At 60.8% G+C, this 67882-nt stretch overlaps 1 protein-coding gene and 1 long non-coding RNA gene across 11 annotated transcripts; one reads left to right on the top strand and one right to left on the bottom strand.

Moving 5' to 3' along the window:
* Positions 1-8055: 8055 nt before the first annotated feature.
* Positions 8056-48132, top strand: BRD1 (bromodomain containing 1). Of its 6 annotated transcripts, none has more exons than XM_047067349.1 (12): positions 8062-10135; positions 22883-23039; positions 28888-29019; positions 29255-29383; positions 29836-30148; positions 31894-32097; positions 37829-37933; positions 44169-44304; positions 44648-44775; positions 45223-45332; positions 45620-45774; positions 46940-48132. In XM_047067349.1, exons 1-12 carry the CDS (start codon positions 8769-8771, stop codon positions 47121-47123), a joined length of 3120 nt encoding a protein of 1039 aa, XP_046923305.1. In that variant the 5' UTR covers positions 8062-8768; the 3' UTR covers positions 47124-48132. The 6 variants fall into 6 exon arrangements, 5 of the variants coding, with proteins under 5 accessions (XP_046923306.1, XP_046923305.1, XP_046923303.1 ...); XM_047067347.1 differs by having other exon boundaries at positions 37436-37933; XM_047067348.1 differs by having other exon boundaries at positions 31894-32154.
* Positions 48133-48423: 291 nt separating this feature from the next.
* On the bottom strand, positions 48424-64500 carry LOC124502633 (uncharacterized). Of its 5 annotated transcripts, none has more exons than XR_006959952.1 (4): positions 63653-64500; positions 62841-63058; positions 59547-61041; positions 57220-58290 (listed from the first exon to the last, which is right to left on the bottom strand). It is a non-coding gene; the product is annotated as an uncharacterized LOC124502633 (long non-coding RNA). The 5 variants fall into 5 exon arrangements; XR_006959954.1 differs by having other exon boundaries at positions 64177-64500; XR_006959951.1 differs by lacking the exons at positions 57220-58290; positions 63653-64500 and adding an exon at positions 48424-48877 and having other exon boundaries at positions 62841-63645.
* Between the last annotated feature and the right edge of the window lie 3382 nt (positions 64501-67882).

Below are 67882 nucleotides of genomic sequence, written 5' to 3'. Positions count from 1 at the left end.
GAAATTACTGGTGAGGTTATTGGCCCTTCCACGTTCTTCTCTGCAAGGACCCTGATTATGGGTTTTCCCCGTCATTCGATTGGCTTGTCTTTTTCTTTAAAAAAAAATTTATTTTTTTTAAATTTTATTTCAAGTAGGCTCCTCACCCAACGGGGGGCTTGAACTCACAACCCTGAGATCAAGAGTCATACACTCCACTGACTGGGCCAGCCAGGCACCCCTGGCTTGTTTTTCTCTAATGGATTTGAAAGTATTCTTCATATATTCTGGACACTGAATAATTTGCAAGGTATATACGTTGCAAATATCTTCCAGTTTTTGTTTTTGTCCATTCTCTTACGGTCTTTTGAGGAACAAGAGTTGTATGATACATACTTTCTATCCTTTTATTTTCAATCTGTATGACTTTCTCAGATATATTTTTCTGTAAATAGTATTTAACGATATATGCCATTTCGAGAGTCTCTATCTTTTAATACATGAATTTAATGTAGTCATGCTTGTGATTACATGAATGCTTGAATTTCTTCTTGTCATCTCATATTATCTTCCTTTCTGATCATGCATTTATCTTCTCTTTTCTGATTTTTGTTGATACTGTCAGTCTTCATTTCAATTCCCCACCAACTCTGAAGTCTTCTAACAATACAAGAACTTTAGCGTGCTTTTTCCTTCCTGCTCTGACCTCCCCTTGCCATATGTCATGTTGGGCTCATCTGGGATTTTCTCTCCAGCTGTTATACGATTTTCTTTCAACCATTCCAACTGGTTTCTTTGCTGGCATCCATGTCTTACTCTTGGATACGCTTTTTGTTTTGCTAGAATCTATCTTCCAGCATTTTTTTTTTAATTTTTTTTTCAACGTTTATTTATTTTTGGGACAGAGAGAGACAGAGCATGAACGGGGGAGGGGCAGAGAGAGAGGGAGACACAGAATCGGAAACAGGCTCCAGGCTCTGAGCCATCAGCCCAGAGCCTGACGCGGGGCTCGATCTCACGGACCGCGAGATCGTGACCTGGCTGAAGTCAGACGCTTAACCGACTGCGCCACCCAGGCGCCCCCAGCATTTTTTTTTTTTTAATAGACTTTGTGTATGGTGAACTTGGATGTTTAGACTGTGAAGACACCTTTATTTTGCAGTCTCACAAATGAGTTTCACTACTAGGAGTTCTAGGTTCAATTCTCTTACAATTTTGACAGTTGTGCTCCCTTGCCAGTTGACAATCAGATTCAGTCTGATTAAAGATCCTTCTTCTCTGCAGGTTTTTGAGCTACTCTCTTTACCCTTTGAACTCCAGAATGTCACTCTGACATGCCTCTGTGGGTGTTTTTTCTCCACGAGTCCTGGGCATTACTTGTCATTTGAGAAGTTTCCTGTGACCATTCTCCGTGTCCTGTTCTGTGAGGTTCTCGTCGTCTTCTTCGTGAGCCTCTTACTTTTGCTCCGTGTTGTAAGATACTCCAGCCTGTCCGTTTGCATCTGGGTCACCCCAGGTTGAGGACAGGGGATGCAGGCCCAGCTCGCTTGTCCTCCACTACTGGATGCCCCGGTGAGTTTGGATTGCGGTAAGCAGACATCTGTAGAGCCGAGGAGGTGTTTGTGGTGCCTGGGCGCACATGTGGTTGCGGCCCCCCTGGCAGGCCAGCCCCTTCTCCACCCAAGGGTGTGTCTGGAGGGGGCACCGGCTTCAAGGGGGGAACCTTGGCTGCAACCCTAAGCGACTCTCCAAGCCATGGCCTCTCAACCTACAGGCTGGGTGCAGTGAAGCTCGAGCAGCAGTCAGCAAGAGGACACGTGGGTGGTCAGGGCCAGCCCGCCCACCCTTGGTAAGGCCTCTGATGGACCCTGCCCTGTCTGCCCATATGAGGAGAAGACCGTATCAGCTCACAAGGACCCAGCCTCTGCCCTGGGGGGGGGGTGTCCCTCTCTTCCTGGAGGGCCTCCCCTGCAGCCACAAGCTGGGGGGCCCCTGCCAGGTCCTTTCCCCCAGCGCCCCAGCCCTCCTTCATGGTCACTGTGCTGACCGCCTAGGCTTCTCCCTGGACACCTCAGGCTCACCTCTGCCCAGACAGTGCCCCTCAGTCACCTCCACCTCAAAAATCCTCTCCCTCCCAGCCCAGGGTCCCCGCGCCCCTCTGTCCGCTCACCCCTCAGGCCCCAGCCCAGGGTCCCTTAGGCCCCCATCCAGGGTCCCCGCGCCCCTCAGGCCCCAGTTCAGAGTCCCCTCAGGCCGCAGCCCAGGGTCCCCGTGCCCCTCCGTCCGGTTGCCCCTCAGGCCCCAGCCGAGGGTCCCCGTGCCCCTCGGTCCGGTCACCAGCCCAGGGTCTCCTCAGGCCCCCAGCCCAGGGTCCCCGCACCCCTCAGGCCCCAGCTCAGGGTCCCCTCAGGCCCCAGCCCAGGGTCCCCGTGCCCCTCTGTCCAGTCACCCCTCAGGCCCCAGCCCAGGGTCCCCGCGCCCCTCAGGCCCCAGTTCAGAGTCCCCTCAGGCCGCAGCCCAGGGTCCCCGTGCCCCTCCGTCCAGTCACCCCTCAGACCCCAGCCCAGAGTCCCCTCAGGCCCCCAGCCCAGGGTCCCTGCGCCCCTCAGGCCCCAGCTCAGGGTCCCCTCAGGCCCCAGCCCAGGGTCCCCATGCCCCTCTGTCCGCTCACCCCTCAGGCCCCAGCCCAGGGTCCCCGCACCCCTCAGGCCCCAGCTCAGGGTCCCCTCAGGCCCCAGCTCAGGGTCCCCTCAGGCCCCAGCCCAGGGTCCCCGTGCCCCTCTGTCCGCTCAGCCCTCAGGCCCCAGCCCAGGGTCCCCGCGTCCCTCAGGCCCCAGCCTAGGGTCCCCATGCCCCTCTGTCCGGTCACCCCTCAGGCCCCAGCCCAGGGTCCTCTCAGGCCCCAGCCCAGGGTCCCCGCGCCCCTCTGTCCGCTCACCCCTCAGGCCCCAGCCCAGGGTCCCCTCAGGCCCCCAGCCCAGGGTCCCCGCGCCCCTCTGTCCGCTCACCCCTCAGGCCGCAGCCCAGGGTCCCCTCAGGCCCCAGCCCAGGGTCCCTGCACCCCTCTGTCCGCTCACCCCTCAGGCCGCAGCCCAGGGTCCCCTCAGGCCCCAGCCGAGGGTCCCCGTGCCCCTCGGTCTGGTCACCCCTCAGGCCCCAGCCCAGGGTCTCCTCAGGCCCCCAGCCCAGGGTCCCCGCACCCCTCAGGCCCCAGCTCAGGGTCCCCTCAGGCCCCAGCCGAGGGTCCCCGTGCCCCTCCGTCCAGTCACCCCTCAGACCCCAGCCCAGAGTCCCCTCAGGCCCCCAGCCCAGGGTCCCTGCGCCCCTCAGGCCCCAGCCCAGGGTCCCCATGCCCCTCTGTCCGCTCACCCCTCAGGCCACAGCCCAGGGTCCCCGCGCCCCTCAGGCCCCAGCTCAGGGTCCTTTCAGGCCCCAGCCCAGGGTCCCCATGCCCCTCTGTCCGGTCACCCCTCAGGCCCCAGCTCAGGGTTCTCTCAGGCCCCAGCCCAGGGTCCCCGCGTCCCTCTGTCCGCTCACCCCTCAGGCCCCAGCCCAGGGTCCCCGCGTCCCTCTGTCCGCTCACCCCTCAGGCCCCAGCCCAGGGTCCTCTCAGGCCCCAGGCCAGGGTCCCCATGCCCCTCTGTCCGGTCACCCCTCAGGCCCCAGCCCAGGGTCCCCGCGTCCCTCTGTCCGCTCACCCCTCAGGCCCCAGCCCAGGGTCCCCGCGTCCCTCTGTCCGCTCACCCCTCAGGCCCCAGCTCAGGGTCCTCTCAGGCCCCAGCCCAGGGTCCCCATGCCCCTCTGTCCGGTCACCCCTCAGGCCCCAGCCCAGGGTCCCCGCGTCCCTCTGTCCGCTCAGCCCTCAGGCCCCAGCCCAGGGTCCCCGCGCCCCTCTGTCCGCTCACCCCTCAGGCCCCAGCCCAGGGTCCCCGCGTCCCTCTGTCCGCTCACCCCTCAGGCCCCAGCCCAGGGTCCCCGCGCCCCTCTGTCCGCTCAGCCCTCAGGCCCCAGCCCAGGGTCCCCGCGCCCCTCTGTCCGCTCAGCCCTCAGGCCCCAGCCCAGGGTCCCCGCGTCCCTCTGTCCGCTCACCCCTCAGGCCCCAGCCCAGGGTCCCCGCGTCCCTCTGTCCGCTCACTCCCTCAGGCCCCAGCCCAGGGTCCCCGCGCCCCTCTGTCCGCTCAGCCCTCAGGCCCCAGCCCAGGGTCCCCGCGTCCCTCTGTCCGCTCACCCCTCAGGCCCCAGCCCAGGGTCCCCGCGTCCCTCTGTCCGCTCACCCCTCAGGCCCCAGCCCAGGGTCCCCGCGTCCCTCTGTCCGCTCACCCCTCAGGCCCCAGCCCAGGGTCCCCGCGTCCCTCTGTCCGCTCACCCCTCAGGCCCCAGCCCAGGGTCCCCGCGTCCCTCTGTCCGCTCACCCCTCAGGCCCCAGCCCAGGGTCCTCTCAGGCCCCAGGCCAGGGTCCCCATGCCCCTCTGTCCGCTCAGCCCTCAGGCCCCAGCCCAGGGTCCCCGCGCCCCTCTGTCCGCTCACCCCTCAGGCCCCAGCCCAGGGTCCCCGCGTCCCTCTGTCCGCTCACCCCTCAGGCCCCAGCCCAGTGTCCTCTCAGGCCCCAGCCCAGGGTCCCCATGCCCCTCTGTCCGGTCACCCCTCAGGCCCCAGCCCAGGGTCCCCGCGTCCCTCTGTCCGCTCACACCTCAGGCCCCCAGCCCAGGGTCCCCGCGCCCCTCCGTCCGCTCACTCCTCAGGCCCCAGCCCAGGGTCCCCTCAGGCCCCCAGCCCAGGGTCCCCGCGCCCCCTCCGCCCGGCCGCCCCTCCCTCCCGGCCGGCGCCCCTCAGCCCGCCCCTCCCCCGGCGGCGCGCGTCATGGCGGCGGCGGGCGGGGCGCGTCTCGCACGCAGCGCGCCGGGCGGAGCGCTCGCCGCATTGTTTGCTTCGCTGGGGAGCGAGCGAGCGAGCCGGCCCGGGCGTCCGACCCTCCCCGCGCCCGCGCCCGCGCCCGCGCCCCGCGCCCCGCCGCCGCCGCCGCCGCCACCTCCGCCGTCGCCGCCGGCCGAGCCCCCCCTCCCCGCGCCGGGCCTCCCCGCCGGGTCCCGCACCGCCCGCCGCCGCCGCCCGCCCGCCCGCCCGCCCGCGAGCCCCCGAGAGCCCGCGAGCCCGCGGCCGCCGAGCCGAGCCGGGCCGGGCGCCGCCGACAGGAGCCCGCGCCCAGAGCGGCGGCGGGCCGGGCCTGCGCGGCCGTTGGCGGAGGAGCCGCGGGCGCCATTAGCGCCGCCTTGGCCGCGCCGGCCCCCCGCGCCCGCCGCCGGGCTCCCGCGGCCGCGGCCCCGAAGGTGAGTGGGCGGGGGCCGGGGCCGCCGCCGCCGCCGCCTCGCCCGCCGGCCTCTCGGGTGCCTGTGCCGACGCCATGTTTGGCGGCCGCGGCGGGCGGCGCATTGTCCGCGGGCGGGCGGGCGGGCGGGTGGGCGGCCTGAGGGCGGCCTGGAGGCCGGGCCGGGCGGGGTGGGGGGGAGGAGGGAGCCGAGGTGGCGAGGAGGCCGGGGCGGGGAGATCGGGGAGGCCGGGGTGTCGGGGACGCTGGGCGGGGAGGCCCGAGAGTCCGGGTGTTGAGGTCGGGCTGTTGAGGAGGCCGGGGTGCCGGGGAGGCCGGGCGGTTGGGGCCGGGGTGCCGGGGCCCCGGCGTCCGGGAGGCCGCCCTGTGCCGGCCGCCGCGATGGCGGGCGGCAGATCGGGACCCGGCGGCCGGCCCCGCGTGTGGGCCGTGGGTCGGGCGCGGCGGCCCCTCTGCCCCAGAGTCGGCGTTTTAACGCGGCCGGGAGTCATTGTGCCCGAGCGGGTCGCATTATGTAACAGATACAGTCGGTTTGTTTTGCCAAGACAGGAAACTCCCTGTAACAGGGCCGGACTTTAAACGTTTCCCAGCAGAGAAGCCGGGGAAGCCGCGCGGGTCTGGCCGTTGGGAGGTGGGGGGCCCCGGACCCGGCTGCAGGGACAGTCCGTCGTCCCATCGTCCCGCTGACTGTGGGGAACTGAGCCCCGCTCGGCTCCCTTGGACCCTCGTAGAAGTGAGCTCACCGAGGTGTGATTCGGAGAAGACACAGCCCCTGTTAGGGCACACTTGAGTTTTGACACAACTGCGTCCGCCCAGGAAACTGCCACGCCCATCCCGAACGTTTTCGTCACCCCGAAGTTTCACCCCTGCCTGGGTGGGCTTGGGGAATTAGGGTGGTATATGCCCTTACCTGCTCCGCCAGGCGCTGCCCCGAGCGCCTCGTGGGAAGTCGGGCAGTGTTCACACCAGCGGGAGCCGGCTATGATCCTCTTCCTGCTTTAGCGGGAGCAGGGCCGGGACAGTTGAAGTGACTTGTTCCCAGCCAGGCAGGAAATGAACTGATTTGAAGACGTTTGCTGCTCCTTAGCGTGCAGGCCTCCTCTCTGGTGGCCCACGCGGCTTTTCTGGGTGTATTTCACTGAATTACGGCTGGAAAGTCTTCTTGTCCTCGCTGACCACCTCCTGGTGGGACTGCTTGTCCCTCTGCAGAAGCGCCAAGTGTGCTTGGAGCCACATGGCAGTGACAGAGGGTGTCGGGAAGCCAGGAGCCGTGAGCAGTCGGTCACTCTGTGCCACTGCCTGCCCTCCTTCCCCGTCACGGTTCCATCTTCAGACGCTGGAGCTGCCGTGACCGTTGTTAGGTGAAGTTCGTGTGCAGAGTGGTTGAGGGGCCCATCAGGAGAGCGTGGGTTGTGGAGGCTGGTTACACTTAGAGCTACCTGGTACTTTGGCGGCGAGGAGAAAATTACGAGTTTGCTTGTAATCCGGTGAGTAGCCGGTTGTCACTTGGACCCCATGACCCCATCTCAGTAATGACGTGCAAAGTCGTCCGTCCCCGGGGGCATTAGGGTCCCCTCCGTGTAGGCTGTGGTGCTGACACCCCGGGGGCTGCACCCAGCCCCCTTCCGAGGGCACTGCTGGTGCAGGACTGGCTGGTTGGTGACTTTGTGGCCCATTTCTGGGGGGCCCGGGGTTGAATGGGCGCCTGGAGACCCCTGCCATGCAGGTGAGTTGGGTTTTGGCTGGCTAGAGTGTTTTCCGGGCTTGTCCTTGCAGGGAATTCTTGTTACATTTCAACGTAAAACGTGGGTTTGTATTTGACAAAGATCAGAAGGGTCTGTCTTAAAAAGCGCATTTAGGGGCGCCTGGGTGGCGCAGTCGGTTAAGCGTCCGACTTCAGCCGGGTCACGATCTCGCGGTCCGTGAGTTCGAGCCCCGCGTCGGGCTCTGGGCTGATGGCTCAGAGCCTGGAGCCTGTTTCCGATTCTGTGTCTCCCTCTCTCTCTGCCCCTCCCCCGTTCATGCTCTGTCTCTCTCTGTCCCAAAAATAAAAAAATAAATAAATAAACGTTGAAAAAAAAAAAAAAGCGCATTTAGGGTTTGCTGGGATTGCCTTTTGGGGCTTACCAAGCGCTCCTTGAGGACTTTTCCGGAAGATCAGCTAGGCTGCCTTGAGGCAGTCAGGTCCTGGGGGCGCCCCCTTGCCTGCTTTCCCAGTCTTGGCGTGTGTAGCAGTGGGCCTGGGGCTCCACTGTGGAATGTTCATTTGTAAGCCAGTCCCTTAAAGTCCTTTTGCTTCCTGTCAGTACAGCGTAGTAGTTTGGAGGGAGGAGTCCTCGGTCCTCCGTCCTCGGCATCATTTCCCAAGGTGACAGTTGGCTTGGCGGGTGGTGGTCCAGACCCCAGAGTCTTCACATGAGGGAGACGGAAAATAGACTCGGTTACTGAGTCGGAGGGTGGAGCTCTGAGAAGAGCAAGTTCTCCTAGAGCTCCGTGGCCAAGGTTTCAGGCACCTGAGCCCCTGCTGGCCACCCCGGGGTGGGGGTTCCCCGGGCAGCCTGTGGTTCTCAGGGGCGGCCCTCAGTGTGGCACGAGGGCAGAGATGCCCCCTGTGGTATATGGCACGTCTCGTCTGGGTGTGCCGGAGGACGAGGAGGGCACGGCCCGGTGCCACCGTCGGGGCGGCAGCTGAGGAGTGGCCTTGTGGGGGCGGGGCAGGCTGGCTGGGCTGCGGGGGTTTCTGTGGTGGTCACTCTGGAAGCTGGGCGGGGGCCTCCCCGGGTGAGGACGGCCCCCCCAGACCAGTACGGGGCTCCTCTCTCTGGTCCCGGTGTGCTCGAGTCGCCCTGTATTTCCACGTGGGTGTGGAGGGCGCGTCGTGGAGAGGACGGACGGCTGTGCTCTGTGCTCTCACCGCCTAGGCTCCCGGCACCCAGCAGGGGTGTTGCACTGGGCTGCAGGGGAAGACCCTGCGAAGGGGAGTGTTGGTCAGGGGTGAAGGAGCCGCCGAGCACGCTTGCCTTGCTGTCCTGACTTTGGCGCCTGCTGGGGTCCAGCCCTGTGTGTGGGCTTCTCTGGGCTCAGGGCTGGGGCTCCCTGCTCGTGAGGGATGTTGCAGTCATCGTGGTGACCTGTCAGCTGGGTCCAGGAAGGTGCTCGGCGAGCTGTGGGAATCACAGGGCGGCCCAGAGGCTCTTGTCCCTCTCAGAGGCCCCTCCTCACTCCTTGTCCTCTCCTCTGGTCCGGGAGGGACCTGGTGGGGAAGGTTGTTGGACACGATCGCGAGTCCCGGGGACGAGTGATCTGGGACTCCGCAGAGAGGTGTTAGCTGGGAGTTTCGTTTTGATTTAGCTTGGGTTGGTCCGTTAGCTGTGCCCCCGGCGCGTCTGGTGGTTTTCTCGTCCTGTGTCTTCTGCACGGAGCTAACTTGGCCTTTCCCTCTGTTTTAGGGAGTCAGTACCAAATGAGGAGGAAAGGACGATGTCATCGCGGCGCTGCAGCGAGACACCCTTCCTCCCCGTGCAGTACTAAGCACTCCCCCACGCGAGAGACCCTGACCTACGCGCAGGCCCAGAGGATGGTTGAGATAGAGATCGAGGGGCGCCTCCATCGGATCAGTATTTTTGATCCCCTGGAGATCATACTGGAAGATGACCTCACGGCTCAAGAGATGAGCGAATGCAACAGCAATAAAGAAAATAGCGAGAGGCCGCCGGTGTGCTTAAGAACTAAGCGCCACAAAAACAACCGAGTCAAAAAGAAAAACGAAGCCCTCCCCAGTGCCCACGGCACGCTGGCTTCGGCCAGCGCGCTTCCGGAGCCCAAGGTGCGGATCGTGGAGTACAGCCCGCCGTCCGCCCCCAGGAGGCCCCCGGTGTACTACAAGTTCATCGAGAAGTCGGCCGAGGAGCTGGACAACGAGGTGGAGTACGACATGGACGAGGAGGATTACGCCTGGCTGGAGATCGTCAACGAGAAGCGCAAGGGCGACTGCGTGTCGGCCGTGTCGCAGAGCGTGTTCGAGTTCTTGATGGACCGCTTCGAGAAGGAGTCCTACTGCGAGAACCAGAAGCAGGGGGAGCAGCAGTCCCTGATCGACGAGGACGCCGTGTGCTGCATCTGCATGGACGGCGAGTGCCAGAACAGCAACGTGATCCTCTTCTGCGACATGTGCAACCTGGCCGTGCACCAGGAGTGCTACGGGGTGCCCTACATCCCCGAGGGCCAGTGGCTCTGCCGACACTGCCTGCAGTCCCGGGCCCGGCCCGCCGACTGCGTGCTCTGCCCGAACAAGGGAGGTGCCTTCAAAAAGACGGACGACGACCGCTGGGGCCACGTGGTGTGCGCCCTGTGGATCCCGGAGGTCGGCTTCGCCAACACGGTGTTCATCGAGCCCATCGACGGCGTGAGGAACATCCCCCCGGCCCGGTGGAAACTGACGTGCTACCTCTGCAAGCAGAAGGGCGTGGGCGCCTGCATCCAGTGCCACAAGGCAAACTGCTACACGGCCTTCCACGTGACGTGCGCCCAGAGGGCCGGCCTCTACATGAAGATGGAGCCCGTGAAAGAACTCGCGGGCGGCGCCACGACCTTCTCTGTCAGGAAGACCGCTTACTGTGACGCCCACACGCCCCCGGGCTGTACGCGGAGGCCTCTGAACATTTACGGGGAGGTGGAAATGAAAAACGGTGTCTGTCGAAAAGAGAGCTCCGTCAAAACGGTCAGGTCCACGTCCAAGGTCAGGAAGAAAGCAAAAAAGGCGAAGAAGACGCTGAGTGAGCCCTGTGCGGTCCTGCCGCCCGTGTGCGCCCCGTATATCCCCCCTCAGAGGTAAGTGCGTGCCAGCGTGGGATAGAGGAGGAGCCCGGAGGGGGGGCCGGGGCGCGGCGCGGCTGTGTCAGAGGATCTCGCGCCTTCTGCTTACGTGGCTCTCCGCTGGTCCCTGCCACGCGGAGCTCGGGGGGCCCAGGGCCACGCTGACCGCAGTAATTAGGGTCGGGGGGCCCCGAGGACTGCGGGTGCGGTCCCCACCTTTGACGCGATAAGATGCCGGTCCTCGCTCCGCTTCCCCACTGAGTTTGAGAACCTTGCGGCGCTTTATTTGGCTTTGTTATTATTATTATTATATATTTTTTAACCTTTGTTTTTATTTTTGAGAGAGACACAGAGCACGAGCAGGGGAGGGGCAGACAGAGAGGGAGACACAGAATCCAAAGCAGGCTCCGGGCTCTGAGCCATCAGCGCAGAGCCCGACGTGGGGCTCGAACTCAGGAGCCGCGAGATCATGACCTGAGCCAAAGTTGGACGCTTCACCGACTGAGCCACCCAGGCACCCTTCATTATTGTTTTTTTAATGTTTACTTATTTTGAGAGAGAGAGACCGAGAGAGTGAGAGAGAATGAGAATCCTAAGCAGACCCCACACTGTCTGAGCAGAGCCTGACACGGGGCTCAGTCTCACGGCCCATGAGTTCGTGACCTGAGCCGAAACGAAGACTCAGGATGCTCGACCAGCGGAGCCACCCAAAGGCCCCTAGAACCTTGTCGCGTTTAAAATGAATCTGCCGTAAAGTGAAGGAGGGTAAGACAGACAGGCGTGGAGGTCGGAGTGGGGCTGACGGGAGCTTCACGGAGGGAGGCGCTGGTCTCCTTCCTGTTGTGACAGCCTTTCTGGGTTTCCTGACCGTTTCCTTCGCGGTGTGGATGTTGCCCGGTCCGTGTAGGGCTCTCCAACAGAGCAGTCTGCAGCGGTTGAGGATCGCAGCGGGGGGGGGGGGGGGCTGCGGTAGTTGGGGGTTCGTGGTAGTGGGGTCAGGCCCTTGGCCTTGCTCTTACACGTGTCACAGAGGCCAGTCCCCACCCAGCTGTGCCCGCTTTTGTCCCTGCCCTTGTTTCCTCCTTGCTCCTCCTGCTGCCGACTGGCTCTTACTTCGTTCGGAATGTGAGGTAAGTGGTTTGGTCTTATGCCAGAGCCTGAGGGTGGGACAGCAGACCCCTCGCTCAGACACTCCTTGAGCTTTGAGGCTGCAGCACGCTTGATAATAGGGCACGAGGGCTTTAAAACCCTTCGGTGAAGGAAGCGAAGCGTTGAGGTGATGAAGTCCGCCCCTGAGAGCAGCTCGTGGGGTACCTGTTGTTGCTGGACTGCGAATCGTTGGTGAGTGAGTCGCGTGGGAATCGAACCTGCGCATCTCACAAATTGAGCGTATGACAGACTCGCGGGTGTTTCAGTTGTTGAGAAGTAGAACGTTCAGCATATTGAAGGATAGCTTTTTGTGTCGTGCTTCTGTGTATCTGCGGTGGGAACACCAGCACGTTGCGATTGGACATCGTAATGTGGTTTTAACGGGTCCTGAGTTTCGTCGAGCTCACCGGTTCGGTTGTAAGGTGCAGTGGGACCTTACGTTGGAGTGCCGTTCGATCCCAAGACTCTGGGCACTTACTTTGTATTAAGAGTTAGAGGTGCGTTTTTTTTTCCCCCCCAAGTGAAGTTTTATAGAGCAGCACATACTTCTCGTAGAATCTGTAGATTCAGACAGAAGTGACCAAAACTGCTCGTCCTTCTTATCCGGAGGAAACCGTTGTTGAAACCAAGGTGTGTCTTTGCAGATCAGTCAGCTGGACTTTTAAAAAACCATTTCACTTGCGTTTCTACCTGTGGGGCAGAGTGTGAGATTTGCATCCAGAGCTTCTGTGGAAGAGCCCCGGGTCTTAGCGTTTGCTGTAATGCAAGTAAATGAAAGGGAAGCCACGTGACCTAACAAATTGAGAATCCAGAAGTGTCTGGTCTCCCTTGGCTGTGCCCAGCGCCTTGTGGTTGCCCGCTCCTGATGAGCGGTGCTGAAGAGGGGCTGGCCTGTGGGGCTGCTGGGCCACTTGCAGGAGAAAGCACTTCCAGTTGGAAAATGTGGGTGCTCGCAGGTCCCGGGTGACCAGCCCGACGGACAAAACGCCGGCTTTGGATCTGAATCTTTGAAAGCGGGTGATGTAGTTAATAAACCACGTACTGAAAGTGTAGTCTGGCCCCTGTTTGTTTCTTTCTTTTCTTAATTTAGGAATAAAATTGGTTTCGGTTTGGAGTAGAGCTAAAAGATGTGGCTGGGGAGAGATTCGTGGCCTTGCCGTGTGGATCGCCCAGACCTGCTGGGCGACCTTGATGTTTTGGGCCACAGCACCATCCTTGGAAGGTCTTCTGGTCACCCTTAGCCGGTTGGTAAGCTGTTGTTGGACCACCCTGTGGGTGGTCAGGGCAGGTGCTGGGGTGGCCCAGGCTCGCCAGCCGCTACGCTGATCCTGCCGTGGCCCACGGTGTGGCTGGTCTGGTGGCCCCCGTTCCTGGGGGCGTGCGGGAAATCCCACTCCCCTCCCTTTTTGCCTTCCCTTCCAAGAACGATCAACGTCTTGGCTGTGCTGTTCTAGCTCTTGAGTAGCCGCTTTTCCGATTAGATCCTTCTCTGGTTCCTCCTCCATTCCTCGCTGCTTCGTGGGGGAGGGAGGGACTGGTTGAGGCTTGTGAGGCGAGGGTGCAGGTGGGGGCAGTCAGGGACTCACTGAGTTGCCCCAAAGCTCCAGAGCTGGTAATTCTCTCTTGTTGCCCTTTGGTGGGAGTCGATCTTTATGTGTGGAGGAGAGAGGCCTCTAATGAGCAGAGGCTGATGTGCTGTGTTGGTCCGGACGTTATCCTGGTCCTCTCGGCCACTTGGGTCGTTTACGTGTGCATTGCTCGGGGCACGTGCGCACGTAGTGAGTTACCTGAGTCAACGAGAAGGGTGGGGGGAGGATCGGGTCCACAGCCCAATTTCCTGGGTGGAGGGAGGATCGGGTCCACAGCCCAATTTCCTGGAGGGTGCTGCGCCCTCAGACACCGACCGGGTGAGGACGGAAATGGGAGAGTGAATGCTTAGTAGGCATTCGACTGAGGAATTTTATGTTTGCTGAATAGAACTGTGGAAAGTCCGGACTTGAGTTTTGTATGTTTTTTTTTCCCCACGTTTCTGGCCCTTAGCATGACTGTAATTTAGAAAAGTTCTGTTGGGCTGTGGATTGGGGAAGTGAGGGAGGGGGTGGCTCGGCCCTTCCGGGCAGGTGGAGGCCCTGCTCTGGCCACCCCACAGCTGCACGGGCCCCTGGGTTTGCCTCCTGGACGTGGTGCCGGAGGCAGGTCACGGTGCCCCTGCCGGCATCGGGGGCGTCGGGGTCCTCGGGGGAAGGGCCTGTATGGGTCTAAAGCAGCAGCTGCTCTGGAAAGAAGCACCGAAAACCAGACCGGAAAGCGAAGCGTTTGGTTTGTGAATCGAACGCTGCGTGGAAAAGCAGGGCGGTCGTCTTTGCCCGCCGCCGCTCGGAAGCTGGCACGCTGAGAAAGCGCCGCGGTGGTGGGCTTCCCACGCGCTCTTCGAATATTCTCGTTCCCACCCGCCGTGACTTCACGAAGTGGAATTCCCCGCTTTCCTTGGATGTGAATTCGGATGGAGGCGCTGGGCGTCTCATCCCGTGAGTACGTCCGCCCCGGGGTGCGGCTTCCCCCCGGCTCCGGGTGCCGCGGCCTGCGGAGGGTGCTCTTCCCGGGAGGCAGGATTGCGGCTGCTGTGCAGACTGGTTCTGACCACGTTGCCGGGGCGGGTGGGAAGAGTTCTGGTGAGGACTCGGTGTTTCGCGGCGTGTGGGCAGGTGTTCCAGCACCTTGTGCTCGCGAGAGCAGCGCTGCGGGCCGCGGTCCACGGTCACCCGAGCGTCTGGATACCTCGGCCTGTGCCCTGGGCGGCCCCTGCTTCTCTGGCCCTCGTCCTGGGTGCCTTGCTCGGTGGTGGTCTCTGCAGGGAGCTGCTGTGCTCTGCGTGTGCGTCCTCTCTGTCTCTCTGGGCCTGGGTCTCTCCCGCAGCGTCCCGGGCCTGCAGAGCGGGCGCTCAGTCCGTGGGAAGAACCAGCCGGAGTAGCGACTTTGGTCCTTTCCGTTCACATGCCTTGTGTTTGCTCACTTTGGGCAGAAACAGGATTGAAACTTATTAGAAGTTTTCTTTAATACTAGCCGTGGACGAATGCCACCCAGTGTCACCACTGCCCCAGCCTGGGCGTTACCTAGGCTGATAAAGTGCAAAATGTGAATGGTGCGCACGCCGAGTCTGGACCCGTTCACCGCAGCAGGTGGACGGATGGTGTCAGGACTGCTGATGGGGCCTCACAATGGCGAGCTCTCCACAGGCACACGTGGAGACCGGATCGTGTTGGGGGTCATCATTTCAGTTTTTTATTTGGAAATAGCTCTAAATTTATAAAATGTTACAAAAATAAGAAGGAGAGAGACACTCAAATCCCAGGGTTCACCCTGTACACAGAGGTGGCCCGCGTTTCCGCACGTGTGTGCCGGGACAGGGCCGGCCTCTGGGCGAGCACATGGTGAGGCTCGCTGTAGCCTCCCTGCCCTCCATTCAGGCCCCGTCCCGGTCAGGCTGGCCGGCTGTGATCTGGATGCTTCCGGAGCTACTCGAAGGTTCTGAGACTGGCCATTTTTGGAGAAGACAGCCCTTCTGCCTTCGCAGAGCCAGTGAGCATTGTTCTGGGTTTGTCTGGTGTCCGTGGAGGTGCCGTGTGCCCCCCCTCCCCCCGGAGGTAGTGACATCCCCTGCTTCTCAGTGACCAAGGTGTTGCTGGAGCCTCCACGGGACAATTTCTGCTTTTGTGTTCTCCCGGCTCGCGGCCTGAGGTCTGGGAGGCCCTTGGAAGTGGCGCCAGCTGCCCGGTACCTCTTCACACTGGCCCAGGGTCCCGCCTGTCGGTCCTGTTCCCCAGGAGGCCCGGAGACGACCACCTCAGCCCTCCAGTTTCTCATCAGTGGGCTCCTTCCCCTCTCCTGACCTTGTGATTTCAGAGGTCTGTCCAGCAGGACCTGGATGGGCGGGAGGGGAGCATCTGGTGGGTGGCCCAGCTGGCTGTCACTGGCAGGGGAACTCGGCTCTTGGTTAGTTAGCGGCAGACGGCCACCTCACCGTGACCTTGGGTGACACGTGCGCCCCAGCCATCTCTGGGCTTTGCGAAGGGGTCCTGAGAAGGGTCTTGACCTGTGTCGAACCGTGCAGGAGCTTCTCCTGGGAGCCACGTGGTGCAGAACCACTTCCCTCCCAAGGCAACTTCTGGCCCTCTCAGGTCACAGGGGTTGGATTTCACTCTTGCCACCTTGACCTCCATTTGACCTCTGAGCTGTTGCGAAAGTGAGTTGTGTCCCTTGTAAGGACTCAAGACCGTGTTCTTTGGGAGGGTGGGATCTAAAATCGCACTCTTCAGGGATGGCCCCAGGGCGTCACGAGCACCGCCTTGCAGTGACTGCCACGTGGAGGGAAAGTAGCTTTTTAGTTGCATTTTTTTTGTTTCCCACAGTTTTTATATAAAAAGTTTTAAAGCCAAATGAGAGGGGCGCCTGGGTGCCTCAGTCGGTTAAGTGTCTGACTTCGGCTTAGGTCATGATCCGGCGGTTCATGAGTTCGAGCCCCACGTCAGTCTCTGTGCTGACGGCTCAGAGCCTGGAGCCTGTCTCGGATTCCGTGTCTCCCTCCCTCTCTGCCCCTCCCCTGCTCATGCTCTGTCTCTCTTCTCTCTCTCTCAGAAATAAACATTAAAAATAATTAAAAGAAAAGTGGAGGCTAACACGCGTGCTTATCAAATATAGCATTGAAAAAAAAAAAAAGAAATGACGTTAAAGGAACACTTCCAAGTCCCTTTGGGCCCTTCCACTTCCACCCCTCACGGCAGCCACTTACTGTGAATCGGGGTGACTTCCTCCGGTCCGTATTCTGGTCTTTGTGTGCTTGTGCATATGTGGCCTGCTACTGGTTTGCACGCTGACTTTGAACACAGTGCTGTCGTGCATCTCATATTTTGGTGTCACCCTGGGTCTGGAGGTGGGTGGGTGGCATCACGGACGACCACGCTGCTGGTGTGGGAGTTCTCTTGGCTGGCTTCAGAGCCAGGCGTTTTTGGGGACTGGTGCGAGCTGGTGTGTCCCTCTCGGCTGCAGCCTGCGGGCACAGCGGGGGCCGTGCGCGTGCGTGTGGCCGTGGAGGCCTGCGTGGCGAGGCGGCTACGCTGTGCTCATCGCGGATCTCCACTTCTCTTTCCCTTGACTTCTCATTCTTATTTAGGTCTGTAAAAAGTTTTTTTAAAAAAATGTTTACTGATTTTTGAGGGAGAGAGTGTGAGCAGGGGAGGGGCAGAGAGAGAGGGGACAGGGGATCCAAGACAGGCTCTGAGTCGTCAGCACAGAGCCTGGTGTGGGTCTCGAACCTTGAACCCTGAGATCATGACCTGAGCCAGAGTCGGATGCTAAACCGACTGAGCCATCCAGGTGCCCTTGTCTGTAAAAAGTCTTTTCAAATTTGGAAATCTACAGAGCAGGGAGAGCCTGCCCCCAACAGTCACTGTACTCGCGGCCACCCTTGCCTGTCTCTTCCTTCCCATCGTTTGGAGACAGACCCCGGTCATCTCGTTTCATCCATTAACACGTCCGTGTAGAGAACAGGTAAGAATTCTTAAGAACACGACCGTGACGTGCTGGTGTCTTGATGAACTGAATTTTGTTACTTTTACCATCTCGTCCTGGGTCTGGTCTGAGGACTCCCTCCCCACCCCTGGTCGTCCTCCAGCAGGGAACCCTCCGTAGCCCTCCTGCAGCCTAATGTTGGGGGCGATGGGGTCTGGTTTTGGGTCTTCCCCCAAGTACAAGTCCTTCCCGGCTGGTCACCGGGGCCATTTCTGACGGCTTCCAGCGCTCACGTCCCGTCCTTGGACCTCTGGCCGTCCTGCCTGACAAGGACACCATATCCCTGCTGAACCCTGATCTGCGTAGGGCCGGCCCACTTGTTATTCAGTACCCTCCCCACGTGCGGGTCCAGGCCTAACTTCTCGGGATGGCCACATCCCTGCTGAAGCCTGGACTCCATGCCACTGGTCTCCCATAGACACGAGCAGGCCTGCCTCGCTGCCTCACCAGGGCTGCTTTAATGTCTTGGGGGAGTTCATGGTGTTCTCATAAAAAATGTAGTGTGGTTTTTTTTAAGTTTATTTTTTGAGAGAGACAGAGAGAGTGGGAGAGAGAGAATCCCAAGCAGGTTCCTTGCTGCCGGCGCAGAGCCCAATGTGGGGCTCAAATCCGTGAACTGTGAGATCATGACCTGGGCCGAAAAAGAGTCCGACTGAGCCCCCAAGTGCCCCAGTAGTGTGTTTTTTCCAATTAGCTGTGTTTTTGCTGTTTGTATAGGTCCAGGTTTTTGTTTTTGTTTTTTTAACTCTTTTGCATTAGTATAATATGTTGTGGTTTATTAGATTATTTTTGTGGACGGCGTCTGAGAAGATGATGGTGTGAGCAGGCTTTGCCACCCGTTGGTTTTTCCGGTCTTTATCTGACTTCGGTGCAGACCAGGTCCGCCAGCCCGGAGTTGGTCTGATGGGGTTGGAGCGGACATGCTTGCCTCGGTCCTGGCACTTTACAAGGGTTTGACTTTTATTTTCCATCGGTGTGTATTTGCTTTATTTTATGGTTTGTGCCATCATATCTTGTTTAAATAACCCTTCATTTTCCTGGAGACCTCAGGGTTTTCTTCTAAAAGCTTCCACACGGCTTCCCTGTCCACATCCCTCCTGTCTCCTCTGGCCCCAGCGCTGACCAGTCTCCTGATTTGTTGGCTGTATCTTGGCCGGGCTTGGCCTCCCTGCAGGGAGTCAGCGCCCAGGGCGGCCAGTTCCCCGACGTGTCCCTGCACGTCCGTCGAGGCCTGGGCCACCTGTTGGATCTGTGTCTCTCAGTCCACGTCTTCAGTCACTTGCGGGTGCGTTTCTTACGAGGTGTGTGTGTGGCTTGATTCGTCAGCGTGGAGAGCTGAGTTTTCGCTCGCCGTTGAGTAATTTCTCCTTTCCCGAGAGGTCCGTGAGCTCTTCCAGCCCCGGGCCAGTTTCCTCCGGTGGGCGGGCGGCTCTGCTCCCTCGGCCACCTGCGGCTCCAGGGCAGGCTCTTCAGACGCGAGTGTGGCTCTTGGTCGCCTGTGGTTCCTTTGTGCACGTTTTGGAGGCATCTTGTCAGGTTTCCTGACGGAGCCCCTCTGGATTTGGGAATTCCACGGGGGGTGCAGACCGGTTTGGAGGCGATCTGTGTATCTCTTATGCCTCGTCCTTCTCTTGCCAGCACTGCTGATCATTGAGCGTCTCCGCGGAAGTCTTCCTCGATGCCGCTCAGTGACGTTTTATACTTTTCTTCCCTCGGGAAGGCTTGCACTTCCGGTCCTTCGTTTGCCTCTCGTGCCCGCTGTTCTCGCGGGAGCCGGTAGGGTGGGCTTCTTGGTCTTGGTTCCCATCTTGAGAAGCATCTCCCTGCGAGCCTGTCGCTCCGGGTCTGGGGAGGAGCCTCTCCTAGCCCTGCCGGCGGGCCCCTCGCCCCTCGCCCCTGCCCCTCACTGTGAGTCTTGGGTCGTGGGTGGTGGTTGACCTGCTGCTTTTCCGCACGTGTTGAGGTCGTCACGTTCTGCCCTCGAGTCTGTCGCTGTGTGAGTCCTGATAGAACTTGTAATCTCAAGAGCACACTTGGCTTCCTGGGACAGACCCCCTTGCTCGTGGTGGGCAGTGTCATTTTATACCCGAACGGACCCGGTTTGCTGCGTCGTTTCTGTTTCGTGAGTGTGTTCGCCCGTGAGCCAGGCCTCCGCCTTGCCTTGCGTCCCTGTGCCGGGACGTCCGCGTCCCTCGCCCGGCTGTCGGCAGGGGCTGCGTTGCCTGGTCCTCCAGTGGCCGAGCTCTTCTGAAAAACTGTCTGCTTTCCTTTTCTTTTGGGGGCGGGAGGAAAACATGAAACTGTCAATTCCGTTCCTAAAATCAGTACTGTGATCGTGCTGAGGTCGTCGGCGTGCTTCCACTCTGTTTTGGGGAGCCGTGTTTTCCTGCGGGTGCTTTTCCCACATCCGTTGCCACGATTGGCACTTTAACCGGGTCCCGGCTCGCCTGCCCTGTGCGCCCTCATGCCGTGCCCAGGCCCTCCTGTGCTGGCCGGGCCGCCGGGCACATCCCCCAGCCGGATGCTTCGCGCCTCATGAGTCAGCCTTTCTCCTTTCTGAGGCGTATCACCCACCAAAATAGTTCTGAAAAGCATTGTAGTGCCGTCCACGTTTTTGAGTTGAAATCCAGCGTTTTCACCCTAAGAGCGAATAGCAGAAACGTGTCACCTGGAATATTCAACGTAGGCACAGGTTACGAGGCTCATCATTTCTGAAAGTGAGTTGAGTGGAACCTGGGTCGTCGGGCCTTGTGCGTCGGTGTCTTCCCGCCAAGGGTGACTGCTGTCCTGTGGTTGTCGCTGGGCCTCGAGGGTGGAGGTTTCTTCCTGATCGGGTGGCGTCGCGTCTGCCGGCATGCGCCTCAGCGGGATTCTTCCGTGAGCGGTACGTGCTGGGCGCAGCTCTGAGGAAATGGGCCGAGGTGACTGGGTGTTTCGTGGACAGATGTCCTTCCTGCTCCGATGAGACACGCTCTCCCTTAATTCTGTTCCTGCTTCCCGCTACCGTGGACGGGAGTCCGCTTCCTGGTCACATACGTAAGTAGATGGTGTTAAGAGCAGTTTTATCGTAGCGAGGTGCTCACTTTATTTATTTAAAACAAATTTTTTTTTATTACATTTATTTATTTTTGAGAGACAGAGAGAGGCAGAGCACAAGCAAGGGTGGGGCAGAGAGGGGGGGACACAGAATCCGAAGCACGCTCCAGGCTCCGAGCCGTCAGCACAGAGCCCGACGTGGGGCTTGAACTCCGGGACCGCGAGATCACGATCTGAGCTGAAGTCGATGCTCAACTGAATGAGCCACCCAGGCACCCCCAAGGTGCTCACTTTAAGCTGATGTTTAGTCATCTGCCCTTCGTTGGGTCCTCCCTCAGTTTTTCCAGAAGCCTGGTTATCTTTCATCTGGAGGCACATTGTGTATGAGATCCGTTCAGAAAGGCTTGAGAAGATCAAACTTTTGATCCTTTTGATGCACCCTTGCCAAATACTGTATTTCTTAAAACAATATTCAGAGTAAAAAACAAAACAAGAAAGAAACATTAAACAAGTGCATAATTACAGGGTAGACACCCTTGTTACCACCGTGTGCTGGAGAAGACAGACCAGCCCCCAGCCCTTCCCGCAACCCCTTCCTGTCCCCAGGTCTACTCTGTCTTCCCCCGTGTGGTACTCAACTTCTTACCCTCTTGCTGAGCCCCAGGCTGTGCTGTGCTTTCAAATCCCTTGAGTCCTTTCTGTCTCTCCTCTCCTAAAGGCCCCTTTGGTCTCTTTCCCTTTGGAGTTCCACTGTTGAGGGAGGGGGGCCCCGCCCCTTGCAGGCTTGCGTGGGGAGCGTTTCTCGTGTGGTTTAGCGCGTCCCTCCGCCCTCCACTTGCTGCGCGCCGGTCGCCGGGCCGGGGGCTCGCCGGGTGCAGGGCTGAGGGGGGTCTGCTCAGGGCTGGCCCCGCTGCGTCCTGGGAGGCACGTGCTGGGTGCCTGTGCCGCGGCCTCGGTGCCCCACGCCTGCCCCGCTTCTTTGGGACTCGGAGCTCGTGAAGCAGAACCCGCTCAGATTGCGGTTCTTCGGCAAGTACCCTGGGACGCCTCGTGATAGGTTGTCATCAAAGCCTTGTTGCTCAGGTCTGTGAGCCGATCGTGGCTCAGAAATCCTGAGTCTGGTGGCTTGTTTCGTGAGGTTCAGAATCTTTGTAAGCTGTTGTTAAACAGCATTTCTTTCTGTTAAGAAATACTCTTATTTGCGTTGCCTCGTTTGACCGTTGAAATAACGGAGCGTGTGCTTGTGTCAGAACACCTGTCTGCGTATGTACAGATCCTCTGAACTGTGTCCGTACGATCCATGCACCTCACTGCATCGGATCATGCCTCAGCTAAGGAGGGTAAAACAGACAAAGACCCCGCCAAAGACAGCACCCACGGGGTGCCCGGGACTGCACAACCTCACCTGCGGACTAGGAGCGCTGCGGGTAGGGCCTTGAGCAGAATCCAGGTGCCCCCCAGAGGCTTCTGCTGGCACCCTCGGCAACGTCCGAGATGCTCTGGGCTGCTGCCGACAGGTGTCCTCCCCCCGGCCTCCTGCTGAGGCTGTGAGACCCAGCGTCCTTGAATGTGCAGACCCGTGGCCCCGTGGTCACGGTCAGGCCGTGGACAGACCCGAGCTTGGGTTCTGCATCTGCTCCCAGAAAGCTCTCGGTGTCTTCCTCTGGGGTTTGACAAGGCCGCTCCGGCAAAGCCCCTGGCCTGTGTCCGACACAGGGTCCCACACAGGGACCCGGTACCGGTCCCCTAAGCCGGTTCCTTGGTATCGGGTCCCTGTGTGGGACAGACACTGGAGCCGCGCTTTGCAGTCGACACGGTACTCGTTCTCCGCATGGCGTGTGGGTCTTACTGACGCCAGGAGGAGGGCAGCCGTGCAGGAGGCGTGCCCTTGGCCACCTCGGCACAGACAGAGGCCGACCGACAGCGTGATTTGGAACGGTCTTGGAAAGGAGCTGGAACTTGTTTTTTTTAATTTTAAAGTTTATTTATTTTGAGAGAGAGAGTGGGGGAGGGGCAGAGAGGAGAGAGAGAATCCCAAGCAGGCTGCATGCTGTCGGCACAGAGCCCGACGTGGGGCTTGAACCCACAGACCGTGAGATCATGACCTGAGCTGAAACCAAGAGCGGGACCCTTAACCGACTGAGCCCCCCGGGTGCCCCGTAGAGCCATTGTTTTTAAGGGAAAGGCCATTGTGGGTCTGGACACAGCAGAGCTGGGGGTGTTCGGACTTTTTGTCGTTGATTATTTTGTAAAACTTAGATTGGCATTCTCTAAAAAATGCAGCCTTAAAATTTCTCGTTTTCGTCCTGACATTTTGATGTTCGGTGTTCAATGAGGAACATCTTGTTTCATTTGTATTTTCATTGAGTGTTTAGTTTATGACCGAATTGATATTCTCTTTCGGTGTCCTTGTGAGTCAAATTGATGAATCATTGCTTTGATTCAGCAGGAAGGACAACAGGGCTGTGGAAACGCTTTGGCTGGCCTTTGAGGGGTTTTGAAGTGAGCACTCCCTCCACGCAAGTGTTTTCACACACCCTTTGCATTTTATGGCCCCTGCAAGGGTCCTGTCTCCCGACAGTCCTGCAGATGCCACCGTCAGCCCTGGCCCCCAGCTGTCCCCTCTCTTTCCCTCTTGAGGTGACTGGAGGGGACACCCGTGCCCCCCTCACCCCCACCCTTCGCAACAGTTTTAATCGGTCGCTGGATGCGGTCGGCACGTGTGGCCTACATAGTGCGTAAGGACCCGAGAGGTTTGCTCGGCGTATTTCCGTGTCTGGTCTGGTAGGCCCTCGAGTGAGTTAGCAGCGGGTGGAGGCTGCGGGCGGCTGCAGGTCGGGCTGTGCCCAGCAGACTGGGGACAGCATGAGATAGCAGTGCGCGTGGCTGAGAGTGGCCGCGAAGGCGTGGACGGCGGTCAGTGAAGAGCGACCCCGTCGTTTCTAGTTTCTACGATGAAACGTTCGTGCACTCCTTTGAAGCTAAACTCTGAGTTTTTCCATGTTTTAGATTAAATAGGATTGCGAATCAGGTGGCCATTCAGCGGAAGAAGCAGTTTGTGGAGAGAGCCCACAGCTACTGGCTGCTCAAAAGGCTGTCGAGGAACGGCGCCCCCCTGCTGCGGCGACTCCAGTCCAGCCTGCAGTCCCAGAGGAGCACGCAGCAGGTACGTGGTCCTCTGCCCTCAGCGTCGCCTGCCCTCCTGACGCGCTGAGCGGTCCCTGCGACTCCCGGGAGCAGCGCCTGCTGGAGGCTGCGTGTGTTGCCAGCCCGTCAGGCCCCAGGCCCCAGACTCCCCGTCCGCGAGCCCCGGTCCGGGCCGCTTCTAGAAGTGCAGGAGGACCCGTGTGCGCCCTGGGCCGTCTAAGCTGCGGGTTGTGCGAACGACTCTCCTCTGTCTCTGTCACCTCACGTTTCTGGACACGTTGGGGACGCCCAGGGAAGTCATTACCGTGCTGGCCACGTCGGGTGGGAGCCACAGGAGGTGAGGCCTGGGCCCCTCGGACGCATGCCTGTGTGCTGGGCTGGGAGTTTGGGTTTGGATATGTGCAAGGAGTGGTTTGTTTTCAGGGCTTTGCTCTGAAGGCCGTTTCGCGGTGACCGCAGTGGGCGGGGAAGGAGAGGAAAGCTGGGTGAGTGAGAAGAAATGGGGTTTGCTTTTTTTTCTTAAGCTTCTTAATTTATTTTTTGGAGTGAGACAGTGCGAGCAGGGGAGGGACAGAGAGAGGGAGAGAGAAAGAATCCCAAGCAGACTCCGTGCTGTCAGCATAGAGCGCGATGCGGGCCCCCAGCTCAGGAAACCGTGAGATCATGACCTGAACTGAAACCAAGAGTCGGACTGGGCCACCCGGGCGCTCCAGGAGTCGCTTTTTATTTTTATTTATTTATTTATTTATTTTTTAAACTTTTTTTAACGTTTATTTATTTTTGGGACAGAGAGAGACAGAGCATGAACGGGGGAGGGGCAGAGAGAGAGGGAGACACAGAATCGGAAACAGGCTCCAGGCTCTGAGCCTTCAGCCCAGAGCCGGACGCGGGGCTCGAACTCCCGGACCGCGAGATCATGACCTGGCTGAAGTCGGACGCTTAACCGACTGCGCCACCCAGGCGCCCCAGGAGTTGCTTTTTAAAAGCAAAATGAATCAGGCCGTTGAATTTTAGTAAATTTGGTTTGTAGAACCATCTGATAGTGTAAAGCAGTTCTGAAAGAATGAATTTAGAAAGTAAGAAATTGGCTCTGTGAGATGTCACAAAAATAAATTGAATACAAAAATGGCTTTTCGGCGCATCGCCCAAAATTTTGGGTTGGCGCACTTGACGTTGAGGGGAGCGGGCAGCTCTGTAGGGGGGAAGAGCTGTGTCCGCGATTGGCCTCGGGCTGCGAAGCGCAGAGGACGCAGCAGAGAGCGGGCCCCCCTCGTTGCCTGTCTGCCCCTCTGGGCACGTGCGGGGACTGTCCTTCCAACACATTCACGTCGGATGGCTGCGGCTGCCATGCTGCTGTCACCTCGGAGGCTGTCTGCACGCTCTCTCTCTCTCTGTCTCTCTCGATCCTGGGTTGCCAGGTGGCTGAGTGTGTCGGAGGGGACACGGATGCGGTTGGACACCGGATCCGCAGGGGTCCCGGTCGGTGGGGTTCTCCGGGCTGGAGTCAGCCCCTCTGCCGTGCTCTGGGCTGGGGCCACAGCTTCCCGGAGGCTGCTCGGCTCTAGCAGGTGCGAACCCGTCCCTCCCAGTGCGGTAGAGCCGCGGCCTGGAGAGCGTGCGGCCGTGCAGCACGCGGACAACTCGTTCGCCCTCTCCCGTCTCTGCCGTTCCTCCTTCTGGTCACGGCTGGAGACCCGGGCGAGCGTGTCCCTCTCCACCTCCCTGCCCCTGGCCTGGGGGATGGGGCCAGCCCTAGGGAGCCCGTCATCTGGACTTTTTCTGATCCTATGGTGACACAAAAAGGTGAAACACGAACATGTTTAAGTGCTCGGTTAAAAAAACTGATGGATCTTAACATCTTTTTTATACTTTTGAAAACCACAGCTAAATCGAAGATTCTGGGCCTCTGTGGGGTTGCTCTTGACCCTCTTCCATCTGGGGGAAGGAAGGGTGTGCTTCTTGGGCCCGATGCCCTCCTGAGGGTGTGGTGGTCCGGGCCAGTGCCTGGTGCCTGCAGTGCCGTCCGAGTCACGTCCACGGACGGTCCCGCGTGGCTGGGGCAGAGGTGCTGGGTCGAGCATTCCAGTACACTGAAGGGGGCCCACTTAATCTGAAGTCCTGGCTACGCTGGGCGCATGTGCACGTGAGGCCCGGCTGTGCGAATGTCCCGAGGTGCACTGGGGTCGCGGACTGCTGTGGATACATCCCTTGTGTCTTAAGCGTGCTGCCCACCCTGGGGACCGTGTGCATCCCACACACGCTTGGGTCCGGGGGTCAGAATCCCCGGTTAACCTTACGTCACACCGGGGGTCTTTGTTAGTGACGGCTGCTTCGATCACATGCTGTGTGTCCCTCCTCCCTTTGGGAATGGAGTTGGTGTTCCCCTTCGGGGCTTTGTGCCCATGGGACGGGTGAGCCAGTGGAAGCGACCGGCCTGGGGATACCACGTATGAAATCAGTGTGTAGGGACAGGAAGATGAGATGTGGGAGTGTTCGCGTCCTTGGCACGAGGAACCGCGTAGATTTGAGTCTGTATGACTCCAGCGTTGACCCCCTGGAGCGCACCTGGCTTGGCCTGCGGGGTGGATTCCTGCGGGGGCGGGTTAGTGGCACGGTTGTCGGAAGCCCCCCCCGTGTGGCTTGCACAGGCACCCCCGTTTGCCTCCCTCTGCTCCCAGACGGTGCTTTCCTGCGTCACCCTGTAGGGGCTGACTTCTCTGCAGGGTCCGGAACAGCAATGTTCCGCGCGGAACATGTGGGGCTTGGTGTGATGTTCACGTGGTTTTGAAAATTCAGAAATACTTGATGTTAGGGTTTAACTTTGTATTTCCGGATGCCTGCTCTGAGCTGGGCTGTGGAGGAGGTCAGGGGCAGCCCTTCCCTCCCGTGGCTGACCTGGTGGGGGACAGATGGGCGGACGGGACGAGCTGGTTTGAGGGTGAGGTCGCTCACGTCCGGGCAGACGAGGGGCGTCAGGTTGGCCTCCCGGTGCTGCTGTGCACGGCAGTCTTCGAGGATCCGGCCGGGCTCTTCTGGGCTGGCCTTGAGCGCAGGGTCCCTGTGGGCACCTTCCCGGGGACCTTCATGGCGACCCCCTCCAGAGCCTGTTCTCACCGTCCTGAGATCCTGGTTTGGGTGAGGGTCAGTGGGCAGGGGGAGGGCGAGGCTCCTGTCTGTCTTGTTCTCAGGCCCTGGAGCCAGCAGTGCCTCCAGCTGTCACAGGTGCGTCTCTGGTTCCTCTCTGCTGGCTTTAGGACAGCACAGTCCCCCTCCTGTGCCGGGGGCACCGCTTCTCACCACCCACCCTGCTGCTGCAGGCGTGAGGCTCAGCACTGAGACCTGGGTTCCTCTGTGCACCCTGCCTTAGGGGCAGGGAGCCCTGCCTCTTTGGGGTCTTACGTCCTTGGTAGCACCCTGGGACTCGGGTAGATGTGCTGGGGCCCTCACCCCTTGGGGCTGGCCTGGCCTGCCCCCCCCCCCCCCCCCAGGCGTCCTCCCATTTGTCAGGTGGAAGGTGGCTAACGTGATCTTCTAGCATTCTCTTTCCTGGTAGCGTTTCGGTACCAGAAACCACTTGGCCTTTCTCCTGCTTTCTGGAGTCTTCCGGGATAGGTTTTTATGTAGGAAACAAAGATTGCTGAAGAGCAGAGTCCAGAAACTCAGGCCCTTTTATGTAGGTGAAGCCGTGCGCATTGGGGTCAGGTCCTGTGCTGCAGGCCGTCGTGTGAGGAGAGCGGCCCTCCGCGGCGGCCCTGTCGTCCCCCGTGCGGGGCATGAGTGCAGCAGGGACACGGCAGGTGGCACCCACCAGCTCTCTCCTGCTGCGTAGGGTCACCAGGCTGAACACCCTTTCGGTTGATGTTTTCAGACTGTGCATTCAGACTAATGGACAAGGTGATTTTCAGATGCTTTTGGGAGGATTTGGTTTTCTAAATCTACTTTTTAATTTACTGACCAGCTGTTTATACAGCTGCTGTTAATGTTAACTTAATGCCTGAGATTTTTACAATTTTTTTTTTCTTAAAGTAGGCTCCAGGCCCGACGTAGGGCTTGGTGGAACCCACATCCTCAAGAAGAGACTCTGTTTCTACCAACCGAGTTAGCTAAGTGCCCTGTTCCATGCCTGACACCTTTATTTAAAGTTTCTTTATAATCTCTACACCCAACGTGGGGCTTGAACCCACGACCCCGAGATCAAGAGTCGCACGCTCTTCTGACTGAGCCAGCCATGCACCTCCGCCTGAGACTCCAATAACGTTAAAAGAGGTTCTGTGATTCGCATCTGGCGGATGGATGGTGAGGCAGCCTCCCCCTAGAGCCAGAGAGCGCCTGGAGGGGAGGCTCCGGCCCAGCCTTCTTGTCCCCTTGCTAGTGGGGAGAGTCTTCGTAGCCTGGTTGGTCGTCGTCTGCCCACAGGCCCTGTGGTTGGGGCATCATGTCACAGCCCCGTGCTTGTGGCCTCAGAGGCAGGTGCTCTGCGCTCAGACAAGGAGGGAGGGGCATCCAGGGGATGGAGCCCTGCCTGGTGGGTGTGCTGCTTTAGCTCTGTCTGGGTGGGGGGGACTCCAGGGGCAGAGTGGTCCAGAGAGAGCGAGAAGGGGGTTTGATGAGTGTGGAACACGCTCTGGAATCTGATGGTGAGCACCCTGCCCGAGGCCGTGAGTGTGCATCCGTCTGCAGGAATGGTGAGGTGATGCCAGCCGAGGTGGGGACTTTCTCTCGGCCCAGGTCACACGTATGCGGTTGCAGTAGGCGCCCTGGGCTGCTGTGGCCTGGAGGCCCCAGGCAGCTGTTGGAAGCCCGCAAGGGGACAGATGGGAGTGTCTAAGTGGAGCTGAGGTTGGGGGGCAGGTGGAGGGGTGCCCTCGCCACGCCCCGACCACCTCTTCCTCCGCCGTCTGCGCCGGGCCTGCCTGAGAGCTGTGATCGGGCAGAGGGGTGCCTTCAGCTGAGGCGCAGACCGAGAGGGGTCTCAGCTCCTGGCACGTGGTGGTGCTAGCCGTGTGCCGCAGTGGAAGGTGGGGTCTGTAGGTGAGGACAGGAGGCCGCCGCAGGAGCAGACGGTGGCCCCTCGGCCTGGGCAGACCTCGAGGGACAGGGAGGGAAGGGTGGGCTGCGTGGGAGCCTGGAGGAGGGCGCGGCGCCGGGCCAGGCAGTGAGGGACACTTGGATGGGAGCACGGGGGGCCTTGGTTGTAACTTTCTGGAGGTGGAGTGTCCCCCAGCCCCCCGTGTGGGGAAGTCCTCTCTGGCCGTCACGGGGACATCCTCGGCTGCCACGGGCCTGCTCGGTGGTGGCCCTGTCTGGTGTCGTAGCCCGAGCGTTTCTTCCTGGCGCTGCGGTCGGAGGTGCGCCGGGCAGGGCTGCCGTCGGTGTGCTGTCCGCCGCCTTCCGCCTCTTTGCGTTTTGGAGGTGGCGTTTCTGTGTTTGAAGACGCCGGAGTAGGCAGGGTCGTCTGAGGTCGGTGGCACGTGTGCCCCTCCAAGGAAGCACCGAGTGGCGACCACGGGCCGCCGGTTTCAGAGCCGTTGGGCGTGGGTGCGTGACGCGGGCGTTGGGCAGGGCGCCCCCCCACTCCCCTGCAGCAGTCTCGGCCGCGGGCTTTGCTCCCCGGGCTGCCCCGGCCACTCCCGATTTCCCATGACCCCTGCTCCGGTGCCGGGGTCGGGATGCCTGTGTCCGCGCGTGCGCGGGGCCTCCCTCTGGCCCAGCGGGGCCGGCAAACGCCCCTTTGGCACGCGGAGACCCCGTGGCGCTCCGCGGGGCGAGTCCGCGCTGGGTGGGCGCCCCGGCCGGCTCGCGGGGCCGGCGCGGTCCGTGGCTCCCCCTGGGAGGGTCTGAGGCCGACTTCCAATTAATTTTCTCAGAGAGAAAATGACGAGGAGATTCAAGCTGCCAAAGAGAAGCTGAAGTACTGGCAGCGGCTGCGGCACGACCTGGAGCGCGCGCGGCTGCTGATCGAGCTCCTGCGCAAGCGGGAGAAGCTCAAGCGGGAGCAGGTGAGGCCCGGCGCCCCTCGGAGGGTCCCCCCCCCCCCCCCCCCCGGGCAGCGTGAGGGCTTCCGGGCGGCGGGACGAGGGGGGACGACGTCGGCCCCCAGCCTGGAGGGGGCCGGGGGCGGGGGCACCGCGTGGGGTGCGCCTGGGGAGAGGCCGCGGTGGGGGGTGGGGGCGTGGCCTTCCCGGGCGGGCGGTGCGGGGAGCGCGACCGCGTGACCCAGGGCCGTGTTCGCAGGTGAAGGTGGAGCAGATGGCCCTGGAGCTGCGGCTGACGCCGCTCACGGTGCTGCTGCGCTCCGTGCTGGACCAGCTGCAGGAGAAGGACCCGGCTCGGATATTCGCCCAGCCGGTGAGCCTGAAGGAGGTGGGTGTTCACGCGCTGGCGTCGCGGTCGCCCCGCGGCTTCTCCGGTACCCGTTCCCTAGGTAGCGCGTAAGCCTGCTCAGCTGCTAGGCGTCGGTTCCTCCTGGACGCGCTCTTTAAGTTCTGTCTCGTTAAGATAGTGAAAACGAGAGGTGAGAGTTGCCTCTCAGCGAGCAGCCCAGCAGCAGTCGGTTGGCGGCTGTCCGCCCAGATGAGCGCACCGGTTGCCGTGCGTTGGGTTTAAGGAGCTTGAGTGAGCGGGGGGCCCCTGGCGGGACGTGGGGTGTATATGTGGCGCGTGTCGGCGCCGCCCCCGGGGGTGCGAGAGTCCTCAGGGCCGTGCGCGTGTGTGTGCGGGTGTCTCGTGTGTTATGTGGCGGGTGTGTTGCTTATGTAGGATGAATAAGCGTCCTTCTTTGTTTGTAAACGATTATTTTTCCTCCCTGAAATTAGGTGCCAGATTATTTGGATCACATTAAACATCCCATGGACTTTGCCACAATGAGGAAACGGTTAGAAGCTCAAGGGTATAGACACCTCACTGAGTTTGAGGAGGATTTTAATCTCATTGTAGATAACTGCATGAAGTACAATGCCAAGGACACGGTGTTTTATAGAGCCGCCGTGAGGCTGCGCGATCAGGGCGGTGTTGTTCTGAGGCAGGCCAGGCGCCAGGCCGACAGCATCGGCTTCGAGGAGGCCTCGGGGATGCACCTGCCTGAGCGGCCTGCTGCGGCCCCTCGGCGGCCTTTCTCCTGGGAAGACGGTAAGCACCAGCCCCGGGCGCGGGCGCAGGCGGGAGAGTGTCCTTCCCCGCAGGCTGTGTCCGCGAGGCCCGGCGGGGCTAGCGCGCGGGCCGCGCGCGTACTGCACGTTTGCTAGTAGCCTTGTGAGGAGGGGAAGGAATTGACCTCCTAGACGTGTTTTTAACCCAGCGCTCCTGAAGCACCGTGCTTTTGGCACACCGTCCACGTAAAAATTGCCGAGCATATTTTTCACGGGCGTTTACTTTTTCTTTACCACGTGCTGTGTATTTTGCACGCCTGGCACGTTTCTGTTCCGAGCGGGCACGTTTCAGGAGCCTAGAGGGACCCGTGTGGGCAGTGGGGACAGCCGAGGTCTGCCTGCTACAGGCCGAGAAGCGGGTCAGCTGGGGTTTGCACCCTGGGCGGGCCCCGGTCTGCTTCCGAGGATGCCTGTGGCTGAGGAAAGGCCTCAGGAGTGGCCGTGTGCCGAGCCCGCTGCACTCCGGCCGTGCGGGCTTCCGAGCGTGGCGTGTGCCCCGGGTGCGGCACGGTGGTCTGTCTGTTCACTTGTTCCCGTCCTTGGGGACGGGGGCTGGTCCCTGTGCCTTCCCTGGCCGCCACGCTGCAGCCGCTAGGCCACCTCCCTGGAATAAGAAGGGGCTCGCGGGCTGCCGCGGATCGGGTCTTTGAGGAGACGGGCGAGTGGGTGATTGGTGTTTCCTCAGCAAAAGTCTGACGGTCAGGTTTTCGCTGGGGGTAAGTTCACGGCTTAGAAGTCCTAACGTGCCTCCTCAGCGTTCGTGCGGGGAGATGGCCGAGCTAGCGGGATGCACGGCACATCCAGTCTGCTTGGGCAGCGGCCGATTTCACGCCGTGCCGACGCCCACAGGCCAGGCCGTTACCTTTAGGGCTTCAGAGGACGTGATTTTTGGTTACGTGAATGGTTTTGAGGCTCTGTCATTTGTGAAGTGGTGCTGGACACAGCAGGGCCGCAAGCCGGCCTGTTGCGCTTCAGGCTTCCTTACGTATTTATTTCACGGTACCGGTGTCTCGTTACTTCGTGAAAAGCACAGATGTTTTAGCAAACGCTTGTTTGTGGAGGAAGGTGCCGCTTGCTCCTGGTGGTTGTGCCGTGGCTTCTGTCTCCCTCTCGCTCCCCGTTTTATCTTAGATCTAAAGAGTGGTTTCTTTCTTGGCCACCTTTCACTGATCTAAGGTAATTTTGTGCTTCATAAGTTTTGTCGTTTTGTTGAAACCGAGAACCCTAGGGATTTTTGTAGTAAACGTGCCTGAAATGGAAAACTACCAGCGTATGGCGTGGCCCAGTTTTAGTAGAGCCACACGGCGGTCTGGGTCCAGAGGTGAGCTCAGACGGGAGCTGTGGTGGCCAAACAGTGTCTGCACGGGTGGCCCCGGGCTTGTGGTCAGCAGAGCCCGCCTCCCTCTGGGGCGGCCCTGGTGGGGCTCTTCCACCGGTCTTCACCAGAGAGCGTGGTTCGGGCGCGCGCCGGGAGAGGCGCTAGCCCTCCTTCCGCGCACTGTGTCCCTGTGTGCCTGGCCAGCCAGCCACAGGCGTACGAGCTTTCCTCCAGGGGAGTCCGGACAGCCACGGGGTGAAAGCTGGTCTCCCTGTGGCAGTGCCCGTCGCGGGTTTGGAGTGAGCGTGGAGGGGCTTGTGGGGCTCCCGCGGGCAGGGCCTGTGCTGGCGAGGTGGTCTCGGGGGGCACCGGTAGCCGGTGACTGACGGGGTGTCCTTCGACTTCAGTGGACAGGTTGCTGAACCCAGCCAACAGGGCCCACATGGTCCTAGAGGAGCAGCTAAGGGAGCTGCTGGACAAGCTGGACCTCACGTGCGCCATGAAGTCCAGCGGGTCTCGGAGCAAGCGGGCCAAGCTCCTGAAAAAGGAGATCGCGGTCCTTCGGAACAAGCTGAGCCAGCAGCACAGCCAGCCCCCGCCCGCGGAATCAGGTATTGGAAGCTTTGAAGAGGAAAGTGCTCAGCTGGGGCAGGAGACGGGGGAGGAAGGTAAGCACACGCTCAGTGTCCGTCCCTCCCTGCCCGGGGTCCCCACCGGGCTGGTTTCCTGTCACAGTCGGTGCCACCGTGCTGCATCTCGGCCTTTAGGTGGTCACAAAGTTGAAGACCCAGAATAAGCCCTCTTTTTCCAACTTGTTGCTGAAAAACTATTTAAAAACAGTGGTTTAGGCCTCTTACGCCTCCCAGAATGGTTGTAGGGTAGACGTGGCTTCTGTGACAAGAGTGATGGCTGTTTTTGTGGGTCGTAGCAGCTCCCGAGAGGGCCGTGATGCCACTGTCACGTGAATCCTCCCCTCTGATGTCCAAAGGGTGGAAGGTGACGCACACGCCGTCGCCAGGGAGCGGGGAGCTGACCTGGAGCTGCCTGGTGGGCCTCCGACGTGTCACACACACAGCGGTGACAGCTGGCGACCTTAACTGGGGCGTACGTCCGGGAGAGGAGCTGGACACTGGGGACGGGTCTGTGGATAGGAAGTAGTTGGGAAGAAGCGCATCCCCCCGGTGCTAACGTGAACCTCCGCGCAGGTGGCTGTAGGTGGCGGGCCTTGTGCTCGGGACACGCGCTGTCAGTGGTTTGAGCACCTGGAACCTGGTGGAACCTGGTAGAAGCAGCTCCTCGCTGTTCTGCGCTCTCCTGATCTTAGAGTCCGCCCCGTTCGGTGTCCCGGAAGGGAAGGCGCAGTGAGACTCTCACACCGCGCTGCTGGCGGTTCGGCTCAGAGTCCGAGCTTTCTCTCGGCGTGTCCAAACTCGGACCGCAAGAGCGGCGGGACAGGCGCACAAAGTTGTTCTAGTTGGCTCGTTGGAAAAGCGCTTACGCGGGCCGTGGGCGTCTGTCGGCGGGGGCGGCCCCGCGTGCAGCCAGTCCCAGGAGGGGGCCGTTGGTGATGACCTTCTGTCCCCCTGAACCTGACACGGTCCCCCTGAACCTGACACGGTCCCCCTGTGGCGCTGCCCCGCGGGGCGGCTCCAGCCCTCGGGCTCCTCTTTCTCCTGGAAGTGGCTGCTTGTGCGCACAGCTGAGACTTGTGCAGCTTCCCCTCACACCAGGCCTGGTTTGTTTCCGCTCACAGGGCCTTGGCCTGGGCCCCCCGAGTGACAGATGCAGGCTCTCGGTCTTCCCTTGTGGGGGACGAGAGGAGGGGCCGCGTTCTTCGCCGGGGAAGGAAGGACAGGTCTGAGCACTTGCTCGCAGGGGCTTTGCTCCCCGCCCCCCCACCCCTTTGGCACCCACATTGCCCTTGGGGGTCAGGGCAGCCCCAGTCATTAGGCCTGGAGTGGGGTGTGTGTCTTCCTCCCTTCTGTCCAGCCCCCTCCCGCTGCCCGAGCAGGCGCTCTGGTTGAGCTGCTCTTTTGCTCTTCGTGGAAAAACCACTCTTTGCACGTTACTTGCCCTGAAAAGAGTGAGTTGGGGGAAAGCTTGTCGACTGGTCGTTCACGGTCATCGGGAGGGCTGGTCTGGACACGGTTTCTTCCCCAGTCGTCCGGCCGTCTCGGTGCACGGCTCAGGGTCCCCACCGGGTGGGCGCCGCCCACTGCAGCCCACGTTTGCTGCTCTGTGGTGCCGGGGTCATTCTGAAGGAAGACGGCGGTGAGGTCTAACAAAAGACGGCCTGGAATCCGTGTGGAACATCAGGTCTCTTGTTAAAAGTGCGTAAACACGCAGAAAGGGTGTCTCCCTCGTGGCTGGGGGGACGGGTGCTGGGGAGGACGAGGCCGCCTTCAGGGAGGCCCTGAGGAAGCAGCAGGGCCTCTGGATGGGGGTGGGGGGTCCTCCCGCGGAAGTTGGAGAAGACGGGCAGGGCAGACACCGTGAGCGGGGGTAGAGGGCAGCTCGCCATCCTTCCCGGGAGGCCAGAAGCAAGCGTCTTCCGAGAGACCAGGTGCGGGACGTCGGTGGCATCCACACACCTCAGGACGCGGTCTCCGTCGTAACTGGGTGGGGGGCGTCGCCCTGCCGGTAGCCCTTCCTCCCACCCCCCCCCCACCCCCCCCCCCCCGTTTTGGGGCCAGGGCCCCGGCCTCGGCTCTCTGTGCCGATGGCGCAGCTGGGTGGGCCCCGTCACCGCCGCAGGCCCCGTCAAGGCACCGGTGGGCTCGTGAGCTGCTCGGGGCGCTTGGCCCGCTTCTACCTGGAGTCTGGTTCCAGGTGACTGGCTGGGTGCAGAGCAGTGAAGACAGCGGCTTTGGGAGGACGAGCTGTGGGCTGGCAGGACTCAGGGCGCTGTCACCGAGCCGCCGACTGGGGCTCTCGTGTCCCGTCACTGGGATCTAGGCCATACTTTGAGCTCTGTCCTCACGGGTCAAGGCCGTGCCTTTCTCTCTTCCTGAAGGCGCAGCCGGGGTTCCGCTCGGCCGCGGGGTTGCGCTTTGCCAGGCCCTGCTTTCCCTACACGAGTGACACTGGAGCGTGCGAGGGCCCCGTCACGTTTACGAGAGGTCTCCCTTGGTCTGCGGTGTTGTGTCTTTCGCTTTCTCCCTCTGGGATCGCGAGCGGAGGAAGCCCGAGGCAGGGGTGCTGGTCAGACGGCGCGCGGTTGTGGGTCGGAAGCGGCCGATGCTTCACACTGGAGTCTTCCCGAGCTTCCCGTAGCTTCGATGCAGACGCGTTTGGTCGGTGTTGCCGGGGAACAGCTGATCTTGCAGACGTAACTGCGTTTTTGCTGATTTTTCCGGAGCAGCTAGTTTCAAGTAGGCGTCCTGAACGGGGAGCCGTTGTGTTGTGAATGAGTGGTTGCTTAGGTTTACAAACGGAGAGGTGGATAGAGTTCATTCTAGAAGGTAATTGAGCATTTCTCAGATGCAGTAAGATGATAAAATTCTTAGCAGCCCGTGAGCTTTCACGAGAACGTTCGTATTTGTTATTTTTTCAAAAGTTTGTTTATTCATTTTGAGAGAGAGCACGAGAGAGAGAGAGAATCTCAGCACAGAGCCTGACACAGGGCTCCAATTCACGAACCGGGAGCTCATGGCCTGAACTGAAATCAAGAGTCGGACGCTTACCTGACTGAGCACCCCCCCAGGTGCCCCACGTTCGTATTTGTTACGAACTCCAGTAGGGTTTCTGCTCAGGGTCCTGACTGGGATGCCGCCTCTGAAGGGCCGGGCAGCGCAGGGTGTTGGCTGATGGGGTGCTGTGGGGTTCACCAGGCACCGGTGCTGTCTTCTGTCTCACCGTACAGATGAGGAAAGTGAGGCTCAGGGGCTCAGCGACCCGCCTGGGTCTCGCAGCTGGAGGTGGCGGTGTTTGTACCTGGTCATCTGAGTAGCCCTTGACCCCTGGCCCCCTCCGCCTGCCCCGTTCATACCCCAGAGATGCTTCCAGTGAGCTGCCCAGGCTGACCGCAGAGCAGGGACGATGGACAAGCAGAGTGGTCATGGCTGTGCCCCAGGCTGCCTTTGGGTAGAAGGAGGGGTAGGGAGGCCCTTCTGATGAGGCCTCGACCTTTGCTCCTGGCGAGGGACGCAAGGGCAGGAGAACGCCGAGTATGGGCCTAGCATGAGAGGCTGGAGAAGGTGTGGGTGACCTCGGCGGTCCAGGGCCCCTGTGTGCCTGGCAGGGACGTGGGCACTTGGGGCGGTGCTCCCCAGGCAGGAGCAGGCAGGCCGGGGGCCTGAGCCAGGATGGGAGTCCCAACTGGTAGCATGGAGATGGCTCGTGAAGAGGGCCCCGGAGAGCCTGGCGAGGGATGACGCTCCCTCGGCCTCTAGCGGTCACCGCCTGGTGTCGCCGAGGCCGTCGGCCGCAGGGAGGGGGCAGGCGCTCTGGTGCAGGGTCAGGACGGGGCCTGGTGTGTGGGCCCCAGGAGAGGCTGGAGGCCGGGACGGGAGGTGGCGGGTGAGCCGAGGCAGTGCGTGGGGAAGGGGTGGCCGAGGCTCCTCGCGAGAGTGCCCCCCCTGGCCCCCGGTTGTGGGAGCAGCTTTCCGGGAGCAGCTCTTTGTGCCCTGCGGGTCCCGTTTGCTCAGCGCCCCCTGCGGGTGGGGGGTTTGTAAATGCTGTTTGCCTAAACCTGTTGGTGACTTTGAAGTGATGAGCAGGGAGGCTCTCACTCCACGCCAGCGTGCCTCGCGGTTTGCTGGGCAGCGGTGCGGCCACGGACCCTTTATACGGCTTTCTGCTGAGGACATGCTCCCGTGGTGTTTGGGTCACCTGCGACGTGCCCGGCAAGCTTCGAGTGGCCCCGCAGAGCTGAGGCACCTGTCACATTGTTAGGGGAGGATTCTCAAAACGTTTGCTCTGAGACGGAAGCGGAACCTTGGTAGCTTCCCGTTTTCAGGATGACTGGATTGGATGTACTGACTTGTATTTTTTCAAGTGGCCTTGGGGCAGTTTGCAGGTTCAATGAAATAAAAATTATATCTAGTGATAATATATCCACTTAGGTCGTATGAATTGTTATTCTTGGCTGTAGGTCACGTGTCTTGTAGCCCCAGGCAGCGGCTGGTCCTAGAGGCTGTGCCCTTGCTGGCCAGCCTGCCTCGCCGCCGCCGGAGGGCCTCCTCTCCGGGCCCTGGTGGCCAGCAGACCGACCTCCCAGGGCCAGGTGACGAAGTCGTGTTCCCTGGGCTTTTCAGGCTTCTTGTTTTTATGTCAGTAGTGTCAAGAAGCCTTTTAAATGAGGCTAAAATAGTCACCTTCCAAAGCCTTTTTAGTTTTAAAGTCAGTTCTAGAAACACTGCTTAGAGTAGAACATTGCAGAACGTGGCATAGAGGGTGAAGGATCTGGAGAGCTGAGGGGGGTTTTCCTGCTTCCCTGAGCCGTTCACAGCCACTCGCCACTCATCAGATGGGTTTATCATCGACTTAGGACACCCTGGTCAGAAATCACACGGACACGCTCGTGTCCTCCTGTTTGCTGACCGCGTGACCCAGGTCAGGACTGTGTGGGAAGGCCGCATTAGACTCCCTAGTTGAGTGAACTGTTTTTCTTCCTCAAGGTAAGTGAATCGTTGGTCGCAGAAATTGTCATGAACTCGAATGATGTGTTACTGTCGACATATGTGAAGGAGTCGTTCACAGTTGTTTTCAGAGAGGAACTTTCTACACCTGCGCACCCGGACCCGGGGCGCCAGGCCACCTCAGTCTTTGGTGTTAGGGAAGCGCACACAGTGTGACCCGACGGGCCCTTCACTGCTTGCAGACAGTATGTGTGATGCTTTGTTTCCTAATTGAATTAGTGTTTTGGTGGACTTCACATTTGTAGTAAGTTTTATAATAGATTTTATAATTATCAGTTTTCAAAAATCACTTTATTTATAATTTTTTCAGGAGATAAATCTCCCCCTAAACTTGAACCATCAGATGCATTACCTCTTCCTTCAAACTCGGAGACTAATTCAGAACCACCAACCCTCAAACCAGTAGAACTGAACCCAGAGCAGAGTAAACTATTCAAAAGAGTCACATTTGATAATGAATCACATAGCACTTGCACTCAGAGCGCACTGGTAATCGGACACCCTCCAGAGCCCACCCTCGCCAGTAGTGGCGATGCGCCGGCGGCGGCGGCCTCCGCGGTGGCGGAGCCATCAAGCGATGTAAACAGACGCACTTCTGTTCTCTTCTGCAAATCGAAAAGTGTAAGCCCCCCAAAGTCTGCCAAGAACACTGAAACCCAGCCAACTTCTCCTCAGCTAGGGACCAAAACCTTTTTGTCTGTAGTCCTTCCGAGGTTGGAGACTCTTCTGCAGCCAAGAAAAAGGTCGCGGAGCACCTGCGGCGACTCCGAGGTGGAGGAGGGGTCCCCGGGAAAGCGCCTGGACACAGGTAAATGCCACGGAGCGCCACGGCGCCGCCTTCTCTCCCCCAGGGTGTCGCGGAGCGGCTGGGCCCTCGTTCTCAGCTGACCGTCCAGGGGCCTCTTTATCCCCAGACGAGAAGCCAGACGCCGCAGCGTCCTCCAGGGTGGCGCCGTCACGGGCTGGCTGGGGGCGGGGGCGGCCCGGTGTGGTCGCGTTGCACGCCCCGTGCACCCCGGGAACCCGATGGTGCGTGCGCGGCGGCGTCTGGCTTATGGAGCCCGCCCGGAGGGACGTGCGCGGGGGGTGCCGGTGGCGCGCGCCCGGGGCTGCGAGGGGCCTGCCCGTGGGCTCCAGGTGCCCCTTTGGGCGGTTGCTCAAAGCACGTGGTGACGTTTCTCACTGTTCTGTGGCTCTGTGGGCGCGTGTAGGGAGAGGACCGCTGTCTGCGGAAATGACGCGAGGTCGCGTCACTGCTGAGCTTTTGTAACTTAAATCTGTCGAATTCACCGGGAGGTTCCCACTCACGTGCTGCGGTAGTGGCTCTTTCGGGGTCTCCCCTGTGCTGGGTTTGAGGGAGGCGGCCTTTGTTCTGGCACAGCCTCCGTGTCCCCTCCAGATGAAAGCCGAGGAGGCCCCGCCAGTTCCGCTAGACCGCTGTCACCCTTGCGTCGTGCAAGGACGCTGGCTGTGCCTCTGACGCCTCTTCCCGGAGGTGGGACTGGACGTGCCTGTCCTCTGGGCTCTCGCTGCGGACCGAGGCCTGGGGTGCGTGCTGGTCCACCCGTCACATCGAGACGCGGGAGCGCCTTTGGCCGCCCTAGCGTCAGCGTGGTTTCCGGTGCGGGCGAGGGGTCGCGCTTCCTACTCCGCGGTGCACGGTTGAATTCTTTTTGTTGCCCAAGTGATGGTTTATAAATTCTATCTTGATTGCATCTTTAATTTTATAGAAATTCTGTGTTCACGTGTTTGTATTTGGACGGGTGGATACCAAGCCGGTCCTTTGAAAATAATTTGTCAAAGCCTGTTTTGTTTCTGAGCAACGTTTTGTTTCTGAGCGGCCGCGCGGGGGTTTCGTGGTCGGCGGACGGAGCTCGTCTCCCGCGTGCGGTGCGGTGCGGTGTGGTGCGGTGCGGTGGGCAATGGGGTCCGGTCGTGGCGCGAGGAGGCGAGCCGGGAGCGCCGTCGGGGGAGTGGTCCGCGGGGGCCCGCGGCCGCCCTCGTGTGCCGGGGCGGGTCCCGCTGCGGCCGCGCTGCCGGGGGCTTCGCGGGCACCGGCGCGGAGCGCCCCTCCTTCCGCCGGCCGGCCTCTGAGCGGGGCCCCGCAGGTTTCTGGCGCTGCCGCGGCTCCCGCAGGAGCGTCCGCGAGCCGGCCGCGGTCCGGAGCCTGACTGACACGGGGGTGTTTGCTTTCTTGTTCCAGACTGGCAGTAGATACGGGATGAGCCCTGTCGCCCTCCCGTGCGGCCCGGGAGTCTTAGTAGCACTAGGACCTGCTCCGCACGCGGGCCTGACGCTGCGCATCCGGCTCCCATTTCTGGCTTCACCTCGCCTCCGCCTCCGCGCTCTCTGCGCGCCCCGGATCGCTCGCTCCGAGCGGCGCTCTCCGCCATCTGAGGACTCGAACTGTTCTGAACCTTGTGATTTTTCCAAAGATTCGTCCGTGCGCTCTGCCTTGTAGGGGTTCTTCTGGCGTCCCACAGCACGCCGCAAGATTTCCGAGTTAGAGTGAACACAGATCCCTTCGTCTGGAGACACTCGGCCCCCCGGGGGCTCCCTGCTCTCGAGCCGTGGGCGGCACCGCGGGCCGGGGTTAGAGCCCCCGACTCCGCTCGTCCGGTGCCACCTCGCCTGGGGCCTGCACTCCGTCCCCTGCTTCCTTCTTCCCTGACGCTTCTGTGATTCCCAGAACGGGCTTCCGGGCCGGCACTTTCCTGCTTCTGGTCTCTGCTCCTGAGACTCCTGCTGCGTGCACGTGGTGTGTGTGTGCGTGGGAGAGACAGAGAGAGGGACAGAGTCAAGGAGAGAGAGAGACTGAGGGACAAGGAGAGAGACAGAGACAAGAAGAGACAGACGAGGAGACAGGGAGAGACACAGAGACAAAAAACAGTCAAAGAAACACAGAGACAGAGGGAGAGAGACAGAGACAAGGAGAGACAGACAGTCCAGGAGAGAGACACAGAGACAGAGACGCAGAGAGACCGAGAGGGAGTCGCGTTCCTCCTCGGCTGCTCAGGGCGGCGCCCCCGGTCAGACTAAATGGCTTTTTCGCTGTTTTCCAGGTTCTCACTCTAACTACTAACACGCTGGGTAGCTCACTCTTTGGATCCTAATTACTTTCTCTTGTTCACCTCGGACGGAGTTCTGCTAAGCGGTCATTTTGGAACGCAGAAAGATCGCTGCGCCCTTGTGTGTCACTTAACTCTTGTGGAGGAGCTGGAAGCGTCCGTTCAGCCTTTTTCCAAACAAAAGCCCAAACACCAACACGTGGAGGAGATGTGCCCCACCCTGCCCACCCCCTCCTGTAAGTCCGAGCCGGACGCCCCGGGAGGAGCCGCCCGGTGCCCCTCCTGGAGCTGGCTGCAGCTGGCAGGGACGCCTCCCTGCCCGTCCCGGCCCCGTGGGTAGGTGTGAACGATGCCAAGGGCGGCCGCGGAGCGGGGGTACTTCGCCTGCGGCACCTGCCGATGACTTACACGGACAGAGATTCTGATCCCGCCTTCGGCAGGCACAGTACCGGCCCACAAGGACCGGGGGTCTCGGGCCGGGCACGGGCGCAGGAAGGGACCCGGTGCGAGGCACGCGGCCCAGCTGGAGGATGCGTGAAGCCTCCTTCGCTCGTTAGCACCTTTCTTTTCTGGGTTTCTACCTGGCCTCCCCCCCTCCCCTCGCTCTCTCTTTCCCTTCCTGCCGGCTGGTCGGCCCTCAGGGAGAATTGAGCGAGCCGGGCAGCTCGGTCTCTGGTCACCGTGCCCACTGCTGCTGCAGCGAGCGGGAGTTCTGCCCGTGGGGCCTGGAGGTGTCCTGTGGGAGCTTCCCCTGCCACGGCTGCGTCTTCGAGGAGTTGGTCTGGGCAAAAGCAGGGTGGTTGGCATCTTACCTGCCGTGTTTTCGCGGAAGGGTTGACAAACGCACAGAAATGCAGTTCTGTCGCCAGTAGTGAAAATAAAGGTGTAGAACTAGGTTAACCGACGGCCCCAGCGCTTGAGGAGGCCCAGTGCGGTCACCGCGCCCACCCGGCCTCTGAGGCCGGTCCTGCGTCGCATCCCCGACCGTCCTGTTGGGGGAGCCAGGTGGAGCCTGGGCGGTGGCGGGGAGATCACCGGTGTCTACGCTGCGTGGCCCGTAGTGGACAGCAGCGAGCGCGGCCCACCCTGCTCGCTCGGCCTCTCACCGGGTGCCAGCCGGAAGGTTCCTTACGGAGCAGCGAGGCTGTGGCAGGTGTGGGTCTCGGCCGCCTCTCGCCGGGGGCGCCGCCAGCGGCTTCTTGCCACCTGGCTGCCGTGAGCCTTTCACGGCAGAGCTCGCGGCCTCAGGAAGCTTTCTGTAGGGCTTGGCTTCTGGCACTGCTGGTCGGCTGTCTCAGGAGGCCCCTGGGCCCCCCTCCCCACGCGGCCCGGCCCGGGTGTCCCCTGGGAAGGCCTCGACTGGGTGGGGAGCGGCTGGGCCAGGGCCCCGCTGGCTCGGGGTGTGGTGCCTGTGGGGCAGAGAGGGAGGGTCAGCGTGTCCTTTGCCTCCTAAGAGGTCCTCCTGAGGCCCGGGCGCTACGGGGGCACCGGCCGCCTCCAGATGGCCCCCTGCCTTTCAGTCTGGTCTCTGTAGCGTGCCAGTTTGACTTACGCCATTGAAAAAATGACTCCTTGTTGAAATAGTTCTGTTAAAAGCAGGTTTTAGGCTGGGGCTCAGGCGCCGTATGGATGCCTGCTGTCTGCAAATGATCCGTGGGCCCGTCTCTGTGCTGACCCCCGGAACCTGATGTCATTGCAAGTCCTTGCAGGGTCTCCAGGGCGGGGCCGGTGGGCTCCCTGGGCCGCAGCCGGCAGGAGGAGTCTTCACAGGGAGCCTGTCGGCCTGTCGAGGCCAGTGAGGGGGCAGGGAGGCGTCGGGGCGCCCCGGCCACCGTGAGGCCTGCTGCTTTGGGCCTGTCCGTGGTGCCTGCCATTCAGTGGGTGTTCGGTGACGTTTCCTGGGCACCGGGAAGAACCGCGTGTAGTAACCAGTCACCGTGGATGTGCGTGTCCTCCTAAATCCTGAGGGAGGTCGAGGGAGACGTGGTCGTTCTCTGGTTTCTCAGACCGAGCACTGAGCCGCGTTTTCATCTCTCCCCCTTAGCGGCTCGTGGGGAGAGTGGCTTCAGCTGGTCCTCGCCAGGCATGCCGTGCAGGTGCCAGGTTCTGTGGTTTGGTTCCGTGGGTGCCGGGCGTCCTTGGCCGTGGCTGCCGCTGCTCGGGCTCCCGGCCTTAGTCGGACCTTTGCCAGGTGCGCTCCGGGTGCCGCCTGCTCGTCCTCTCGCTTTTCCGAGCGATCACGGCAGGACAGGAAGAGGCCCCCTGCAGGACTCTTCCTGGTGCACCTGTTCTCCTCCGGGCCCCGCTCGCCCCCAGCCCCCCACCCCCCGCCAGCTCTGCTCGGAAAGGCTCAGCTTTGCCGGCCTAAGCGAAGCTGCCCCTAGAAGGCTGAGGGGGTTTAGACGCGGAGTGAGGCCATCGAGGATCACTAGGCCTCAGCTCCAAGTTGATGCTGCGAGAGGCGTGGCCTTGTGGCTGTGCCTTCTGGTTGCCACAGGGTGTGTCCGCACCGGCCAGTCGGGTGACGTCCTGGGGCTTCCCCTGAGGGCGCAGGCTGCGTCCTCATAGCCTCGCGGGTTCTGGGTGCTGGACACGCGCCTCCCGGACCTGGATCCTGCACCCCGCGCTCCCTCCTCCTGTCGGTGTGTCTGGCTTGGGCGGGCTGTCTCTGACTCGCCCGCCTCCGAGTGGGGCCTCTCTGCTCCTGGGGACCTGCCGCCTTCTGCGTCTCCTGAGACCTCTTGGCCTCGGGGGACCCTGGGGGTCGCTCTACCTCTTTCTGGTCCCCCGGCCCGCTGGCGAGTGCGGCTGGAACCGGCTCTCGGCCCTGGGCCCTCTGCTCAACTGCTGTATTTCACGGGCCCACGAATGTCCAAATTCCACAAGTGAGTGTAGCACCCCCAGCCGACCCCAGTTTCTGCTAGAAAAATGGGAATTAGATTTAAAAGCGAAAAACAGTAAGTTTTCTTTAAAGCGGGTGCTGTTGAGTCTGACAAGTGGAGCGAGACGTCTGATGAATTTACTTCAGGAAGACGTGGCTTCAGTCTGTGAGCAGCCGCGCTCAGCCACGGCTCGCGTTTTTATTTCTTACCGGCGTCAGAGTTTGTTCGTTGCCCTCGTTTGACGTGTGTTTTTGTCACTGAGAAAACACAGAGAAGCACGTAAGGCAGATGAGAAAATCCCGTAATCTGGCCTCAACTTCTGAAGAACTGGGACGGGATTCTTTTTGGGGGAAGAAACGTGCACGACCGTCTGGTTGTGGGACCCAGAGGGGGCGGCCCGGCTCCCCGTCACCACCCCATCCCATCCCGGCGCGTGGACAGACGCGTGGGTCACGTTTGAGAGCTCTTTTGGAGGGGCTTTTTTGGAGGAAGTGGTTGGACTCTGAGACGTGCCTTGAGTTTCAGACACTTCCCCCAGATCGTGAGTCGACGGGTTCTGTTCGCTCCTGTGGGCTGTGGGAAGGAAGCCCGCACGTGTGGCCTCGGCCCCGGGTCGCGCCCCCCACCGCATGCTGGTAGCTGCGGTGCTTTGGGACGAGGGCGGCCCCGGCTAAAGAGAGCGCGATTTCTGCTCTGGAGGGTCTCGGGTGTTTGAGGTTCCTGTGTTCCTGGCGATGCGCCCGCGAATGAACCCGCTCTTGGTGGTGGCGTCACCGCCCCGGGAGGGGCCGGTCCCCCCGCGGCGGGGGCTGGTCAGGCGAGTCTGCGGGTCTGGGGAGGAGTCACCGCACGCTCTTAGCTTTGTGGGGCCTGTCGGACGTTTTGTTTCCTGGGAAGAGCACCACCCTCAGACCGGGGTGCTCTGAGCGCCGAGCGAGATGTGTCGCGAAGCACTCGTGTGTCTCCCGTGTCGTCGGCGCCGTGGGGCTGGGGGATCAGGGAAGAACCGCCGTGGGCCCGCAGACGGGGAGAGCTGTGGCGCGTCGTGGGCCCCGGGGTGCTGAGCTCAGGGGCCCGCGTGCCTGTGTTGCAGGTCTCACCAATGGCTTTGGGGGCGCACGGAGTGAGCAGGAGCTGGGGGGCGCCCCGGGGAGGAGAGCTGCGCCCCGACGACGCTGCGCCTCGGAGTCCAGCATCTCGTCCAGCAGCAGCCCTCTCTGTGACTCCAGGTGGGCACGGCTTGGGGGGCCCGCTCCCACCCGCCCCGTCCCTGGGGGACTGCCCTGTGCCTCTTCACCAGAAATGGGAAGCGTAACCACAGAGGAAATTAATAGCTTTTCAGTCTGTGGTTACGTTTATTCTGTCTTTTCCTCCCGAAGTCTTCCCTTATCAGAAGGGTAGCAAGCGCGGCCCTGCCCGTCTGCCCCGTGGACACCTCTTTGTAACCGGGGCCCCGTGTGGGTCGCCGTGGGGCCCTCGGCCCGGCTTCTGCAGGGCCCGGCTCTGGGACCACCGCCGGAGGGAGGGGAAGGGGCAAAGCTTTGTGACTCTGCTCCACTCTTCTTCCCAAAGCTTTAGCGCACCCAAGTGCGGCCGGGGCAAGCCCGCTCTGGTGCGCAGACACACGCTGGAGGACCGCAGCGAGCTGATCTCCTGCATCGAGAATGGGAACTACGCCAAGGCGGCCAGGATCGCTGCAGGTGAGCCCGCCTGCCCTCCGTGTCCGCGTCTCCGCGAGGTGGCCGTGGTGTGGGCCGTTCTGCCGGGAGGGCTCCAGCTCCCCACTCCCTGGGTCTCCATCCTGGGGTGTCTGTGCGAGTCTCCCCTTCTCCCATCTCCAACGGGGACAGCGGTCACGGGGGGACAGTGAAAGTTTTGTCCTGCGGTTTGTCATTTTTTGTGTGGAATGCTCCATTCCTCTGTGCAGGCTACCCGCACCCGACGTGAGGCTTGTCTGTCATTTGCAGCCGGATGTGGGACGTGGTGGGGGGGGGAGTGGCTCCCCCAATTCCAGCACCTAGAGGAGCACCAAGGACGGGCTGGTGCTGGCTTGTCAGTGGTGGGGAGGGGAGCTCTCACTGCAGGAGGCGGCCCCGGGCCGTGGTTGGGCCGGCTGGTCCCTCACGGCGCCCGTTCTCTCTGCCCAGAGGTCGGTCAGAAGAGCATGTGGATTTCCTCCGACGCCGCGGCCTCTGTTCTCGAGCCTCTGAAAGTCGTGTGGGCCAAGTGCAGCGGCTACCCCTCGTATCCGGCCCTGGTGAGCCTCGGGGTTGCGGGGCGTGGGGTTTGGGCGTGGGGGTCCGTGGGGCCGCCCTCTGGGGAGCCAGGGCACCGAGCGGTGTGGCCTTTGCCCCAGGTCCGGGGCTGTCCCGCTGCCCTTGTGGGACAGGTGTCCCGTGAGCGCCCGCCGAGAGCCGCCCGCACAGGGCGTTGGTGTTGGGAGAGCTGCTTCAGAACCCACCTCAAGTCGGAGCCTGGGGAGAGAGCTCCGGGGGCACGGTGGGGGGCTCTCAAACGTGACCCACACGTGTCCTCCCTTGGCAGATCATCGACCCCAAGATGCCGCGCGTGCCTGGCCACCACAACGGGGTCACCATCCCGGCCCCACCGCTGGACGTGCTGAAGGTCGGCGAGCACATGCAGACCAAGGCTGACGAGAGGCTGTTCCTCGTTCTCTTTTTTGACAACAAGAGAAGCTGGTGAGTGCGGGTGCCGGGTACCGAGCTGGCTCAGAGGCCGTGGGGCGCGTGTGGTGTGCGTGGGCCGAGGGCATCCGTGCGGAGGCCACGGGGGGCCCGTCCCCCTCTGCCTGTGAGCCTCTCACGGAGCCGCGTGTGAACAGCCGGGCCCGTGGAGTTCTGCCGCCGGCCCGGCCCGGTCTCTTCGCCTCTTGTGTGTGTGGGTCCCCACGCTGCTCTGGGGTGTGGGCTCCGACCCCAGCGCCCTGCCTGGAGGCCCTCCCTGCTTCAGACCCTGATGGTCCTGGGTTCCGGTGCTGCCCCCCGAGCGCTCACGAGGTGCGCGTGGCCCGTGTCCCCGTTTCTTGGTCTGAAAGCTTGCTGTGCTGATGAGGGGCCCCCGGTGACCCCGGCGTAGGCTCTCTGCCCCCAGGACCGCGGCCCCTGCTGTGCCCGAAGCGGGGCTACCCGGTGTAGGTGGCCGTGGGGGCCCGGCTGCGGGGCGCGGGCCCTCCCAGCGCCCCGGGCACCCCCGGCGCTGGCGAGTACGGCTGGGTCGGGTGTGTGCGGCCACGCGCGGCCACCAGCGCTCCGCGCCCCGTGTCTCTCTGCCCCGTGCCGCGCTCCCGATCAGACCCCGTGGAGGCCGGTGCCTACCTTGTCTGGTCCGAGGCCCGTCGGCTGCCCCGCGGCCGGGCCCCCTGCCCACCCTCACTCCGTGCATGCACCTGCAGCGTGTGCGTGCGTCAGCGTTCCTGCGCGTGACCCTCGGTGGCCACTCAGGGAAGGCGTGGAAGGCTGCCGGGTGGCGCCTGTCTCCCGCCAGCCTCCAGGATCCAGTGGCCCTGTGGGGAGTGTTGTGGACGAGAGGTGGGGACGACTTGATGGGGACGACTTGATTTTCACGCCTTCCCCGAGTCCCCCCGGACTCTCCCGGGGTTGGCAGGAGGGTTGGGCCGTGCCCCTGTCCTGCGGCCCGTGAGGGCTGGCCGATGGGGCCACGCCCTGGGGGGGGGGGGGCGCGGGTTCCAGGGCGCGAGCCTCTCTTCCCTCCCTTGGCCGCTGAGCGCCTGACGTCGGCTGCTCTTCCCCACTGGGGGCTCGGAGCTGCCAGGGCATCGTGTCAAGTGCGTCCGAGTAGCTGTGCGGACGGCTCCGACCACTCCGGCTTTTCTCTTTTCAAAAGGCAATGGCTCCCCAAGTCCAAAATGGTCCCCCTCGGCATGGACGAGACCATAGACAAACTGAAAATGATGGAGGGGAGAAACTCCAGCATCAGGAAGGCCGTGAGGGTCGCCTTCGACCGCGCGATGAGCCACCTGAGCCGTGTGCACGGGGAGCCCACCAGCGACCTCAGCGACATCGACTGACCTGCCCGCCTTCCCGTGGCCTTGTCCATAGTGTGGATAAGCTGTATATGCGTGTATATTGTTCCAGACTTAACTTATTCTGATCTCTAGGCCTGGTTCTTTAATTCTCCCTCCCCGGGGAGGGCAGGTTTTATTTCCAAGTTCTCTGTGAAACCGTCCCCGTCTGGGCGCTCTGTGAATGGCGCGGGCGCGTCTGCTGAGCTCCTCCCGTGCCCGGCACGGGTCACGCCGGAGGCTGCACCTGCGTCACTTTCTTTGATCTGTAGCTTTTTTTTAAAGACTTTTGAATGTTTAATAATTTTGTAAATCATACTCTTTACACGGAGTACCACTATTTAATAAGACGGGATGTAAATTTACAATGACAAATGTGTATTTTAAGAAAGAAAATGACATTATTTTGAATGGTACTTTGTGGAAAGAGGTGGAGAATAGATTTATGCTGTGTACATCACTTGCAAATCACCAAAAACACTCCGCCCCCCCCGTGGGGGCTGGGGCAGGCGCTTACCCCCCCCCCGCCCCTCCCCCGTGTCGCCGTCCTCACCGTCCTCGTCCACCTCCTCCGCCCGTCTGCCCCAGCTTTCCACGGGTGTGCCTCCAGCGGGTTATTTATTGTAGAAAGTGTATTCATTTGCTTTATAATGAAAAATAAATTTGCAAAAGTATATTGATATGCATTTTTATACAGGCACATACAGATTCGACTTGCTTTGGGAGCAGGATGTGTTGGTTGTTGTGTAAATGACTCTGGCTGTGTGTTCTTTGATTTTGTAACTTGTAATCTTTTGTTTACAATGAGGGGCTTTCTGTAACTTGTTTTAATTTAGAACACTTTGGTAGCAATAGAAACTTTGGATACATTTTTGTATGGTACATGTGATGTATATAGAATTAGTACTTTATTTTTATTTTTAAGAGGTAAAGCATTATGTTAGGGGAAAAGGTAGGGTGGGTTTCCAAAAATGCGGTTTTTATATTAAAAAATAAAGTCAAGATTTGGACGGTGTGGCCATTTCATTCCTCCATCGCTAGGATGCCGGGGCGGGCTTGCAGCCCGGAGGCCAGGTGAGGGTCAGGGTCCCAGCAGCCTGTCCCCGGCCACCTCATTGAGGCACGTGACATGCCTTCATCTTAAAATTGTCATGGATGGCATTATTTATTATTTTATCTAATCATATTTTTATTTTAAACTGGTAGTTTAAAATTTTTAAATGTCTTCCCCCCGCCCCGCCCCCCTTCAGTCTCCATTGTTTGTAACATCTCCATAGAAACTTGAAAAAATAAAATGTCTTCCTTTGATCGTCTTGTCCTGTGTCTGACAGACGCTTTCTACCAGCAGCGGCTCCCCCAGGACCACCGGCCCTTGTGGAGAGCCTGTGGCGGGGGGGGGGGGGGTGGGGGTGGTGTCGCTGTGGACAAGGCCCAGGCTGCGGTCAGGGAAGGGCCGGGTCTGCCGTCGAGTTAGGAGCTGGGGTTTGCCCCCAGAACTCCCACCTGAGCCCGGAGCAGCGGCTCTGCGAGGTTGCTGGTGATGGTGGCTGGTGGCCTGGAGTGACTGCTCTGTACTACCTCCCCCTCCCCCCCCGCCAGCCCGCTGGTCCCGGTTCCGGTCCTGGTCCTGGTTCTGGTCCCAGTTCTGGTCCTTGTTCCAGTCCCGATCTTGGTTCTGGTCCCGGTTCCGGTTCTGGTCCTGATTCCAGTCCTGGTTCCGGTCCTGTTCCTGGTCCCAGTCATGCTGAAGGTCCCTGAGTCTGAGCAGAGGGAGCTTTTTGTTAGTGGCATCACCTGGAGGGACTCTTGCCTCCTGGGGCCTGGCCGGTCACCTGGGGCAGGCTGCAGGGGTGTCAGGGAGGAGGGCAGATGGTTCCCCCGTGAGGCCGTGCCCCAGACACCCCCACCCCCACCCCGGGTGCTGCTCTGAAGGTTTCATTAGAAACCAGCCTGGCCCCCGGGGCCCTTCCCTGGGCCACGCTCAGGGCAGGGGTCAGGGACGGGGCTGAGGGAGGTGAGGAGGCTCCTCCTGCCTGCCCCCTGCTGGAGCTGGCACCTGCCATCTCCTTGGGGCTCCGCCGGGCCACCTCCTGGGAGCGGCCCGCTCTGCACCCACCGGAAAAGGGACCATCTGCCCTGCTTGCCCAGGACTTGGGCATCAGCACCACATCCTGGGAGCCTCCTCAGTCCCAGGTCACTCGGGTGGTTGGTCCCTCCACACCTGGGACCCCCAGCAGGCAGCACTCTCCTGCCTGGGCTCTTTTGACCTTTTGGGGCGTCTCCTTGGAAGCCTCCTGGAGGGCCCTTAGCGGGGTGTGGCTGTGCCTTGGCCCAAACCTGGGGCTGGGTAGGGCTGGCGGTGACCAGCTGCCCAGGGCAGAGGGCACCGTTTGGGACCTCTGGGACCCCACTGCCTGCTTGGGTGAAGCACCAAGGGGCCCTGGGCTCTTGTGGCTTCTTTTTTTTTTCCTCTTTTCCTTTCTTGAGCTGTTTTACAACACACGTTCGATGTGTCTGTTCCTTCTCCCCCTCCTGGAGTTTATAAAAATGGGATCGTGGTGTCCGCTCTTCAGCTGCTCGTTACCTTGTTACTATTTCAAACATGAATCCCAAGGTGAAATGATAGAAACGCAGAAGCAGGTGCAGTGAGACCGTGCTCACCCGTGTGCGGGTGTCAGGCTCCTTGGTCCCTCTGCAGGCGTCCCCGGGGGTGGGGGGCAGTGGCACTTTCCACGGGTTCTTGCTCTTTTCCACGAGGGTGTGTGTGTGTGTGTGTGTGTGTGTGTGTGTGTTTTATCTCTGACCCACTTTTCAAGCTGATTTGAGGCATTTCTTGGATTTCTATCTCTTGCAGGGTGAGTAAGGCAAGGACACCCGTGTCGGGGTCTCCTTTGACTCAGGGTCAAGGGGGTTGGTGTCCAGGCATCCAAGCCCCTGTCGGGCCCTCTCCCTGGCCCCAGGGTCCCGGGTCCGCCCTGCACCCTTGGCCGGTGGAGACAGGCCCCGCCTGGGCAGGGGCGGTTGGGGGTGGGTTGCTGGGAGCTGCTGCTGGGGGCCTGGCCAGAACTGGAGGACCTCTGGGTGAGCGGGCAGGAGAGTCCCCCGGGGCGACTTGGTGTGTTGGTGTGCAAGGGCCCAGCAGACGCATTGGGAGCCCTGGAAGGCAGGGGCCTGGGCAGCCCGGGGTGGGTAAATGCAGGCACCAACCTCCCCTGGGAGCCCTGCTGGCCTGCTCTCCTGTTAACCCGGTGCAGGGTCCTGCGGTCTCAGCGGACGCTGGCTGGACACGGGGGCATCTGGAGTCACGCCTGGACCCACTCAGCTTCTCCTCGCCGGGTGGTGAGGCTCTGCTCCGAGCGCGAAGCAGCAGAACCACGGCCCAGCCCCTCGTGTCGCGGTGGTGTGGGCGATGCTCACCGTGTGGCTTAGGGCTCCCGCGTCCCCTCTGCCCTGGTCAGGCCCCTTCCCCAGCTCCCCATGGCAGACGGGGATCCCTGTGTCTCCTCTCCCCCTGGTCGTGCCCTCTCTGGGAACCCCCCACCCCCCGGTCCGTCCTTTCTGGGGTCTCCCCCTCGGTGGGAGCAGGCTCTCCTTCCCACAACACCACAGCAATGCTTGTGGCCCAGATCCCAACTGATCCTCCCCGCCCCGCCCCCCTCATTCTCTAGTGAAGTCTTTTGGAATAATGCCTAGATCCCCCTAGGCTGCCCTGTAGCAGGTGAGGCCGAGGAAGTGTCACCGTCACCTCAGAGAAATGCCCTCTGCAGGAGGAAGAGTACTCCTCCCTACTGGTTTCTCTTTTCTACTGGCTGGAATGTGGATGTGGTGGATGGCGCTGGAGCCGCTGTTTTGGGCCATGGAGAATGGCAGAGCCTGGGTCTTCGGGAGGCACGCAGAGCTTTCCTACCGGTCCTGAGACTTTTTTTTTCTTTTTGTGATAGAAACGTACATGTATACCCCTTTAAGGCCGCAATTATTTTTCTTTACAGCAGGTAAACTTCAAATGGGTCAAAATGAAATCATTAAAATTCCAGAAGAAAATCATGAAGTGTCTATAACCGTGGAGGGGGTACAATCTTCTAAAATACGACCGCGCCTCCAGAAACTATAAAAGAAAATAGTAATATATTTAGCAAGGTAAAATCAAAAAATTTGTGCATGCGTGGCCCTCCAAAAATCTTTTACAATGTCAAAAGACAATTAGAAAGAGTGTTTGCAATTCAAACCACTGGAAAAGGGCTTTCCTTAATGTATAGAAGTTTACAAATCATGTTCAAAGGATAGAAAAAAAAAGGGCAACTATGGACTCATTCCACAGAAAAGTATTTAACATGGCCCCAAACATCCAAGAAAATGCTCAACCTTGGTCTCCTGGGGCCCCCTCAGCCCTCTGGGCTGTACCGTCCCCAGGACCTAAGGACTCTGCTTCTGAAGATGCTCCCACTCGGCCCTTTGGGTACATCTACTGCCCCCCGTCGCGGTCCCACCCCTGGCCCCTGCCCCCACACAGCCGCACACCCCGTGCCCCGCTCAGACACAAGCCAGGGGCCCCCGGCCGCCCACAGGCTTCCCGCTGCCTCCAAGGGTGGTCCCTTCAGCGTCTTTGCCCCGGACACCCCCTCCCGCCTGGCCCCACTGCCCACCCCCCCTGCTCCGGGGCATCGGGGCGGTGCAGGTTAGGAGCCGCAGAGGGGAGCCGGGCTTGGGAAGCGGGCAGGAGGCCATCGACAGACTGCTGACCAGCCCCGCCACGGCCTGCCCGCCCGGCGAGACCGCTGGGCAGGGCGCCTGGAAGAGGCTCGTGCGGGCCCTGGCAGCGGGCTGGGCCGTCTGGGGGTCCTGGGGCTCAGAGGGCTGGGGTACGAGCCAGAAAGGTGGCGGGCGCCGGCGATGGGGACTCAGCCCCTCGCTGCCCGAGCCCGGTGCCAGAGGCTGCCCGCCTCCGCCTGCTTTCGGACGAGGCCGGCCTGAGCTGTGGGGGAGGGGCTGGGGGCGGTGGCCAGGGCGGGAGCCCGCCACACGGGTCCTTTCATTTCCTCTAAGGCCTTAACCGTTGCGGCCCTGGTGTTATCACCCCGGTGTTCCAAATGAGAAACGGGGGGCCGGCGGGGTGAGGTTACATGCTCAGGGGTGTGGGGGGACCTCGGTGTCCAGTGAGCTCACTGTGGGAGTGACGTCACGTCACTTGGCCGTATTCTCTTTGTAGGAAGCGAGCCTCCAGGCCCCGCCCCGCGGGGACCGAGCCCGAGCCCGAGCCCGAGCCCGAGGGCTCCCACGGCCGCGGGCGTGCTGACCCCTGCCTTCTAAGCCGAGCTCAGCGCGGCCCCCGAGAGTCCTCGGGCCCGTGTGGGTCGCTCCCCACATCCTCCCAGTGACATTTTCCAGACGTAGAGAAGCACGGGTTCGTTTCTCAGGTCGGTGTTGGGTTTAGAAGCCCCCAAGCTCTTTGTTCTGACAGTTAATTGGTCCCGTTGGTTTTCCGTGTAAACCTGCCACTTCCTGTGTGTAATGACGGGTCCGTCTTTTCTTCCAAATCTGTACTTCTTTTACTTTTTTCTTGTCCTATCGCTTTGGCCGGTCTTCCGCTGCCACGTCCCCCCACGTCTTGACCTCTCGGTGGCCAACGCCCGTAGGTCGTGCCCCCCGAGGGTCGGTCAGCGTGCCCTCGTCCTGAGCTGGCCTCCCCTGTCGGGGACCTCCCGTTGTGTGTGCGACAAGTGAGCTCACGGTCGGGAGGGGCCGGCAGGGGAAGACGGGCCGGGACTGGCCGCAGCCGAGCCGTGTGGACGGGCGGGACGAGGGCTTGGGGCGGGGAGGGACACTGGTCACCCGGGAGGGAGCCCATGTCTGGCTTGGGGGCACCAGGGACACCAGTCACTGTTCCCCAGACCTGCCGGCCAGGTCCCAGGCTTTGCCTCTCCTTCTCCTGGGGGGCCTGAGCGACACTGTCCCTGCTGGCCACCGGTCCCAGCTCCCTCCCGACCCTGCCCACCCTCCATGCCTGTCTGTCCCGGGCTTTGTGTAAGGCCCACATCCTGGGTGGGCTCCCGCCCGGGTGGCTCTGCCTCTGTCTTCTCCCTTTGACCTCCACCTCTGGCTCCTTCTCAAGTCTCCTGTATCCCGAGACTCCCTTGCTCACTCCTTTCACGCATCCATGCGGGTCCACAGGTGTTTCCTGTGACCTACTGTGTGCCAGGCTCTGCGTCAGGACAGCAGATGGGGACAAAGGGTGAGCGTCCTCTGTCCCCCTCCCAGAGAAGAGCTGAGCAACGAAGGAGTTGCCGGCGTGCAGGGCAGGCTGCCTGGAGGAGGCGTCTTACAGCACGCGCAGGCCGGGGCTGCTCTCGGGCGGACGGCCTGAGGCAAGTGGACCGGCCTGAGGAGGACAGAGGGAGGCTGGGTGGCAGGAGCCCCTCGGAGAAGGCCGTCAGGCCCCCAGATAGGCGGGTGGGGCACCAGGCCGGCCACAGCAGTGGACACCGTCCTGCCCCCACGGGGTCCCGAGGCAGAGGGGCTCGGACCACGCAGTGGAGGAACCACAGGAGGGCGGGAGGAACCAGCCAGGTGGGGCTGTGAGGGTAGGCATCTTGAGATTCTTGATAACTTTTGAGCCAGGGGCCTTTTCATCTTGCACCTGCAGGTCACGTGGCCAGTCTTGGGGCGAAGGCAGGCAGGTGCAGAGACCCCAGGCGGGACTGTGTTCGGAGCACTCAGCGAGGGGGCCGTGGGGCAGGCGGAGAGGGAGAGGGGCTGGTGGGGTGAGGCCGGGAAGTCACCTGCCGGGGCCTGAGCAGGGTGACACCATCTGAGCTCCGTGGGGGCCTCGTGGCCACGAAGAGATGGCTCCGGAGGGCAGGGGCTCGGGGGCGCCTGGGGGCTGCCGGGCCGCGGGTGTGTGACGGGTGTGTGGAAGGGTGGGAGTCGCGGAGGACGGCGAGGTTCTGCGAGCCGCCCTGCCGCCTGGGGGCCGCGTGCTGCTGGCTGGCGGCGGGGTAGGGGGTCCTCGGGTTGACTTGGAGAGGGGGCGGGCCGGGAGGCGGAGCAGGGGGCGGGGTTAGAGGCGGTGATGGGCCCTCCCCCAGTCTCCTGCGCACGCACATGGCTCCCCCAGCCTGGAGACAGGTGTGTGCCCGGCTGGTGCAAGGGCAGGCCCCGCGGGGCCCCCCTTCTCGACTGCAGGCGGTGTGAGAAATCGGGGCGCACCGGAAGTCCTCCTGATAGATTCCCACAATCAACTGAAAACAAAACGCACGACCTTTTCTTCTGATGAGGAAAGGCAGGTTTAACTGGAGCTGGTCAGCAGTGGGGCCAGAGCCAACGCAGAGACGTGGGTGGAGGATACGCTTGAAGGCGTTTGAAAACGATCGTAATTCCCCAAACGATGTGCATCGTGACGCCTTCGTGTTGCGAACGTGGAGCGACGCTGACGCCTTGGCCGCCGGAGCCCGGCACCCCCACACGGCGCACCTCTCCATCTCGTGGTCGCTATGCCTTCGTTAAGTCATGTCGGGGGTGGCGTTTGCTGTCATGCTTACAGCGACTGTCCCAGGACGTGGTTCTGGGAGCTGGGAGGTGGGGCCGCGGGTGGCTGGGGATGGGGGGCCAGGCGCCGCGGCCTCGTGGGACCCCCACCAACCCTGCTGACCCCACGTGCGTCATTCCACTCACGGGGATGGCCCGGACCCGTTATCTCTCCCACTTCCTTCCCGTAAGGTCTCAGAAGCCAGCCCAGCCGCAGTCCGCGATGGCTCTTGGTGCTGTGAGTGTCGAGTAGCGTCGAGGTGCCCCGTGGCATTGGCCAGGCTGTCCTCGACTCCACTGAGGTTTCTCAAAGGCCATTGGGGCCCTGGACCTAGACACCAGCTGCATGAGTGGTGGTGCTCACTGTCCTTTGCTGTGAAACCAAACAGCCACAGAGGCAGCAGCTCGGGCAACGCTCGCTTACCGTCTCGGGGTGTCTGCGGGTGGGCGGCCGGGCACACAGGCTGGGTCCCCCGCACAGGACTCGCGCGGCTGCCATCTTGTTGGGAGCTTGGCTGGGGAGGACGGGCTCCGTGCTCACTCAAGATGCTGGCCCCATTCAGTTCCTCTCTGTTATAGGACGGTGGCTCTGGTTTCTTGCCAGCTGTTGGCCAGAGACTGCTCCGTGGTCCCAGCATGTGGTGCTCCCAGTGAGGCTGCCTCCCTCAGCCGAGGAGAGAGCAACCCAGGAAGATGGGGTTGCAGTCCAACATAATGTGACCACGTGCACAAATCCGTGTACCCCCATCACTCTTACCATATTTTCTTGGTTAGAAGCAAGTCACGGGTCCCACCCACACTCAAGGGGAGGGAGCCACACAAAGGCATAGACACCAGGATGTGAGGATCTGGTGCTTGTCTGCCAGGCTCCTTCAGGCGGGGCTTACCACCCAGTGGTTTGAGCCCCCTGCACAGCTCCATATGCCTCCGGGGGATGGAAAGGCCATGGCACCCCTTGCTAGGTTTGCCAAACTGGCCTGAACCTCACCTCGCTCCCTGCCCAGCTCCTTCTCCCTGCCCTGCCTCACTTTCTGGGCCTGGTGTCTCTCCCTATAATGCCTTCCCCTCCTTGACTGCCCTACCTGTCAGCAAATGTAGACATGTATGCACCTAACAACAGAGGGTCAAAATATATAAAGCAAACCCTGACAACACTGCGAGGAGAAATGGACCAGTCTGCTGTTAGAGTTGGAGATGGCCACAGCCTCTACCAGAAGTGGACGGAACCAGCGAGCAGAAAGTTGTAAGGGTATGGTGGAACTCAACAACACCATCAGTCAACTGGATATAGTTGACATCTGTAGACAACTTCATCCAACAACAACAGAATACACATATGTCTCAAGGTCACATGGAACATTCACCAAGATTGACCAACATTCTTAACACCTTAACAAAAGCCTAGAAATCACACAAAGCTTGTTCTTAGACCACAATGAAATTAAACTAGAAATCAGTAAGAGAAAGATAGCTGGAAAGTCCCCAAATAGTTGGGGAATAAACAACACATAGGTCAAGGAAAAGTCTCAAGAGAAATTTAACAATTTAAATGACAATGGAAATACAAGTAACCAGAATTGGCAGGATACAGCAAAAGCAGGATTTAGAGGGGCTTTTCTAGAAGAAAGCACATGTTAGATAAGAAAGAAGATCTAAAATCAATAATTAAGCTTTCACCTCAGGAACCTAGAAAAAGGAGAGCAAATTAAATCCAAAGTAAGTCGAAGAAAACAAACAATAAAAAACAGAGCAGAGGGGCTCCTGGCCGGCTCAGTCGGTGGAGCATGTGACTCTTGATCTCAGGGTTGTGAGTTTGAGCCCTGTGTTGGGTGTAGAGACTACTTAAAAATAAAATCTTAAAAAAAAAAAGAAACAGAGAAGTTAATTAAATTAGAAATAGAAAAATAGAAGATTAGTGAAACTCAAAGTTGGTTCTCGGAAAAGATTAATAGAATTGATAAGCCTTTAGGGGCGCCTGGGTGGCGCAGTCGGTTAAGCGTCCGACTTCAGCCAGGTCACGATCTCGCGGTCTGTGAGTTCGAGCCCCGCGTCAGGCTCTGGGCTGATGGCTCGGAGCCTGGAGCCTGTTTCCGATTCTGTGTCTCCCTCTCTCTCTGCCCCTCCCCCGTTCATGCTCTGTCTCTCTCTGTCCCAAAAATAAATAAACGTAGAAAAAAAAATTTAAAAAAAAAAAATAAAAAAAAGAATTGATAAGCCTTTAGGCAGGCCAACTAAGAAAAAGAGAGAGAGAATACACGAGTTACTAATATCAGAAAGATGGTTCGTCACTACAGATCCCATAGACATTAAAAGGATAATAAAGAAATGTTAATGAAGAACTCTCTGCCACAAGTTCGAGAGCTTTGATGAAATAAACTAATCCCTTGAAGGATGGGATCTACGAAAAAGCACACAGGAGAGATAGACGATCTGAATAGGCTTATATCTACTAAAGAAATTAAATCAATAACCTATAAGTTTCCAAAACAGAGAGCACCAGCTCCAGATGACTTCACTGGTGGATTCTAGCAAACATTTAAGGAAGAAACTTTATCAGTTTTCTACAATCTGTTCCAGAAAATAGAAGCAGAGACAACACTTTATAACACGTTCTATGAGGTCACATTACCCTACTACCAAGACAAAGTCATTACGAGAAAAGAAAACTCAGACCGATATTTCTTACCAACATAGATGCAAAATGATTAACAAAATATGAGCAAATCAAACCCAACTCATAGGCATGCGAGGCTAGATCAACATTCGATAATCAATAAATGTACGGCATCACATCGTCAGGCTAGAGAAGAAAGACCACACGATCATACTTGTAGATGCAGAAAAAATATTTGACAGAATCCAACACCCGCTTATGACAACAGCTCTCAGCAAAACAGGAATAGGAGCGATCCTCCCCAACTCGGACAAAAAACCCACAGGGAGCGTCATCCCTGATGCTGAGAGACTGGACGCTTTCCCACTCGTGTTTGAAGGCTCAGGGCAGAGTCACCACCTCCAGGAAGGCTCTGGACACCCTCTCCCTCTCCCTCGAGTGAGGGGCCTCTCGTCTGGGGTCCACAGCGACTTGTCATCTGTATGTCCGCTGCTGCTCTAGGCTGTGAGCTCTTTGATGGTGGGCTCGCCGTCCCTGAGCCTGGCGGGGGACTCTGTGCAGCAAGTGGGTGCTGAGGGAGGGGTGACGCCACCCCAGAGGAATGAGGTCAGTTCTGCAGGGCAGTCCAGGCAAAGAGTTTTTGGAAGGAGGAGCCAGATCTGGGTGAGGGGCAAGGTGTAGACGTTTACTGACCGGTGTCAGAACGCAGCGTAAAAGCGATGTATACAGCACGTTGCCTTTTGAGTCTGGCTTCTTCTCTCTCTCAGCACGACGCCTCGGAGACGCGTCCACTTTCCTGTTTGCCTCGGAAGTTCATTCTGCCGGATTCCACCGTATGGACACCTGGGGTTATTTTCTCAGTAGCTTTGGGTTGTTTCCGGCACTTGCCACGTGCACGTACGGATCACGTGGAGGGCGTGTGTGTTCATTTCTCTTGGGTCAACACCCAGGACCTGGCGGCTGATACGGCAAGCGTATGTTCGACTTCATGAAAAACCGCCAACCTGTTTTCCAAACTGGCCGCCTCATTTTACGTTCCTGCCAAGGATGGGAGAGACTTCTAGCAGCTTCGCTTCCTTGCCAGCACTTGGTATTTTCAATTTTTTAGAGAAATAATGGTGGAGAGTTTCCCCAATTTGATGAAAACTACAAAACCACACATTTAAAAATCTCAATAAACTCCAAGCACATGAAGAAAAGCACATGTCAAGGTGCACCGCTTAAAACAAATGCTAAAGAGAAAATCCCAGAGGCGGGCAGAGGGACGCAGGTAAAAACGACAGGCGATTTGTCTTCAGAAACCACGCAAGCCAGAGGACAGTGGCGCCACATTATTAAAATGCGGCAAGACAGATGCTGCCAACCTAGGACTCTATCCTGTCAAAATATTTCTCAAAATTGCAGGCGAAATAAAGACTTTGCAGACATATGAGACCTAAAGAATTCGTCACTAGGACGCACAACGTGGCCACGAGGCCGTCTGCTCATTTTGCGGCTGCCGCGGCTCCCACCTGGGTCTCGGTGTCCGGCTGTGGGCGACACTGGCCCGTGGCTGCCCTCCTGAGGCATGGACGCCAATACACAGAGCCCGGACAACCAGAAAGACGACCTTTCTTGGGGGAGCCAGGGACCCCGAGACGGTCCGTTCCCTGACCCGCACCCCGACACTGGAAGGTCCCACAGCACCGAACTTGGTCTCCTCCCGTTGGGGACACCAGGCTTGCTGGCTACCGGCTCTCAGTTGTGTCCCGTTACATCGCTGTCCATCCTGCTCGTCTCGTGAGTATCCAGCCGTCGGCCCCCCGGGGTCCAGACAGTTGGCGGTTCGAACCTCGTTCCAGGCCCAGCCGCCCCCGTGCCCACCCGCACAGTTCAGTGCTAGTGCCTCCTGGGCTCAGGTGGAGGCCCCTCCCCACCCCTCCTCACCCCTCCCCACCCCTCTTCACCCCTCCCCACTCCTCCCCACCCCTCCCCACTCCTCCCCACCCCTCCCCACCCCTTCCCACCCCTCCTCACCCCTCCCCACCCCTCACCATCCACCCCATCCCATATTCACCCCCTCCCCATCCCTTCCTACCCCTCCCCAACCCCTTCCAACCCCTCCCCATGCCTCCCCACCCACCCCCATCCCATATTCACCCCCTCCCCACCCCTCCCCATCCACCCCCATCCCATATTCAACCCCTCCCCATCCCTTCCTACCCCTCCCCACCCCTCCCCACCCACCACCACCCCATGTTCACCCCCTCCCCACCCCTCCTCACCTCTCCCCACCCCTCCCCACCCCTCCTCACCCCAGCAGGAGCCCTTTCAGGCTCAGAGGCTGTAGTTTCATCTGAGGCTTTGGCCTTGATTCTTGTTCTCAGTGGGAAACGCACCCAGGTGAGCTTTGGAGCAAGCTGAGGGTGTTTGAATCCTGTCTGTTCCTCTGGGAGTCCTGCCAAGTCGGCCTCAGGGTCTGTCTGCTTGTCCCCAGCACACGTGGGGCACACGCAGCCTGGAGTGTGAGATGGGGCCACATCCGGCTTGGCTCCCGGGGGCATCGGCATTTTGGACCCTTTCCTCCTGCAGCCCCGATCACCATCTGACATCAACGTCACCCTTCGGAAACAAATGCTGCCTGTCGGGTCAGGCCAAATGCCAAAATGTGCAACGTTCACGGTTTAGAAAGTCTAATAAGACCCCAGCTCTCGGCTCCTCCCAGATATTCACTTAACTTGCTTGTCTTGATCTCCGAGGATGTGGTGAAATTTGCCCCTCTGCAAGTTCACACCTGTCAGGCCTCAACACTCAGCAGGTGCAGACTTAGCAGGCGGCCCTGGGACTACGGGGACACCCACCCTGCAGCCCGCCCGCTGCTGTCTCCGAGAAAACACTTTGAAGAGATTCTAAAAGCAGTGTGTCTGCCTCGATTATACCTCAAATCCTAATTAGTGGTCCACTTCCAGCTTTGCAGACAAATAGTTATTTCAGTCTCTCCCCGCGCAGTGATCACAGGTGAATAAGGATGTTCCACTTCTCCTCGTCTGTGGGAACGAAGTCGCCACCTTCAAATACCCTATTACTTTCCAAGTCATCCTGTTGGAGTGCGGGGGCTGCAGGGAGGCAGGAGGCACTGAGTGTGTGCTCGCTGGTCAGCAGGGGCTTGTGGGGGCGGGGGCCTCCTCGGATCCCTCAGGGCGCTGCGAGGGACATCGGGGGCTGTGGGGGGCGGTGCCCTCCAAAACGGAGAGGAGCCTCTGGCTCTCTGGGAAGTTTGCAGCCCGCTGGGAAGCATCAGGGGCTCCCTCCCTCGGGGACAACGGGACCCTGCTCTGTGCGTGGTCTTTGTGGCCTTCAGAAGCCACCACCCCGAGACAGCTGTGCACTCCCAGATGTCCTCCCCCAGGCAGGCCCCGTGGCCCCAGCTGCAGCCAGGGCACCAGGGCAGCCCCGGACTCCGCGAGGACAGGCTCTCCAAGGTCACCGGTGTTGCGTCGTTTTCTGCACCTGCGGACGTGTTATGTGCCCACTGGGTGCTGTGTGGACAGGACAGGGCCTCCCTGCGCAGGCCTCCCTGAGCCCTGAAAATGTCACCGTCACAAACGCGGTTGGGCTGCTTATCGTCAGATGTGTGCTTTGTGGGAAAGGTTGCGAAGTTGCTCAGGTCTGTTTAAAGTCTATTTAAAGAAGCTCCTTAATTGCTATGTGGACATGCACTGATTTTTGTTAATAAAAATACGTTTTGCTTAAAAGTACGAAAATATATCGAAGATGTTCAGAATCTTGAATTTATGTGAAGCAGCTGATCTAAACACGAACCAGAGAAGAGAAGAGAGTCAGGGTGAGTTCTGTGGGGAGGGACTGGGTTTTCCGGGGCTGGGGGGCAGCTCTCCGGCCCGGAGCGGGTGCCTGGGCTGGGCTCTGGGCAGACCCCCCACTGCTGGGGGCCCCCCTGCGTCGCTCACGTGGTGGCTCCGAGCGGGGATCACGTGATCCCCTCCTCACGCGTTGGGCCCTCAGGGGTCGGCCCGGCCTCTCGGGGGCCCACAGACTGCCCCCCCCCCCGTAGGCATTCAGGGCCGGCTTCGGGGGCAGAGGTGCCGCGGCTCCAAGACCCTCTCCTTCTGGCCCCTTTGCCCGACGCCCCCCAGGCTCCCCGGGGCTTTGTCTCGCACACCCTGTCCCGACGGCCTGCTCTCCCCCGATTGGCTCAGTGCCCCCCAGGCTCAGGCGTCGTGGGAAGAGGCCCAGGGTGGGGTGCGCGGCCGGCTGGAGTCCCCCAGGCCCCCGGGGAGTGTCGCGAGCAGTGGGCGCTTACTGCGGCGTCTGAGAAGCTGGGTGTGGGTTCTTGGAGCCTGCCGCCCCCCCCCCCCCGCCCCCGCCCTGGGGACGCCCCCACCTCCCCCGGGTCTGCAGGGTCTGCTGCGCCCCTGGCCCGGCAGCGCCTTCTGCACGGCCAGCAGGTGGCAGGAGTGCTCTTCGCCGGCCCTGCTCGGCTGCTTTGCCCAAACCTCCCACCAAGTGATTCCGCGAATCCCAAGTTCGGGGTGGGGAGTGTAAGATGTTCAGCAGGAAAAGGCTAAATGTAACTTGGGCAGAATTGAAACGTGGCCTTGGACTTTGAAATGATGCTGATTATTGACTGGGGAAGGACAGGGCAGCAAACCTGGGGGGTCTTGGACTCTGGCCCGGGGGTGCAGGTGGGGGTGTGGGGGCGCCCCCCGCTCTTCCTGCCTCTTTTGAGTCTCACGGGCCCCGTGGGCTTTTCACACCCACATTGGGGGTGTTCTGTGCTAGGCCCCCAGGGCGAGTAGGGTGCTGCAGACCCAGGGGACACCCCCCAGCCAGCGACAGGGCTTGACCCAGGTTGGGGGGCGCAGGGGGTGGGTCGGCCTGGTGAATCACGGTGTCAGGGAAACTCCTTCTGCGGAGGGTGTGAGGCTGGGAGGGTGAGGACCCCATCTCTGCAGAGCCTGGAGTGGGGGGCTTGAGGAGGGGTGATGCAGGGCTGGGGGCACTCGCGGCCTCTCTGCCCCACACCCGTCCCCAGAGGGGGAGCTGACCGGACGGGATCCTTCTCATCGTCATTCACCCCAGGAAGCCCACCCTTGGGGCCCACATCAGGGGAGGGCGTCACTCCTCAGACTGCGGCCTCCCGGGCGAGGCCGTGCTGTGAAGCCCCCTCTGCACCCCCGGCACAAGGCCTGGGACACAGAATGTGTGCAGTGAACACAGCTACGAGCATGGGGGGTCCCCGTGCCTCCCAGGTGCTGTGGACACGCCCACACAGTGGCCCCCCGAGAAGCTCTGTCCGGGGACCGTGGCTGAGGAGCGAGCCCGGGAGTCAGGAGCGATCCAGGAATTCCTGGTGGGGTCACGGGGGCCCCGGAGGCTGCAATCAGCCTACCTCGGTCCCCCCACCACCCCGGCCCGGGTTCCCCTCTCCACCCCTTCTGGTGTCCCCTCCACCTCTCTGGTCCGCCGCTCCGGTCCCCCCGCCACCACCCTCTGGTCCTCTCCCCCCCACACTGGTAACCCTCAGGCTCTCTGGTCCCCCCTCCACCCCCAGCCCCGTCCCTGCTCCGTCCCCATCCCATGCCGCACACCTGCCCCCCAGTCTGTCCTGCTTCCTCAGGATACACAGGAAGGTGACTCATTGCTGGTGGGGCTGTTTGCTAGAGAGGCTCCCGTTCTGCGTTCTGCGCAGCTGCCCCACCTGGGGACCTCCCGCGCCGGACCCCGGGCCCCTTCGGCTGTCAGGATTCTGTGCGGCCGGGGTCTGGGAGGGGCTCGCTTCCCGGCAGGTTAATGGAGGAACCAGAGCCTGTGAATGAGGGACGGAGAAGGCGTCCTGGCCGCGCCGTGAGCTCACCGTGACCCTGTGTCCTCAACCCTCTGTGCCGCTCCCGGCACCAGTCACACACCCCTGCTCACGCGCCCGGAGACCAGGGGAAATTGGCCGAGCTCATCAGGGAGGCCTCCGACAGGAGTCCCTTGCCGAGGTGTGACTTTGGGTGTGTCCGGGGCCTCCTGGGAGTTAGGGGCCCCCCGGCTGCGCCCCGACTCTGCGGGGGGAGCACCCGGCAAAGGGCAGGACCTGACCTCTGACCTGGGAGCCCCCCGGGGGCCATGGCGGTCTCTGGCCCAGCTTTGCACGGGCCCCGCCGGGGCGAGGGCGGGCCCCCTGTCCCCTCCTCTCCACCGGACAGCGCTCCCCTCCGGGGCCTGAGCTGCCCTCCGGGCAGGGCGCGTGTGCCCTCTGCGGGCTCGGACCCCGGGCAGGCCTCCTGCAGCCCGAGCCTGGTCGCAGTCACGGTGCACAGCAGGTAAGGTGAGCGTGTCCACGGGGAGCGTGTCTACGCACACAAACCCGCCTCCTCTTGCCCCCCCCCCCCCCGGCCTCCGTGCCTCAGCCGACCTTGCTTTGGGCTGTGTCGGGGGCTCTCTTCCTCCTGCGACCTGCCCCACCTGTCCAGCTGCTCAGGCCGGATACCCGGGGTCTTCTTGGCCGACCCCCACGCGTCTCCGCCTGCCCCGTCCAGACACAGCTCCTGCCTGTCTCCTCCGCCTCCCCCCTGCCCCAGCCGGGGCCACCCCTCTCCCGCACACGCGGCACCTCCCTGCGTCTGTCCCGTCCCTGCAGGCCACCTCCACAGGCCGCCCAAGCGGCCGCGCCAACCCTCCCCTCCGCGTGGACCCAACGAGACTTCGCGGCCAGCGCCCTGTCCCTGTGGCCCTGACGTCCGAGCCCCCGAGGCCGCCCTCGATCCTGCCCGCCACCTCTCTGTCCGCTTGCTGCTGTCCTTCAGGTGGCCCCACTGGTCTCCTTCGCGTGTTTGCTCCTGCCGGCCTCCCGCCCCCAGGACGGTTCCTCAGGCTCTTTGCGGGGCCAGCTGCTTCCCACGCAGGCTGCCTCTCAGAGTTCACCCCGGCTCCGCTCACCGGTCTGCCTGCGCGGAGCCCGTCGGGGTGGCCCCCTTGTCTGCGGCCTCGAAGCTCCCAGGGGGCTGGACCTGGTCTGGTTCCACATGCACAGAGCCGGGGGCCTGCGGGTCTTTAGTAAGTGGCCGTTCGCAGTGAAGGCTTTCTCCCTTCGGACCCCGGAGGACCCCTGCCATCCACGTAGCAGCCCCAGGCCACTCGTGTCTCCCCACTGCAGCGGGGTGCCCTCAGAGGTGGGGTGGGGGCCCACGTGCCCGCTGACGTCAGCTCGGTTGAGGGGAGTCTGGCATGTCTGCGAAATACTACAGTGAGTCCTGGGGGTGGTGAGCCCTGGGGAGGGGGAAGTGAGCCCTGGGGAGGGAGGGGTGAGCCCTGGGGAGGAGGGTGAGCCCTGAGGAGGGGGGTGAGCCCTGAGGAGGGGATTTGAGCCCTGAGGAGGGGGGGTGAGCCCTGGGGAGGGGGAAGTGAGCCCTGGGGAGAGGGGTGAGCCCTGGGGAGGGGGAAGTGAACCCTGGGGAGGGGGTGTGAGCCCTGGGGAGGGGATGTGAGCCCTGGGGAGGGAGGGGTGAGCCCTGGGGAGGGGGGTGAGCCCTGAGGAGGGGAGATGAGCCCTGAGGAGGGGGGATGAGCCCTGGGGAAGGGGTGTGAGCCCTGGGGAGGGAAGGGTGAGCCCTGGGGAGAGGGGGTGAGCCCTGAGGAGGGGAGATGAGCCCTGAGGAGGGGGGATGAGCCCTGGGGAGGGGGTGTGAGCTCTGGGGAGGGAGGGGTGAGCTCTGGGGAGGGGGTGTGAGCCCTGGGGAGGGGGTGTGAGCCCTGGGGAGGGAGGGGTGAGCCCTGGGGAGGGAGGGGTGAGCCCTGGGGAGGGAGGTGAGCACAGATCCCGATGCTTCCAGGGGTTCTGGATGCTTCATGTGTTCTCTCTCCCTGCAACCAAAATGCTTCTAGTAGAAAGGAAAAGATGGCAGTCATTTACACCATAGTGTGAATTTATCACTAATAATCTTACATTTTTTTCCTTCTTTTATTTTTCAATATACTTTTTTAATGTTTAAAAGTTTTCATTTTTGAGAATGATAGAGACAGAGCATGAGCAGGGGAGGGGCAGAGAGAGAGGGAGACACAGAACCCGAAGCAGGCTCCAGGCTCTGAGCTGTCAGCACAGAGCCCGAGGGGGCATTTGAACTCGTGAACCGTGAGATCATGATCTGAGCTGAAGTCAGATGCTCAACCGACTGAGCCACCAGGCGCTCCTAATCTTATATTTACTTAAAAAGGCTAATGAAATATTTCAGTTATACAGAAGACTAGAGAAAATAATGTGGAAGAAACTCACATGCCCGCCACGCCTGTGAGCGGGTTTGCCACTTCTCTGCAGGGAGTCGGGCGTCAGAGGCCGGTCTCTGCCTCCGCGTGGGAACACCTTCTGGAGCGGTGAGTCCCTCCCACGCTGCTCGTCCTCCGTGGCGCGACCCTCGATGATACAGCGTTGTTTGTGTGATACACAAATTTGCATAAGTGGGATCACACCGCGTGATTCCTTTCTCACCTTTTTTTTTTCCCCGCCCAGCATGCTGTTTTGGTGTTCATTCAGGGTAACGAGCGTGTTATTTCACGGCATGAGAATCACCGCCTCACCTACTGAGGGGAGCCGAAAGCCCCGGTCCCGGCCGTCCTGGCTGACGGAGCCGGGAGGCTCGTCCTCAGGGCTCCGCTCTTCAGGGCATGTGGCACGCACCCAGCGTTTCCAGGAACTCGAACCTGGAGGTGGACGAGGCGTTTTCTGGGCACCCTCTACCCTCTTGCCGGCATGGGGACTCCTCCATTGACCCTCCAGTGTGAAAGCGGTTCTGACTTGTTCATCCAGACCCACAGATTCCAGGGGCTCTGAGAAGGGGGCAGAGGAACGACGTGCTAACTGCCGTTTGATGGGATCGGTCCATTCCTAGAGGTCAGAGGCCAACGTGGGACAGCATGGGCATCAGCACGGGCATCAGCACGGGCATCCCCACCTCTGCCTGGGCCTCTTGGAGCAGCTGGGGTGGGAGCGTGGCCTCGATGAGTGCATACGGTTAGGTTGTTGGAGAGAGGTGACCTCAGGGCAGGGGGGAGGTGGAGAGGGCCTGGGCAGAGGTGACCCACAGGGCGGAAGGAGGTGGAGAGGGTCTGGACAGAGGTGACTGCAGGGCAGGGGGGGGAGGTGGAGAGGGTCTGGACAGAAGCGACCGCAGGGCAGGGGAGAGGTGGAGAGGGTCTGGGCAGAGATGACCATAGGGCAGGGGAGGAGGTGGTGAGCATCTGGGCAGAGGTGACCATAGGGCAGGGGGGAGGTGGTAGGGTCTGGACAGAAGTGACCACAGGGCAGGGGAGAGGTGGAGAGGGTCTGGACAGAGGTGACTGCAGGGCAGGGGGGAGGTGGAGAGGGTCTGGGCAGAGATGACCATAAGGCAGGGGGGGAGGTGGTGAGTGTCTGGGCAGAGGTGACCGCAGGGCAGGGGGTAGGTGGAGAGGGTCTGGGCAGAGGTGACCATAGGGCAGGGGGGAGGTGGAGAGGGTCTGGGCAGAGGTGACCATAGGGCAGGGGGGAGGTGGTGAGCGTCTGGCATGGGGCAGGGGGGATGCAGGGAAGGGTGGACAGGAGAGGCTGGGGACGGGCCTGAGGGCCGAGGAGACGGTCAGTTGGCAGACGGAGGAGCCCCCAACGACAGGGAGCTTGGGCAGAGGGTTACGTCAGGGGCTGTCACGGGCTCATTCCCGGGGACAGCCGTGGGCCCCCCGGAGGCCGCCGCATGTACAGCTAGGTGGGTGGTCTGGGCTAGAGAGGGGAATTTCAGGAAATGAGAGAAGAATCCCACTTCTGGGCTGTCAGCGCAAGGGTCGCAGCGTGCCCGCCAGCAAACAAGCGAAGTTTGCCAAAGTTGTAAAAACAAAGAAAGGCCCGTTTACAGTCTCCGGAAATCGTCCGAAGGATATGCAGCAAATGAGGAAACATGTGCTCAAGCAAACTCACCGAAACTTGTCGAGATCCTCTCCCTTCCTCGCGGCCACCGACCAGCGTGACGAAGTTCTGCTCTGGGCAGATGTGGCCGAGGTGGGGGGGGGGGGGCGCTCGCTTTCAGCTCCCAGCCACAGGTCAGGGTGTGTCAGCGGGGGCTGCCCGCCAGCGCCCTCGCCCTCCCAACTCCAGTGGAGGGTGTCCCCCCTCCCCCCGCACGTCCTCCTGTCCCTCCGTCACATGGAGGCTGTACCCCCTGTGGTGGGCTGGCCAGCCTGGGCCGTGACCACTCTTGCCACAGCTGCTTCATGGGACAGAGTCCACGCCGGGAGAACTGACCGTGAAGACCAGAGGGTACCGTCCCGCCCGGTGCCCGGAGGAGCGGCTTAGAAACGCAGACCCGGGAGAGGCCGTCAGCTGGAAGAGAGCGCACCAAAATGTCTCCAGAGGAACTGACTTCATTTGAAACAGAGTGAGGAAGTTCAAGCCCACGTTGCCCTTCTTGGCCCACAGCAACTCGCTAAGCACTGGGCCAACGAGCGCCCTGGCCGGGACCCAAGCAGGAGACACCTCCGAGACCCCCTGGGTCAGAACAGTCCTCCGAGTCCTCAAAACCCAGCCCTGCCTGAGTGTGCTGCGGTTATTCCCGGGCAATTCCCGCCCAGCACAGTGGAGCAACCGGCTGCCGATGAGCGGAGCCTGGCAGGCGATGGC

Source organism: Lynx rufus, unplaced genomic scaffold (genome assembly GCF_022079265.1).
Source record: "Lynx rufus isolate CCGP_SWC_20201006 ecotype Redwood Valley unplaced genomic scaffold, mLynRuf1.p SCAF_7, whole genome shotgun sequence".
NCBI lineage: Eukaryota > Metazoa > Chordata > Mammalia > Carnivora > Felidae > Lynx > Lynx rufus.
This window is presented reverse-complemented; position numbering and strand designations above follow the sequence as displayed.

Coding starts and splice junctions, on each gene's coding strand:
- BRD1 (XM_047067346.1), top strand. CDS start 8,769: ATGAGGAGGAAAGGACGATGTCATCGCGGCGCTGCAGCGAGACACCCT. Junction 23,040..28,887: donor CCCAGAGGAGCACGCAGCAG/GTACGTGGTCCT, acceptor TAATTTTCTCAG/AGAGAAAATGACGAGGAGAT. Junction 29,020..29,254: donor AGAAGCTCAAGCGGGAGCAG/GTGAGGCCCGGC, acceptor CCGTGTTCGCAG/GTGAAGGTGGAGCAGATGGC.